Source organism: Chamaea fasciata, unplaced genomic scaffold (assembly GCF_029207755.1).
Source record: "Chamaea fasciata isolate MVZ Bird 193981 ecotype frontalis unplaced genomic scaffold, bChaFas1.0.hap1 SCAF_29, whole genome shotgun sequence".
In the NCBI taxonomy this organism is placed as follows: Eukaryota; Metazoa; Chordata; class Aves; order Passeriformes; family Sylviidae; genus Chamaea; species Chamaea fasciata.
Window position 1 is genome coordinate 2,103,617 of NW_027094114.1, and position 69,309 is coordinate 2,172,925.

Consider the following 69,309-nt stretch of genomic DNA (forward strand, 5'->3'; position numbering starts at 1 on the left):
GCCTGGCCTTCCTGGAAATCTGGTTTACATCCTCCACAAGCATCAAATGGTTTGTGATGCTGAGTTCTGGTCAGAACACTCTCTCACTAGGCAGCTGCTTTGCCCAAAACTATTTTTATTTTGCCCTGGGCTGCACAGAGTTTTTCCCTGGTTGTCATGTCCTTTGACCGCTGTGTTGCCATCTGCCACCCTTTGCTCTATGCTGACATCACAAAGCCTCAGCTCTGTGTCCACCTGGGTGTTGCTGCTTGGGTCCTCAGCTTTGTCCTGCTGAGCTACCGCTGCTCTTCCTCTCTGAGCTGTCTTTCTGTGGCTCCAAGATCCCCCATTTCCTCTGGGACAACTCCCCCTTGTTCAAACTGTCCTGCTCTGACACCAGCCTGCTTTGGGAAACAGACTCTGTCTTCTTACCGTGTGTCGTGCTGGGCTCCTTATGTTTGACTCTGGCATTTGACATCTGCGTCCTTTTCTGTGTTCTGCATCTTCCAGCAGCCTCTGGGAGGAAGAAAGCTTTGACCACGTGTTCTTCCCATCCCATCACCTTATCCATTGCCCGTGGGAGCTGCATTGCTCTCTGCACATGTCCTACAGAAGATGTTTCCTTGAGGACCAACAGAACTGGAGCTCTGCTGAACACAGTCCTGTTCCCATTCCTAAATCCATTCATCTGCAGCCTTGGGAACAAATCTGTGATCCTGGCCCTGAACAAATCCATTGCCAGGCCAAGAACAAAGCCTTTCCTCTAAGCATGGTGCATTTCTGGAAAGCCATCCCAAGGATCTGGTATCATCTGTTACACAAAACCAATGCCTGTGTGTGCAGCCTCCAAACAGGGCTGCCTCAGGAGATTGATGCTCCTGCTGGGTTGTGTCAGGTTAAGAGAGAAGAGACTCATCTGCACTCCCAGACAGGGCACCAACAATGGCAGCAGGACAAACTCAGTTCATTCTCTTCCTGGGCTGCTCCCGGGCCCATCTCAGGAGAGCCACCAGCTCATTAAGAGCCCATCTCTGGAACAGAGAAGAGCTCAGAGGAACAGTGGCAAGTGACAATCCAAATTACAGCTCCTGAGCGATGGACACCTTGTCCCAGCTCCTTTCCTGGGACAGCCATCAGCCCTGCTTTGAAACCCCAAAGTTTGAAACTCCAAAGTCACCCTGCCAGTAAAGAAAGACTTTCTCCTGTGCAGTCTAAACCCTCCCTGGTACAGCTTTGAACCATTCTCACACGTTCCATCCCAGGATATCAGGGAGAAGAGAAAGGGAAATGCAGGGCAGAGCCAGGGGGGCAGCGAGATGGGAGTGTGCAGCCTGCAGGGACACAGCAGCAGCTGTGGGACAGCGCAGGACAAGCTGTGCTGGACGTGGCCAAGGGCCTGGCAGGGCTGGCAGTGCCCAGGAGAAGCCAAGTCTTGGTGCCCTGGGGCACAGCAGGGTCTGCGCCACCAAGGGCTGGGAGGGGCCACCTTGTCCTGAGACCCTGGGGCCTCTTGGCACAGCCCTAGCAAGGCTGGGCACTGTCACCCCCTTGTCCTGCCCTCAGCATCCCCCCACATCCATCCCAGTGGCCCCAGGGATCTGCTGGGACCAGTCCCTGGGGAGCCTTGGTCAGGAATGGCCCTGGGGGGCTCCTCAGTGCTCCCAGGGACTGCAGGTTTTTCAAAGCACTTTGGGATTTGCTTTTGCCTGGGAGTCTCTGAGGGGTTTGTGCAATCACAGCCTCCAATTGTCTGCTGTAATAAGTCCCTTGAGATGTTTTGTCACTAACAACACTCAGTGGGGCTCATTAATGCCTCAAGTTACTCAAGAGTCATTAAAGTACTACTTTTTGACACTGAATCACTCTGAGAGGTTTGTGCAGTCATGGCCTCCAATTATCTGCTGTAATTAGTCCCTAGAGAGGCTTTGTACTGACACTCAGTGGGGCTCATTAATGCTCTGAGATACTCAATGTCTTTTAAGGTACTTTGGGTTTTCCTTCCCACACTCCGTCTCTGAGAGGTTTTTGGGCACTCTTGGCCTCCAGTTCTCTCCTCCAAGGAGTCCATGAGGAGCCTGTGTTGGGGATGGACCTCAGTGGGACCCAGGAATGCTTTGAGACACGCTGGGTTTTTCCTCTGACTTGGACTCCTGGAAAGGTTTGTGCCATCTCCTCTCAGGCCCTGATGGCTCAGCACCAAATGCACCACGGGGCTCTTTGGGATCAAGCAAGTCCTGACAAACCACGGCTCTGCCTTGATTTCCTTCTGGTCTGGTGCAGTTCATTAGGAAGGTTTTGTACTGCAGTTATGGAGAAAGATTTCAAAGAGCTTCTAAGAAATTCACATTCCTGTTATAAAGGGTGTGTTTTATTACTGTTCTCTTTGGAGCAGAGGTGATTGCAGAATTCTGTGATGGATGTCGATCCATGGTCTGGCCTACTCAGAGAAGCTGTGCCTTGAGGTCTGACCCAGTGTGGACAACCTTGTTCCACATTCCCCAAGCCCATCCTGCCTGTCCTCACTCACCTGGGACCTGCTTTGCTCAGAGAGCTGCCTGCACTCAGACAAAAAAGGGCTTTTCTATTTTTGAAGTAATGTAAAACTCTTAATTTTCCCCACTGAAAACAGACACACTCCTCAAGTGTGTGCCAGCCCAAGGGGCCACCAAAACCACTCCAGCCCTGCCCTGGGCCGGCTGTGAGGGTGGATCAGCATCCCAACCTGCCCTGGGCCCCTGCAAGGGGCTGTGGCCATGGACACTGCACTGACCCCACTGCTGGGTTTAAAGCCATGGCAACCGGGAGCAGTTCAAATGTCCTTGGAAACAATGGGGAGGACTGGGACATACTGGGGGACACTGGGAACACTTTGGGAGACACTGGGACATATTTTGAGTGATACTGGGGGATACAGGGACAAACTGGGGACATGGGCAACAGTGTGGGAAAGACTGGGGGATACTGGGGCGTTCCATGAAAGATATTGGGGGATACTGGAAGGGAATGGGAGTGAACTCAGGTGTATTGGGAGGGACTGGGTTGTACTGGTGATGAAATGGGCTGTAAAGGGGGGGACTGAAGGGGCACTGGGGCAGAACTGGGCTGTACTGGGGATGAACTGCGCTGTACTGGGAAGGACTACAGGGGTTGAATCGGCTGTTCCCCCCTCCGCAAACTCCCATTTGCCGAGGCTCCCGCCCGTCACCGCCAGCACTCAATCAGTGCCAGGAAACCGGGGCCTCGGGGCGGTGCCTGGTGTCGGTGCCACGTTTCGGTTTTGCCTTCAACTCCCGTCATGCACCGCGGCCCAACTGAGCCCCATTGCACCCCGGACTACAATGCCCGTCATGTCCCGCACTCCACAGAACCCCGCCCCCGTATCCCCCCTCCTCCCCATGTGTACCCTATGTTTCCCCAGACCCTCCAGGATCCCTAAGTGCCCCTTCAGTATTTATTTGGAACCCCCAAAAATCGTCCCCGACTCCCCTGACTGCTCCCAACCCCAGAGATGCCCGTTAGAGCCACTTCTGGGAATTCATCTCCGATCATCCCCCGTGCTCTCAGAGCTCTGCCGAACACAGTCTCGCGCCGAAAATTCCTGCTGTGCCCCGTGTCCTAAAGCGCTCGGTTCGAGCTCCCCAAGTTCCCCCCAATTCCTCCCGAACCGCACACGTTTCCCCCGAGGGCCTCAAGTCGCGACTCGAACGCAGAAGTGTCCGCCAAGCGCCTTCCGGGACCCGCCACAGCTCGGCTTTATGCACTTCTGGGACTACAGCTCCCAGCATGCTCCGCGGCGCACACAGAGCCCTATTCCAGCCGTGACTCCATCTCCCGCCATGCCCCGCGCCCCACCGACAGCCATTGGAGCTGCGCCTCAAACTCCCGTGATGCTCCTCGGCCCCGTTACACCGTGTTCTACCCGCGCCTACAACTCCCATCATCCCCCGCGCCACAGAGAGTCCCCTCAGGGCCCCCCAAGTGCCCGCCCGGACCCCGAATTATCCGACAGAATCCTTTAGTGCCCCGCCAAGGGCCCACGCGGCTCCCCCAAGTGTCCTCCAGACCCTTAAGTTCTCTAGAAATTCCTTCCCCAGCTCCAAAACATCCCCAAATGTGCCCCAGAAACGTCTCCGTGGACCCCAAAGTAGCCCCTTTTACCCTCTCTGAGAAAATGATGAATACAGTTACAAAAGGAATAAAAAAAGGACTAATTAGCATAAGAAGGGACAAATCAATAGCCAATAGAGGTCAATGAATTAATGAAGGGAATAGTGTTACTTAGAACAAATGGCCAATTTTTTTTTAGTTGCTAAAAATGTATACCGTTTTCAATATAAATATAAAATTAGGTATGTAAAGAACAGTAATAACATTATAAATCTGGAAAATATATAATAAATTATATATAAATTATATTTATATAATTATATATAAATTATAATTTAAAAATAATTACATTTTATTTTTTAAAAAACATAATTTTTTTATGTTATGGGATGTCAGTCCTTGGTGGGTGAGGTTAGATATGGTGAGGTTGGGGTGAGGAGCAGGTGTTCCAAACAAGGTCAGCCTGCAAGGGGCTCAATCTTCACCATGCCCAGACCTCCTAAGGAGACATTCAAATTAAGATCACTTGGAGAATGCTTCTGTCACTTCTTCAATGAACTGAAATATTAAAAAAATGTGCCCTTGATTTAAAAAAAAAAAAAAAAAATCATGAGATGCACTTGGCAATCTCCCTCCTTAACAGAACTCCAAACTGACTCCAAGCAGCTGCACAAGCCCTGGAGACTTGAAGACAAATGAAGAGAGAGAAAGAGCTCGTGAAGGTATTCTGTATTTTCATGAGCCCCACACTGGATTTGGGGCTGAGTCCAGGACGCTTAGGCATGGAGAGAGGGTTGAAGAAGCTGCTCAAGGAGGCAGAAGCAAAACTCCAAGTCCCTTGGAGCATCCCTGGGCCCCACTGAGGGCAGGGAGTGCCAAAGGCTCCCCAGGGACTGCTGAGAGCAGATCCTTGAGGCCAGGATTGCAGGGAGCCGCAGGCTGTGAGCAGGGAACTGCAATGCTGAGCAAGGCCTGGGCTGGTTGGAGGGAGCAGAAAGGCCAAGCCCTGAGCCCAGGCCTGGCACAGCAGGGCCTGTCCCTCCCGGGTGGCTCGGGGCTGGTTGTGGGGCAGTGGGATGGGAGGGGCAGCAAGGACAAATGGCACAAAGCTGTGTGACACTCCCGATCCTCATGGCACTGAGGGCCAGTGTGACACAGCAGGGCCTCATGCAAACAAGAGGCCATAATGAGCCTGCGGGGCTGTAACACCTCAGAACACTGAAATAATGGGGGTACCCAAAGGTTCTCTTACTCGCGTTTTGTGCACAAAGAGAAATGCCAACCAGATAGTCTCAGGATGAACAGATGCACAGAATATTCTTATTTGCAAGGAACAGTCAAGGATCATAAGTCCAATTCTGAAGTTAATGGCCCATAGAGGGATGGAACCCTAAACCTCGGTGATATTAGCACCATACTTTAACCAACTGAGCTAAGAGGTCAAAGCAACACACAGCTCTACTGGCAAAATATAGAAAATCAAGGAACTTGGAAAACCATTAATTAAAACATCCAACTCAAAATAAAACTCTTATCATAGCAGAAGCTTCATTGACTTAGCCCGTTTGACCTGGAAACCTTTACAGAATTACAGAATGACAAAATGACTAGATTGGAAGAGACCTCCAAGATCATTGAGTTCAACCCATGTCCCAACACCTCACCTAAGCCATGGCACCTAGTGCCACATCCAGTCTTTTAAAACACATCCAGAGATGATGATGCCACCACCTCTCCAGTCAGATCATTCCAGAACTTTATCACCCTTTCCATAAAAATCTTTTTCCTAATTTCCAACGTATATTTCCCTTTGTGCAGCCTTAAGACTCTGTCCTCTCGTTCTGTCAGTGGCTGCCTGGAGAAAGAGACCAAGCCCCACCTGACTACAAACACATTTCAGGGAGTTGTAGAGAGTGATAAGGTCACCTCTGTGTCTCCTTTTCTCCAGGCTAAACAACCCCATCTCCCTCAGTCGTTCCTCACAGGAGTTGTGTTCCAAGCCCCTCACCAGCCTTGTTGCCTCCTCTGGACACATTTAAGCATCTCAAGGTTATTCTTAACTGAGGGCCCAGAAGTGGACACAGCACTCGAGGTGTGGCCTCACCAGTGCCGAGTACAGGAGAAGAATGACCTCCCTGCTCCTGGTGGCCACACCATTCCTGATCCAGGCCAGGTGCCATTGGCCTTCTTGGCCACCTGGGCACACTGCTGCCTCATGTTCAGTTGCCTGTCGACCAGAACCCCCAGGGCCCTTTCTGCCTGGGCCCTGTCCAGCCACACCATCCCCAGCCTAGAGCACTGCAGGGGTTATTGTGGCCAAAATGCAGGACTCAGCACTTGGACTTAATAAACTTCACCTTGTTGCACTCTGCCCACCCATCCAACTGTTCCAGGTCTCTCTGCAGAGCCCTCCTACCTGCCAACAGATTGACAAATGTTCCCAGCTTAGTGTCGTCCACAAATTTACTAATGAAATATTCGATACCCACATCCATGTCGTCAATACAAATGTTGAACAGAGCTGGCCCCAGCACAGACCCCTGAGGAACACCCCTGGTGACTGGCTGCCAGCTGGATGCAGCACCCTTCCCCACCACTCTCTGGGCCCGGCCATGCAGCCAGTTGTTAACTCAGCAAAGAGTGCTCCTGTTCAAGCCGTGGGCTGCCAGCTTTTCCAGGAGCGTGCTGTGGGAGACAGTGCCTAAGGCCTTGCTGAAGTCCAAACACACAACATCCACAGCCTTTCCCACATCCACCACACAGGTCACCTGGCCATAAAAGGAGACGTAAAAACTGGTCAAACATGACCTACCCCTCGTAAACTCATGCTGGCTGGCTCTGATACCCTGGCCATGACACAATATAAACTGCTCCATGAACTTTACCAGGTACTGAGGTCAGGCTAACTGGCCTATAATTACCAGGATCCTCCTTCCCACCCTTCTTGTGAATGGGTGTCACATTGGCCAGCTTCCAGTCATCTGGAATCTCACCAGTGGGCCAGGACTGTTGGTAAATGATGGAGAGCAGCTTCACAAGCTCATCTGCCAGCTCCCTCATCACCCTGGGATGGATCCCACCTGGGCCCATAGATCTATGAACATCCAAGCAGCTCAGCAGTTCTCTGAATGCCTCCTCCTGCATACTAAGTTCCCTCCCACATCCAGTACAGAACAAAGGTTGGTCTTCCTATTGCAGTAAATATATTTGAAAAACATTTTTTAATATCCTGTACAAAATTGCCAAATAAAGTTTGAATTGAGCTTTGGACTCCCAAACAATTTTCCTACATGCCCTAGCAATCCCCTTAAATACTCCTTGACCTGACCCTTTTAATAAAGATGATACATCCTCTTTTTATTCCTAAGTTCCTTCAAAACCTCCTTGCCCATCCAGGCTGGACCTTTGCCTCGTCAGCTCATCTTTTGGCACACAGGGAAAGCCTGTTTCTCTGCCCTCAAGATCTCTGCTTTGAAGCACGCCCACCTTTCCTGGACTCCTTTGTTTTTAAGGGCTGCTTCCCTAGCAACTCCCTGAATAAGTCTCGTAAATAGGCCAAAGTCTGCTGATTGGAAGTCCAGTGTAAAAGTGTTCTTGATGTTCTTCCTGATTTCACCAAATATCGAGAACTCTATAATTTCATCATCACTGTGTCCCAAGGAGCCTCCAACCACCACATCTCCCACCAGCCCTTCTCTATTTGCAAACAACAGGTCGAACATAGGCCCTCCCCTGGTGGGGCTCACTCACCAGCTGCAACAAAAAGTTGTCCTCCATACACTCCAAAACCTTCCTGGACTGCCTCTTTCCTGCTGTATTAAGTTCCCAGCAGATATCCGGCAGCTTAAAGTCACCTACAAGAACAAGGCCTGGTGATCCTGAAACATTCTTCAGCTGCTTATAGATTAAGTTGTCCACCTCTTCTTCCTGGCTGGGTGGATGATAACAGACTCCCAGCAGGTTCCCCTGGTACCCCATCCTGTTTTCTTAGGGTACAACAGTAACAATGAAAACCTTACCAAGGGCACAACTCCCAAGTCCACAAGGAAAAGAACAGACAAGCTGTCAAGTTCTTCAAATATTTGTCCTGCTTTGCTGCAAGACTCCTACTGCACACACAGTGTGGAAAGCCAAGGGAAGCTGCAGTTGGTGGCACGTCTTGTGACAGAAGCTGCACCTCGTTCTCCAGGAAGTGTTCTTGGAAAGAGCAGACAGGAGTGTGGAGAAGATTCTGGGAAAACTGAAGGAGCTTTTAAGAAATGAAATGAAACTGTAAAGAAGCAATCAAAGATGTCCTTGTCAAATGATTTTGATGCTCCCCTTTTCCATCTTGCACTACTTCTCCATCCCATGAACTACAAATGGATCTCACCTCTAAGATCCATGATTTGGGAAGTTGGAGATGCTGTAAAATACCATGAGCTACACACAATTTGCCTTTCCCTGTTTTTCTTGGAAAGCAATGCTGGAGACACAAGTGCAGTGCTTGGGCCAGGTACGAATTCTCCATTCAGGGAATGTGCTCTGACAGTGTCTGACCCTCAGCAGGGACAATGCACAGCAGCAACCAAGGGGATTGCTCTGCCACAGTGCAGGAGTCAAGACTCTGGGTCTTGGCTCCTGTGGGCAAAGTTCCCGTGTTTGGACAGGCTCGGGGCTGCCCCAGGGGAGCGCAGGGCTCAGCGTGGGGCTGAGCGGGCAACAGACAAATGGACCCGGGGAAAAACGGCCCTGGGGCTTCAGTTGCTACGGCATCAGCGGCAGCAGTGGCAGCAGTGGCAGCAGCAGCGACAGCAGCAGCAGAAAAAGCGACTTTTCTCGACTTCCTCCTGCTTTTCCTCTCCCGCAGTTCCACACCCTCTCCCGATCTCCCTGTCCCGGTGTCCCCGTCCTCTCGCAGTCTCCCTCTCCCCTGCAGGGCCGGGCCATGCCCCCGGCCCGCCCCCGGCCTCGGGCCGGGCTGCCCCGTCCCCGCCCCCGGCCCCGGGCCTCCCGCCGCGGTCTCGCCTCCACCGGGCTCTGGCTGTCCTGGCGATGGCGGTGCTGGACGAGGATCAGTGCCTGGGGCTGCGGCGGCATCGCCGCCCTTTGCCTCCGCCTGTGCTGAGCCTGACCCCGGTCCCGGCCACGGCCCTGGCCCCGGCCCTGGCCCCTGCCTCGACCCCGGCCCCTCCCGGGCCCCGCGGAGGACACACGCGGCGCGGCCGCTCCCGCCGCCTCCGCTGCGTCTTCCCCAGCACGAGCTCCGCCGCTCGGCAGCGTTGCCGCCGGCCCTGAGCTGCCGCTGTCGCGTTGCCAGGAGCGAACGCCTGGGGATTCCCGGCCTGGAGCGGTTGAGGGGCGCTCAGGGGCTGTTGCTGGCCCCGGGCCGAGCACTGAAAGCCACGTCTCGCCGGCAGGGAAGGCGCAGCAGGGCCTCCAGGAGCAGTACCGGCTGGGTTCACTGCTGGGGCGCGGTGGCTTCGGAAGAGTCTTCGCAGGGACGCGGCTCTCGGACGGCACACCGGTGAGCGGCGGGGCTGGCGGCGGGCGCAGGAGGAGGAGGAGGAGGAGGGCGGAGGAGGAAGAGCATGGGGCTGGGCAGCGTGGGCAGCGAGCTCAGCCCGCTTCTCCCTTTGTCTTGCAGGTGGCCATCAAAAGGGTGCCACGGAACCGCGTCCGGCACTGGGGAGAGCTGGTGAGTGAGCGGGGGCCAGCGGGAGAAGCCGGGGCGTGCTGGGCGGGGACGAGCCGAGGCCCGGCAGGGTGGAAGCCGCCAGGACGCCTCGAGGGAGAGCGGGCGTGGGGCCAGCGGAGGGTGCAGAACATCCCGGGCTGGGTGAGGGCTTCCCCACCCCTGGCACGGCCTCAGCCCCACTGACGGCATCGTGGTCCTCCCACAGCCCAACGGCACCAGCGCACCGCTGGAGATCGTGCTGCTGGACAGGGTCTCCACTGGCTTCCCTGGTGTCGTCCAGCTGCTGGAGTGGCTTGAGCTCCCCAGTGAAATCGTGATGGTGCTGGACCGCCAGCAGCGGTGTCAGGACCTCCAGCATTTCATTCGGGCACGGAGGTTCCTGTCCGAGGAGGTGGCGCGGGAGCTGTTCCGCCAGGTGCTGGAGGCCACGCGGCACTGCACCAGCTGCGGGGTCCTGCACAGAGACATCAAACCAGAGAACATCCTGGTTGACCTGGCCACCGGGCAGGCAAAATTGATCGATTTTGGCTGTGGCACCTACTTTCAAGACACGGCATACACTCAATTTGCAGGTGAGCCCACGCAAGGATGTGCTCCCAGCTCCTGACATCTCATGGCCCAACATCTCACAGCCCAACCTGGGTGTGGCAGTGGGGATTCTCCCTTTTGCTGCCAGTCATGGCACTGAGACTTCAGCTGAGTTGCTTTTGAGCAGGGGTGGGTTGGGGCCCAGCTTCCAGCCCTGCTGGCAGCCTTTGCCAGCCACTCTGCCCAGGACTGGGGCTGGGGCAGCCAGCCCGACAGAAACACCCGTGGGTGGGTGTATCAGAGAGCGTGGAGTCAGAACCTGTGCACCAGCCAGTTTGGTGTGCAGGTGAGAAAGGGCTTGGACTGCTCCTCTGGCCTTCTTTGTCTTGTGTTCATAATGTTATTTGGGGCAATGCAGGCAGGGAGGAGGAAGGCATGGTTTTCCTCCTGCTCTGAGTGGGTTTTTTCTTGTTCTGGTCAGGCCTTTCCAGGGCTTCTGCCGCCCTTTTCCAACACCAGTGGTTTCTTTTCCAATGGCAATTTTTCACACAAGTCTCAGGTCATGGTGGGAGGGCAGCGGGTCACATTATGTGCCACTGGGGCAGTCCCCACATGCCCAGGGATGCTGGGGCCAGGCTCTGGGAGCAGCAGCATCCCCCTGATGAACTCCATCTGTATTCCATAGGAACACCAGCATACAGCCCCCCAGAATGGACCGACTTTGGCTGGTACTATGGCGAGCCAGCTACCATCTGGTCCCTGGGCATGCTCCTGCACCAGATGGTCTGCGGGCAGCACCCTTTCAGGAGTGGCTGGAACATCAGCTGGGGCCAGCTCCCGCTTCCACAACGGCTCTCTCAAGGTGGATTTTCATCTCTGGGCACAGGGGGGATTACCAGTGCTGGGAGACAGCAGTTGGCTCGTGAGCATCCTGCTCTGGCAGCTGCTGAGGAGGTGGCACATGTCCTGCTCTCCTGCTCTCCTCCAAAGCAGGGAATTGATGGGAATGTTTAGGCCCAGCTCTGAGCACATCCAGCATGGCCTGGGCATGGGAATATGGGGCAAAGCAGCCAGGGGCCTTCTCCAACTGACTGGCAGTTTCTGGTTTCTCTTCACAGAGTGCAAGGATCTCATCAGGTGCTGTTTATCCGTGGATGACATGGAAAGGCCTTCATTAGAAGACCTTTTTGGTGATCCTTGGATGCAAGATATTCATCTGGAGTAGAAGAAGGGAGAGAGCCAGAGGCTCATTTTGATGCAGGGCCCTGGTAAGTTCCAGCTGCAAACATGCCTTGGCAATCAGAAGCAAAGAAACCCAGACTTTTTTGTGCTGCCTGTGTCACTGCACAGGGGTCATCAGGTGGGCACAGGCAGCCCTTCTGCTGGAGCTAAGATGCTCTGCCCACCACTGGTGAGTGCCATGCGAATTGTTTTGGCTTGTGCTGGTTCACTGACAGCTGGGGCCCTGGGCAGAACACTGACGGCCTGGTCTCACCCCCAGGGAAGGAGAAGGAGCCCCTGGAGAAGCTGCACCAGGTGGGGCTGCTGCTGCTGGAGACAGTGAGGACGACAACAAGGATGACAACCACTTCCTGAACCTGGCCACCAGCAATTGAAGGTGATGGACTTCAATTCTGGCACCTTCTTCAAAGCCAGGCTCCACAGCCAATTTGGAGATGAGTTCACACACAGGGGGATGCTCCCAGATTTGGGCATTGCACAGCCTGGCCAGGAACCAAAGGTTCCCCCCTTTACTGGGGCTGATGCAACTGATTGTTCAGTGGGCTGCCAAGCTGCTTTGTGGCAGGGCTGGGGACACGGGCTGGGGTGGTTCTGAAATGGGAGTTGGCTCCTGGCCCTGCCAACAGCTGCCACCCCCCACCATGCACTGGGCTGGGGCTGGGACAGCCAGCCCGACACAAAGAATGCCCCAAGGTGGGAGCAGAGGTGGGACTCCAGAACCTGTGCTCGGCTGCTTTGCTTTGCCGGCAAGGAAGGACTTGGGCTGCTCCACTCCCTTTGTTTTCTTTGGGATCACCATTATTTTGGGGGGCAGTGTAGGAGGGGAAGAGTGAAAGCATGGGCTTCCCTCACTGGTGGGTGGGTTTTTCCCTAGCATGCAGGGCATGGGGGCTTCCTCAACCTCTGACAGAGATAGGATCTTTTACCTTTTCCCTTTTTTCTCTTTTTTGTCTGTAATCTCTTTTTGTTAATTTGATGATTGTTTATCTAAAGGAAGCCTTCTAGGTGGTGTCCAGTCTTGACTGGGAAGTGCTTGGGACCAGCTGTGGAGTGGATGACGGAGAAGGCTGAGGACATGGTTTGGGAGCAGCTTTTCTTCTCGCGGCGGATGGCGTGAGGTGTGTCCCCGTCTTGTTGGCACGGGTGGGGTAAGAGCTTTTCGGAGGTGACAGCCAGCACAGGCACATCCTGCTCTGGGCAGCTGCTGGGGAGGTGGATCTGCCCTGACTGGCTGCAGGCTGGGCACGTGTCCTGCCCTCCTGCTCTGCTGCCAAAGGCAGCAATGATGGGCAGCTTTGGGCCCCGCTCTGAGCATGGCCAGCATGGCCGGGGCACCGCGGGCGGCTGGGACAAGGGCACAGGAGCCTTCAGCTGACGGGCGGTTTCTGGTTTCTGTCCTTGCAGCCGGGCTCTGCGGATGCTGAGGCTGCTCTGGGCTCTGCCAGGGCTCTGCTGGAGCTCAGCACCGGGCCGGGATCAGCCAAAGAAGAAATGGTGTGACCTGCAGCAGACTTGCCTTGAGCATTTTGGCAATGCAGCTCAAGTTTGCAGAGGGTGCATCTTCAAGGGAAAACATGACACCCCCCAAAATAAACTTGTTTAATACCTTCTGAAATGAAATCAATCTGGGGTGACGCCAAATGACATTTTTCAGCTTGCTCAAGCTGTAGCTCAGCCCTTCTCTGAACAGTTCTGTCCCCCACCTGCATTTTCCTTCACAACTGCTCCCTATTTTCCCCCAGTGAGTGCCCAGCTGATTGCAGTCTCCATCACACTATTGCCATCCTTGGTGCCTGTCACCATGGGGAAGACCAAGCCCCAGGCTTAGGGACTCATCCTGTCACTGGCTGAGGGGCAGCAATGCCTCAGAGGTTTGGTGGCATTTTAGTGTCATTCAGAGCTGCTCTCTTGCCCTCAGCTCTCCTCACTGCTGAGTTCCCACTCCCTTTTCCTCATCCTTCCAGCAGGATGAGCTCTGTGAAGTCCCGTGAGCCACCCCACTCTTCCCGGCCCACCCACCCACCTCAGTTAGGCTGAAGCTGAAGCTTCTTTGTCTCCTCTGGCACACCAGTGCAGTCCCCTCTGCGGGGAGCCCAGAGCACAGCACACAGCAGTGCAGTCCGGGCTGGACCAGCTGCCCTCCACCCCTGGCTTGGCTGTTTGTGGCAGCCAAATGCTCCCTGTTTGCAGCTGTCCCTGTAGGATGGCCCCAGGGCAGAGCCCAGCCGGGCTTCCACTGCATCCCCTGGAGCCTGGGGCAGACAGTGGTGCCAGAGCTGAGGTTCATGGGGAGCAGCCAGAGCTGTGGCTTGCAGTCAGTGTTTGCAAGTGTTGTGTTCTCATCTCCTGCAGCTCGTGGGGAAGACAAAAAGTGTTGCCAGGCCAGTAGTGCCCCTCTGTGCAGGGACAAGGCTGAAGGGCTTTCCCATTCCAGAGGAGCCGGCACTGAGCCTTGGCATGGCTGGAGCCGGGTCTTGCCTGCCATGCGGGACTCGCTGCCCACCAACCGCCCCCACCCGCCGCGCTCCATCCTACAGGGACAGAAGGGTCTGTGTGTGCCAGGTGCTCTGGGATGTCTCTGTACCCATGGGCAGAAGGGTCTGTGTGTGCCAGGGGCTCTGGGATGTCTCTGTACCCATGGACAGAAGGGTCTGTGTGTGCCAGGGGCTCTGGGATGTCTCTGTACCCATGGACAGAAGGGTCTATCTATACAAGGGTTTCCATAACATCTTTGTTCCCTCGGGTATGGAATGAACACAGAGTGAAGGTGTCAGTCATGTTGCTTGTGCACTCCTTCCTTTCCATACAAGACACATCTATGCACACCCCCACATACAGATATTTTAATAGGATAGGGATGGATAGAGATTTCCCACAGAGGTCTAACTTTGGCACAACTCACTTGTTTCCTCATGGGCAGGGAATTTTTTTCCCAGCTCTTTGTGAGTAGGTTTCCAAGAGCTGAGGGGAGCAGCATTCAGAAGCAGTTTCAGGATTTCTAGGCAGGAAATGGAGCTGACAACCATCAGTGTAACTCACCTTATTCATCAGGATGGGCTGCTGGTTCTTTAGGAATATGGCACGATGGAGCCACTAGACTTGGAAAAATCCAAGCTCTCTGTGGATCTGTGGAAAGGGGGGAGCAGCAGGAAAACTTTGTATCTGCTTTGGGGGACACAAGGTCCAAGGAGCTGTGGTGGCAGGTGAAGTCCCATTTCATGACATTCGCGAATGGAACAGGACGAATCTCCAAGCACCCCCAGTCCCACTGATTAAGTCTTTGTGATGCTGCACATGCTCAAAGGAAAGCTGCTGTCACACAATCTACTGAGATTTATATCTCTTTTTGCAATACTTTATGTCTAAGTTTCAAACTGCAAAATTTTTACACTCACGATGCAGTCATGCACATTCCATCTTTCAATTTCCTATTGCTTCAAACCACTATTTAAATTAACTTAATATTGGTTAAAAAGCCCAAAATCTGCCAAAGGAATTCAGCTGACGGATTTTTTCCACCAGCACATTAACAAAGTAAGTCACTGAGTTGTCTGTTCAAAAAATCAGTTACCTCTTTCCTAATCCAAAGTTACAGAAGACTTTTCACTAAACATTTGGGGTAGTTTTTATCTTTTATATATTTTCTAATATTTTCTTTTGCTTTTTTCTTTTTTTTTTCAAAACATAAAACACATCCTATAAAAGGCATTTCCTTTGCTCCTGGTTCCCCTGTGGAGCTGCTCCCTTCCTGGTGGCCAAGCTGCTCAGGCAGAGCCTGGCAGCTCCTGGCCCTGCAGGGCTGAGGCTTTTCCCCGTTGCTGGGCACAGACTGATGGAGCAGCACTGCTGAACATGGGGACACACAGAGGGAGCAGAAGCAGCTGCCTTTGTCCACCTGAAGCTCCAAGGCCCAAACTCTGAGCAGACAGAGCTGGAAGAGACTGGCAGGCTCCCTGTTTGCTGTGCTGCCCCACTTGTGCCCGGCCCAGCTCTGCGGGAGGCAGAGGGAGAACAAGGGGCAGCTCCTGCCAGCCCCCAGCCCAGGGACCCCTCCGGCCCCGGGCCCTGGGGCCCTGTCAGCACCCGCTGCTCCAGCCACGGCTTCTGCTGGCCCTGACAGCAACAACCAAATTGCGCCTGATCCCCAGGGAGCAGCAGCAGGGCCTGCATCTGATCCCTCAGTCTGGGGCAGGGCTGGACAAATGACCCCCACAGCAGCAGCAGTAGCAGCACATGGAGCTGACTTTGAGCACAGCCCCTGCCACTGTTCCCTCCTGTGTGCAGTGGTGTCACAGCAGCCTGAGGCACCCGGGAGCCCTCAGGGCCAGTTGGGACTTGAGATGGCAGCCCTGGGCTCCTGGGGGTTGTGAAAGGAAGAGAGGTGGGGACTCCTTCTCCACGTAGAGCTTCCCAGATGGAAAAGGCTGCTGTGAGCAGGCAGCTGCAAGGGCAGAGAAAGGAGGGTCTCCACCACTGGATCTGTGCCAGTTCCACAGTCCTGGGCAGCAGCCACCAAGCACAGGGGGAACAGAGGGCACAGCAAGAGGGACAAAACCAAACAAGGTCAGAGACTGGGAAGAGCCAGACCTGGGAGCAGGAGCAGCTGCTTCATTGCACTCTTGGAGAAAGCTCTTGGCTGCTTCAAAGTGCTGAAAGGCATGAAGAGCAGAGAGGAGGCCACACCAAACAGTGCTCCTGTTTTCACATCCGCCCCTCTCAGTGTCCCAGAAGGAATTAGATGAACTGTATTCTTCTCTCCGAGTCGTCTCGTTCAGTGTGAGCAGCTTAGCAGCAGGAGCTGAAGGAGCTGAAGCCTTAGGCCACAAGCACTGACCAAGAGGAAATTCTTGAGTCAATTTATGCTGCTAACATGGACCTAACTGAATCCAGCAGATGGAATCCTGGAATTATAGAATTCTTTCTGTTGGGAAAGACCTCTGAGCACATCAAGTCCAGCCGTTCACCCAGCAGGGTCAAGCCCAACACTAAACCTGGTCCCTGAAGTACCAAGGCCTGGACAACAGGCCCGGAGTGAGGCCTGGACAACAGGCCCTGAGCCCAAGGTGTCCTCTGGATGCAACTTCCAACCAAAGATTATCTTTGTATGTGCTCATTAATGAAATATGCATGGTCATTAGTGCTGTGATAGATGTATCCTCTCATCAGTGAAACATGGATTGATCTTTCTGTATTTAGAAACTGGCCAAGGCCATGAAATCCGACATCTGGCCTTGTTTGGGGGTGGATGGTATTGGTTATTGGTTATATTTGAGCTCTGACCAGGCTTTGGAACAAACCCAAGAGGAGAATGAAACCAGATGTTCCTGTACCAGAAGTGCTCTCAGTTTGTTTATTCAGCGCTATCAGAGCTGGGCCCTCTCACAGCCGGGTTGGAGCCTCACCTGTGGCTGGAGGCACCTGCAGGAATTCCCAGTGTCCGGGAGTGGCTCTGCAGTCCTTGGCTGTGACAGCTTCCCCCAGCTGATGTGTGGATCTGGTTGATGGGAAAGTCTGAGAGTAACTGGTACATCTTTTTTCATAATCACTGCAGGCAATCTTTGGTAGTGACGACTGGGTGCATTGCTGAGCTTCTCCTTTTGTCATTCTTTGCAGTTTTGTGTTATAATAAATCACACCATACCTGAACCTTGTGTCTGTGTTTTTGGTGCTGACCCTGTTCAGTGGCAGAACAGACACTGCAGCCCCACAGAACCAAGGGTACATTGTGACACTGCGGGGCCTGGTGTGACCAAGGGGACCAGAGTGACACCGTGGGGCCCCATGGAACCAAGGGACCGGTGTGAAACTGCGGGGACTCTTATAATCAAGGGCCCATTGTTTTCCTCTCCCTTCCCCAACCCTGCAGAGCAGCCCAGTCCAGTCTGGCCCAGCAGCAGGAGCTGGAGGCACTGGAGGTCATGGACAGCTACTCTGTGTCTGCAATGCTCAGGAGATGCTCAGCTCAGGCAGCTCCTGCAGCCCCAGGGCCAGCCCCGCTGCCCAGCACAGCAGCAGAGAGTTGGCCCTGGGGCTCCTCAGGCTGCTCCTGCTTCCTCAGGGACAGGGCAGCCTCTTGCCAGGGCTCCTCTGCAAACCCACGGGCTCCTGCTCTGCTCCTGGCACACGGCAGCTGCCCACAGAGCCTTTCCCAGGGGAACACGTCTGTGCTGGCCTGAGCAGCCATTGCTGCAGCCCCTGCCCTGCTGCCCACAGCCCCGAGCTGGGGCTGCTGCTCTGCAGAGCACGGGGGCTGTGCTGCCCAGGGCCCTGGGCTGCCTCTGCTGGGCTCTGCTGCTAAGCCCGGGAGACAGAGGCAGCCGATGGTGCTCCCTGCACTGACCCCCTCCCACATAGGCTCTGCTGGGGCCATGGAGGCTGCTCAGAGCTGCCTGCCTTGTTCCAGGGCTGCCACATGGCCTTGGGGCTGCCCTGGATCCTCCTGGGGAAGTTCCCTGAGGGTCAGAGCAATCAGTGCCCAGACTCCTCTCCCTGTGCCTGCTGTGTCCCCTGGGGCTGCAGAGCTCTCCTGGCTCACAGCAGACATTCAGTCCTTGATCTCGGGGTGACCCCACCCTGGCCAGGCCTGTGCCCAGGGAGCTCCACTCCCTGCTGATCCCTGGCACACACTGTCCCTGCAGCTCCCCTGTGTTCTCCTGGCAGCTCCCAAGGCCCTCCAGACAAACATTCCCCTGCCATCAGCCCTGGCACAAGCTGCAGAGCCCCAGGAAGGTTCAGCACAGGCCATTCACCATCTGATGGGCCCTGGCCACCAACAAGCAGAACCTGAGGCAGCCCTGAGTCCCCTGAAGGCCACGCTGGGACCCTGATGTCATCCCACTGAGCCCTGGGAGAAAAAGGAGCACAAGGAGCCTCTTCAGAGTCTGTTCCTTGGGCCTGTTCCTGAGAGTGACTCTGCAGGGAGAGCAAAGCCTTCCTGCCCTGCCCTCCCTGTGCTGCTGGAGCTGCTGTGCTGGAGCCCAGCTGTGTCCCAGCAGTGCCCATGGCCAGTCCCTGCCTGTGGTCACAGCAGGGACACGCAGCAGGACAGTGACCAATGTGCCAGAGCACTGCGGCCTTACAGCCACAGAAGGGCTGGGAAGGAGAGGCTGGAGCTGGGAAGAGCAGCACTGAAAGGACCAAGCACTGCTGCCTCCTGGCAGTGCTGCTCTGCTGGGACTCTTTTCCCCTTCTCCCTTCTTATTTCATGCAGGTCTCAGAGTTGGGATCCCAGATAAAACAAGCACTGCAAGGTAGTTTATTTTCTTCAAATGTAGCAATAGCACACATCCTGGTTTACAGAGCTTCTTGGTCAAATTCAAGAGGAAGACAGTGATTTAGATGGAGGTGATTAAAAGAAAATAATTTGGGATAATTTTCTGTCAGAAAAAAACAATTGAATACTTCCAAAGACCTGGGAAGGCCTGTTGGGCCTTTCATGAGTTCCATTGCGAACACTATGCAGAAGAAAACAGGCAGTTTGTTGCTCCTGAAAAGCATCTACTCATCATTTTCCGCAGGGCATCCTTGAGCTCCTGGTTCCTCAGGCTGTAGATGACGGGGTTCAGGGCTGGAGGCACCACCGAGTACAGAACTGACAATGCCAGATCCAAAGATGGGGAAGAGATAAAGGGGGGCTTCAGGTAGGCAAATATGCCAGCGCTGAGGAACAGGGAGAGCACGGCCAGGTGGGGGAGGCAGGTGGAAAAGGCTTTGTGCCATCCCTGCTCCGAGGGGATCCTCAGCACAGCCCTGAAGATCTGCACGTAAGAGAAAACAATGAACACAAAACAACCAAGACATAAACAGATGGAAAACAAAAGAACCCCAAGTTCCCTGAGATTGGAATGTGAGCAGGAAAGTTTGAGGATCTGTGGGATTTCACAGAAGAACTGGCCCACGGCATTGCCCTGGCACAGGGGCAGGGAAAATGTATTGGCCGTGTGCATGCGAGCATTGAGAAAGGCACTGGCCCAGGTAGCTGCTGCCATGTGGGCACAAGCTCTGCTGCCCAGGAGGGTCCCATAGTGCAGGGGTTTGCAGATGGACACGTAGCCGTTGTAGCACATGATGGTCAGGAGGGAAACCTCTGCTGAAATGAAAAACACAAACAGAAAGAGCTGTGCAGAACATCCTGTATAGGAGATGGTCCTGGTGTCCCAGAGGGAATTGTGCATGGCTTTGGGGACAGTGATGCAGACGGAGCCCAGGTCGGTGAGGGCCAGGTTGAGCAGGAAGAAGAACATGGGGCTGTGCAGGTGGTGGCCGCAGGCTACGACGCTGATGACGAGGCCGTTGCCCAGGAGGGCAGCCAGGGAGATTGCCAGGAAGAGGCAGAAGTGCAGGAGCTGCAGCTGCCGCGTGCCTGCCAACGCCAGCAGGAGGAAGTGGCTGATGGAGCTGCTGTTTGACATTTGCTGCATTGGGGTCTTGAAATCTGTTGAAGGAAGGAAGTGACTTTGAGGGAAGATTTCTCGCAGTAAAGTCAAAGGTCTTTCTCACAGAGCAGTCCCTGCCACTAAACATATCCCCCTTGTCTATGTCTAGGAGAACTTCCTTCACCTTGGTTGCTCAAGCCCTGATTGCTGCTGGCCAATGTTCAGTGAGGAGCCAGACCTTGACCTGCAGGACACCTGCAAGTCAGTCCTGACCCCCAGTCAGTGCAGGGGAACAGTGAGGGCAGGGGCCAGTCCTAGGGTTTGAACTTGAGTCTCCTCCTAAGGCACAGGAGACACCAAGTGAAAGGGATAGGGATTGCAGGTGGCAGAACAAGAGATTCTGCTGCATCTGGATAGAACAGAGAGCCCAGTCAGGCAGGGGCATTGTCTGAGCCTTAGTGCAGACTGAGGGGAGCTGCTCTGTCCCTCTCTCCTGTTCCCAGCAGCCCTGGATTTGCACCTTTCTGAGCTCCAATCCTGTGCTACCCTAGAAAGCCAGGTGACACTGCTGAGAGCAGAGGGATCCCTGGCACACAAAGTGGCCCCTGCCTTTCCCTAAATCAGGGAGATTCGGCTCATTCCCAGCCTGCCCAGCCCAGAGCTCCCCGGGGCAGAGGGAGCTGGGACACCCCATTGCTGTGCTCAGCCTGCACAGGAGGAGCCCAAGGGCTGGGCCTGAGCCTGCAGCTGGAACTGCCATTCCCAGAGAGCCCGTCAGCAATGCCAGCAGCACCTGGGCAAGGCAAGGAGAGAGAGAGCCGGGCCCTGAGGAAAAGCCTTTCCCTGCCCAGCCCTGCACAGCCCCTCCCAGGCAGCAGCAGTGCAGGACAGTGGCCCTCAGGCCCTGGTCAGCAGGCAATGGGCACATGGCAGGGGAGATGCCCTGCATCTCTGGGGCTGCTCTGCCAGCCCAGGAGGGGACTGAGGGCCCCGAGCCCCCAGGCTGAGGGCTGTGCTGTCTGGGAGGGGACACAAGAGCTGTGCTGCTCAGGGCAGTGTGTGCCCTACAGGGCAGGGCCGGCAGGTGCCACATGTCCCCTGCAGCAGGGCTTCCCTCAGCACTGCCTCCCTCCCTCCCTGCCCACGGCTCTGCTGCTGGAGCTGTCCCAGCCCGAGCTGTTCCTGTGGCCCCGGGCTCCTTCCCTGCCAGAGCTGCCAGAGCCCAGCCCAGCCCTGGGCCAGCTCTGCCCTGCAGCTGCTCGGGGCTGCAGGGATTAAAGAGCAGCTCCCCCAGGCCTGGGCACCATGGAAAGGTGATGCTGGATGGATCTGGAGGCTGGGGAAGTGCAGGCACTTGCTGAGGTTCCCAGGAATCCTCATCCTGATGCTTTAAGAGCCTCAGCCCTTGCTCTGCCCTGCACAGCTGAGGTCATTGCTGCCAAGTTGAGTCAGGGAAAAATGGGAGCACAGATTGAGGAAAGCAGAAACACAAGCAGGAAACTCCTGCCCTGAATGAGCTCATGAAAAGTCCCCTCAGAAATTACCTGGGCATGAGCTGGAGCTCTGAGCAGCCCTGGCACACACAGCACCCTCTCCACAGCAGCAGGACCTACCCTGGCAGGAGTCACTCACTGCACTCACAGCTCCCCTCCAGCATCCATGGGAGCTGCCAGGCTGGCTGAGAGCTGCCCCTGGCAGGTGACAGATCTCCCGGCCTGGCCAAGAGCCCTCAGGGCTGCAGCACCTGCTCTGCACGACAGCCCTGGGCACCCCTGGCTGCAGCCCCAGCTTCAGCCCCTGCAGCCGTCCCTGGCAGCAGGAGCCGTCCTGCCCTGTCCCTCTGACGGTGCCCAGGGCAGCTCCGCTCTGGAGCACATCCTCCCCCAAAGCAGAAAGGGCAGCAGAGCCATCCTTACAGTGCTGTCAGTCCTGTCCTGGGTCAGCTTTAGGAGATCCCTGCAGCCAGAGACTAACTGTGTCTGAAGTGGTGAGGATTTCTCCATGAAGAAGTTCATAATTTTTAAAAGTTGTGAAGATTTCTCCATGAATTATCTCAGAATTGTCCTTCCAGTTGCTTTAAGCCTCTGTCTGCTTTACTGCTCTCAGGTACCTGCAGGCAGTGCCCTCAGCCCTATTGGGCTGGGAGTGGAGCTGCTCCTGAGGAGAAATGTCTTTTAAAATCTCTTCTTGGTTGCCAGGAGGTGCCTCTGTTTCAGGAGCCCGGCCCAGCTCAGCAGCACAGACACAGTACCAGGATTTTAATGACCCTCTTGGGCCTTTGGTGTTGTTTACATCAGACTCAGTCCCTAAGAGAGTGTTTAAAAAACTTTCTGAGAACTCCTAATCAGATTGAAACTCCAAAGTTTCTTGAAGTTTTAATGGGTCCCACTGACAGACATGACTGAGAAAATGTCCCCAGGTTCCAGTTAGAGCAGAATATTGTAGGCACTGATGACAGGTGGGGACAAACAAGGCAAAGGTGTCTTTGATGCTGAGGAAACCTGCATTTGTTCCAAAAATTCAAAGGGCCAAGGCCCGAGCCCCAGCCCCTGCCAAGGCACATCCTGTCCCTCCCTCAGTGCTCAGGGCTCTTCCCGGCCCACTGGGATGTGGGGATGTGCAATGCCCAGGGCAGCAGCATGGGGCGGCCCCTGCCAGGCTGCTGAGCAGGGACAAGGAGGCAATGAGGCCCCAGGCCTGCAAGGGTCACTTGTCTCCTCCTCATGGCTCAGGCTCAGGCCCAGGCCCAGCAGCCATGGCCAAAGTGCTGCAGGAGTTGGCTCTGTCAGGGCCTTGCAGCTGCTGCCCATCCCTGTGCCCTGTGCAGCCCAGGCTGTCCCACGGTGTCCGTGCCCTGCGCCTCTGTCCCTGCAGGCTGTCGTCATCCCCTGGCTGCCCCGCCTGGCTGGGCCCTTCCTTTGCTGACAGCTCTGTGTCCTGCCTGCCTCTGCCTGGCAACACAGAGCCTTGGGCTGCTCCAGACTCCTTCTGGGGGATGTTTTGCACCACAGCCCTGCCCTGGGACAGAAATTCCTCTTTCCTTGTGTCCAGTTTGGAACTGCCCAGGAGATCCGTTTGGCATTATTTCATCCTCAGGCAGTTTCACACAATGAAGAAGAGCTCCACCATCTCTGAAACACCTATTCAGGCCCTCTCAGGCTACTCACACCACTGAGCCCAGGGCCCTTAGTCTCACGGGCTTTGTGCTTGTGGTCTCCAGATTATATCTTGGGAGATTTTTGTGTCTTTTCAAGGTCTTCTCAGATTAAAACATCGTGGTCATAATCCCAGAAAAATTGGCATATTTTTACAAGCCTGTATTGGCAGTGGAAAGGGAAAAGCCTTTAAAATTTCAAGCATAAATTCAGACTTGATATAAGAATGAAATATTTTGTGTTTATGCTGACAGGACAGGAACAGGTTGTCCACAAAAGTGAGTGCCCCATCCCAAAAAGTGTTCAAGATCTGGAGCTTTGACCATCTGTTGCAGTGGTAGTTGTGCCCTCTCACAGCAAGGGGGCTGCAGTACATGATATTTTAGGGCCATTCCAATTTTAAAAAAACAGAAGATAAACATTTAATTTTAGGGAAGTTCTGACACCTCCTCATGAAAGCCTCACCAAGGGGGTCAATGGCAGAGCTTTCCAGCATGATGTCATCTGAGCATGGGAGGTTCTGCGTTGGGGTCTGAGATTTACAATGGAAATCCACAAAGGGCATTTGGGCAGTGTGCAAGATTTCCCATGGGATATCTAAGAAAGGACCCCAGGAAGGGAAAGGATGGGGGATCAAGGTGGTTTGCTCAGAGGTGATGGTCAGTGCCCATCCCTGGCCATGCCCTCCAGCTGATCCCCACAGCCTGTGCCATTTTCCTAAACCCCCTGCTGCCAAGAACTCTCTGGGACAAGGGAGCTCTCTCTGCTCGTGGTACTGAGGGATGTCCAAGTGCCAGATACTGGTGTGGGGACCACAAACCATCAGGTCCTGTGTCCTTTGGGGCCCAGGCACTGTTGAGACTGGTGTGTGTGCACACAGCACTGGTGTGTGTGGGGCTGGGTGTGACCACCAGGGAACATCAAACCAGAGCAACCAGAGAGCAGCAGAGGCCTGGGAGCCACTGAGTGAGATCAGCTCCTGCAGGGATCCACATGGTCTGGGTGTCTGTGCAGCTCTGCATCTCATCCTGCCATGGCAGAGCACACAGACAGCCCCTCCCTGTGTCCCTTTCTCCACTGACTGTGCTTTGGCCTGGCCTGGAAACCTCCCGAGGTCCCTCCCAGGGGGAGTCCCTGTGCATTTCCCTCCCCCATGGCTCTGCCCTTCCTGATCCTCTGGTGTTTTAACAGTGGAACATGGTGCCCAAGATGCAGGATGGAAACCAGCTGTCTGTAGCCCTTGAAAATCTCTTCTTTCCCTTTGCTCACAGCTGATGACTCTTGGCTGACAGGGACGAGCTGTAGTCTCTGACTGCTTTGTTCTGTTTGACTCAGGGTGGAAGTGCTGACGTCTCCCCAGGCAGCCTGCAAAGGCCTCCTGCAAATGACTGAGGAGGAGGAGCCCCAGGATCGGTGTGAGCCACAGGAACTGCCTCCACCAGAAGTGCTGCCAGTTGAGCATGACCTGAACGTGGTGGAGGACAAGAGCACTCCGTGGGAGGAGGTAGAACATTTGAACAGGGAGCTGCAAGTTTGTCTGTAGCCCTCGGAGGGGGAAAAAAGGGAGGAAGTGGAATATGGTCCTTGGGAGGAAGTGGAATATGGTCCTTGTGGCAGTCCTCCTTCAGAAAATCCCTGAAAATGGAAGATGAATCTGGCCATGAACTCCAGTAACACCAGCCTTTGGCTTTGAGCCATCCAGTCAAAGGGAAGTGGACGTGCAAAAAATCCATTTGAAGAGCCCTGCGTGTGGCAGGCTGACAGCATCTTCCTAAGGGCTGGCATTTGGAATGTATCTCAGGGTCATCTCTGCCAGCCACTTTTCTGAACCAAACTCATTTCTTCTCCCAGATCTACACAGGCTCTTTCACCAAACCAGCTGCAGCAGGAGCATTGTGTCAAGGAGCCTTTGCTCCCCAAGCTGAGACGGTGATCCCGGGCAGTCGGTTCATCTCCTGCGCTGACACAGCTGCTGCTCAGCAACAGCAGATCGAGGAGGACTCCCTGGAGCTACTGAGTACGTCTTGTGTATTTGTTGTCTGGAGGATAGCGTATTGTGTGCACGTGGCAGCGTAGCTGGACCAAATGTTCTTCCTCAGTTTGATATCACAGGGACATTTAGGATTCCCCATAGGAACTTCTGTAGATAATCAGTCTCTTCTGGCCATTTTTGCTTCAGAGCTGTCTGTCTGGTTGTTTTGTTGTTGTTACCCAGGCGATCACAAAGTTTTCAGAGCCCCAGCAATGGGGCTGCCTTTTGTGCCTCCTGGAAGCTGGGATCTCTGCTTCAAAGCGAGCATCTTGAATTTTGTTTTCCTCAGGGACAATTGTGAGCATGGAAAATCCCATGACAAAATCCATCAAAGTCAAAAATATCGGCAGCGGGTGAGTCCAACCACAAAACCATGGGCCAGGTGTTTTCCTGGTAGAATATCTATCAAGTCTGAAGTCAGGCAAGCTGCAAAAATGTTCAGACACTGAGGATAGATTGTCCCATCTCTCAGTACCAGTCAGAATTTGTAAGCGTGGCAAGAAGGCATTGTCAAATTGTCAAATTGTCACACTGCCAAGGTCTTGCCTGGAGCCAGGAAAATGACCTGGTAGATCTCCTGGTCTCTCAAGCATGGGACATCTCTGTGTTTATTACCTTAGCATTTTTGTATATCTATAATCAGCTGGCTACACGTACAGAGGGAGAAGAATCTTGCTTGCCTGAAAGAGAAACCTACCCCCTATCACAGCTTTCTTTCCAAGAGTTTGCTGAAGGAAATACCCCATGGTCAGGATTAGAACTGCATAATTTAGAGACTGAAACCCAAGAAGAAAGAAGAAACTCTCCTTCTGAGCTGAGGCAGTAATCCTCAATGCTTCAGGCCCAGTGGCCATGCACTTGAGAGCAAAATGCCTCATCTGCCTTCTGACAGAGCCCTTCTGCATCCTGCAGGTTTTAGGCATTTCCAGCAGAGATCTCCAGTCTGGGCTGGCTTGCACTCCAAGATCTAAATGCTTTCTCCTTTCTTTGTGGCTCTTTTGTTTCTCGGACTTTTGGAGAGGTTTGTAAAGCACTCAACACTGCCACAGGAGGAGAGGTAAATGACAACAGCCCCCACAGACTCTGCTGCTCTCAGGGGCTTTCCTCTCTGGTGTCAGCTGTGGCTGCAGCTTTGGGTAGAGCTGTGTTGAAAAGACACAAGTAGCACAGACTTGTGGCAGCCTGCAAATTGCATTTGGGACGGTCTTTGTCCTTTTCAGGTGCCAGAAAGGAGGCAAGGAGGGAAGTGGTTCCTTTCACAGAAGGACTCGCTCACTTGCTGAATTGCTAAAACAAAGGTGGTGCCTCCTCGAGCATCTCCCTGCTCTTTCGGGCTACAGCTTGAGTCCGGAATTTTCATTTCTGGCTGCCAGCAAATACATCTGAATGATACTTGTGGGAGCTCAGTACCTCTGAACGACAGAACCAATAGGATTTCTGCAGAAGCCATTTCATATTTACATTACACTATGTTTATTGATTGTAAGACCACTGTTCACACCTTCATGCCTTTCTTGATTGGTTCGTCTGCTTTGGTGGCTCAACACATGTCCCTTAGGCAATTTGATTGGCTATAATTCCGAGCCTTCATGGCCTCTAGCTCATTCTTCTTGTCCTGGTATTCAATTTCCCAGGCTCCTCTTCTTTTTAGACCAGTTTGTGTCTCTGTGGCCTTGATATATTCCCAAAGAGCTGCTACTTGTAACTAATATCTCTACGTGGTAGTTGGGCTTGAGCACTTTGTATTCCAAGTTATGCAGATACATTGCTGCAGATACATTGCTACAGTTAGTGGTAGCTCCTCAGCCACCTGCAGTGCTGATGGCTCTCTCTTCTGCTGGAGAAGAGGCCAAAGAGGAGCAAAATGAGCAAAGTTACCACAACCCTACAGCTATGGGGACAGCAGAGTCAGATTTTCCTGAGAGAGTAAATGCCAGTTCTGGAGGGTGCTGTCTTTAGTGCAAGGCAGAGGTGCAAGTTTCTGCCCAGCCAGCACTTGCTGCTGCTGGCTAAGGATGCCGAGTGCTGCAGTCCTGCCAGGACCTAGCATTGGCCCCAGCCAGTGACAGCTGGGAAATGGGCTTTGATCTGCCATGTTGAGGCACCAAAGGGCTGGTGCTCCAGGTGAGCATCTGGCTCAGTGAAGTTCTATGTCTTGGCTTCTGCAGCGCTCTAGCCCAAGGGTGCAGGGGCTCCTTCTGGAGGTCACAAGGTTTTGTTTGTTTGTTTTCCCATTTGGGACCTGTGTTTGGCTTGTGGAAGTGTTCTGCATTTTTCTCGAGTTGTTCTTCACTTCCACAGAGACATCATGCTTTTGATAAGTCCCAGCTATTCCTTCTGTCCTCCATAAACAAAGCTGTGCCATACCACAGGTGGTGCCTTCAAAGTGACTCCAGTTCCAGCCTAGACTTCTCCTCTTCCAGACGACTTCTTCCCCAACACGCCCAGCAACACCAACCCCAGCTCAACGCCCTGCCAAGACCCGCAGCTGTCCCCATCCCGCCGCAGAGCTTTCCCACCCCCTGGTTCCCTGCACATGCCGTGGGATGGCACTCAGGAGGATGTGCTCCAAGGCCTTCCCTGGCAGCAAGCTCAGGCTGCCAGGCCTACGGTTCCTGGATCATCCTTCCCACCCACCCTTCCCGTGCTCGGCTGTTCCATTTGCGCTCAGCTCGGACTTGTCCGCTTAAGCAGGACTGCTGGTAAAGGATGGAGAGCAGCCTGGCAGGCTCCTTCTCCAGCTCCCTCTTTACTCTCGGGGGAGGTAGAACATGCCACAGGAAAGCAAGCAGTGCCAAAAGACTTGGGCCAGCTTCAGGCACATTTAGGAATGAAACAAGGCCTTTGTTTGATGTAAGGAAGCTCAGGCAATTGACAGAAGGAAAGAGTACTTAGCACACATATCCAGAAGTACTTAGCACCAGTTAACATAAGAAAAACCTGGAAGCCTAACTTGGCAAGAGAGTGACTTGACAAAAAGCTTTAGACATAGCCTTGGGGAAGACCGAAGGGCGGCTACAGAATCAGCCCTGTGCAGGGAAGGGGTGAGGAAGATGAGCTGCTTTGGTGTGCTGAGACTCCTCCTGGCCAGCAGGTGAACATTAGCTTCAAGTCTAGGATTCTGACGCAATGTGTTTCTTTCTAAGCCCCTGCCTATGGAATCACCTCAGCAGTCTAAAGACGGAAGGTATTTTTGATAGAATTCCTACAGAAACCCACTGCAATTTGGACGTGGCAAAGAAGCCTTGTGGTGGGGTGCAGAGCCCTAATCTCCTGCCAATAAAAGAGCTTTTGGTGGACAATGCATTTGTCTGCTGATTTCTTTGAATTCTAGAGACCTCTCAGGACTGCTCTATCCTGAGGGAACGCCCTTGGCCTTGACCTGTAGGCACTCACGCAAGCTTCAAATCAGCTGCCTCAGCTTCCAAGACCTCTCTTGGCCGGCATCCTGACGGGGATGCAGGACTGCTGCGAGGCACTGCTGGGACCCGGCAGGACAGGACCGGCTGTCTCGTGTCCACGTAGCAGCACCCCCTGACACAGCCGGGGTCATCCCAAAAGCAGACAACGCTCACGTGTCTGCGGAGAGGGGCAAGGAGCGCTGGGCTCCTCTCAGGGTGTCTCAGCTGGGCCTGCTCCACAACACGCCCCTATCTGAAGGCCTGCTAATGCCCAGCTGCCAGAAATGCCTGCCTTGTTCTCTCCAAGATGCCCAGGAAGAGCCAGTGAGCAGGGCGCCTCCGGAGGCAAACCTTCCAAGCCTTTTCTGAGGCCACAGACACCCCAAGATCAGCCAAGACTCTTTGTGCCACCTGGCCCACACAGCCCATCTCGGTGCCGGCCCTCTGGGCCGCAGCAGCTTCCAGCAAGCAAGAGGCAAATGCATATTGCCAAGAGTTGAAACACAGCAGACAGGTAAGATGTGAGAGGTGTGTGCATGAAGGCCTTTAAATTCACAGCTCTCAAAGACAGCTTTGGGGCTGGCAGCTGGACAGAGATGCTCCTACTCTCATCTGTGTCCAAACGGGGGGGAACACACCCTGCTGCAGGTGGTGGCCTTGGTCTCCGCAGGTCCGAGTGGATTCATCACCTGCTCTTCACAGCCTGCTCCTTTCCCTTGTCCATCTGCCGAGTGCAACGGGCCTCAAGGACTGAAAGGACCACAGAGAGCCAAAGGGGGACAGTTGCTCCAACAGCACCGGGAGCTCCTAGGAAAGCGCTTTCCTTCAGCAGCAAGCCCCTTTCCCCCAGAGGCATTTCCCCAAATGTGTACCTTTCCTGGGGAACACCAACACACTCTTAAGAAACCCTGGCAAGGCTGAATTCCTTCTGGTGCTTTTTAGACAGGCGCTCCAGCTCTAGCTGGGATTTCCCCCAGTGTGATTCCAGGTGGAGGTTCGCACATGCAGCCCCAGGCCCTCTACAAACACAAGCTGCCCGCTGCCTCTTCACCTGCCTCGATGCCTGCCTGCGCTCACAGCAGCAAAACCAGGCTCTTCCCGGCCAGAGACCAGAGCCCTGTTCCCACAGGACGCTCTTGCCAGCACCTTCCAGGACTCTCTGCTGTGCACCCAGCACTTTTCATGCCCGCTCTCCACAGCCTTTGGAACACAGAGCACAGCCTGGCTGGCGCTGCCATCAGCACACCCCCAACACAGGCGGAGGAAGGAGGAGCAGGGGCTGCTTTGTGGCCATGCCCAGGAGAGACTGGAAGGCTGCCCTCCCTCTGCTCTCACTTGCTTGGCTTTCTGACAGGCTCTGAGGCAGGGGCTGCGATTCCTCAGCTCTGGGGACCAGAACCGCAGCCGGGATCCAGGCACTGCCTGACGGCACTCGGGCCATTGGCTCGGTCACGCGTCCGAGTCTCGGCCACCGTGCTGCTGCTGCTTCACTTGCCCTAAGGCACACCCAAAGCTCCCTGTTAAGGCCTGATGGTCTCTGCTTCTGCCCTCTCCCTGACCCTGTGCAGCGATGGAGCACTGCTGTGCTTTCAGGTAGCTATTCTTGAAAGCTTCCAGCATTCCAAGCTCCTTTGCCTTCTGTAGATGCTTGCCATGGAATCCCTCACAGCTGGGTTCAGAGCATACTCAGGTTGGCTCTTCCAAAATCCAGGAGCTTCAGGCTGCTCAGTAGGACCTTAAACTCCACAGTGTTGTGGAACTGGACATTCAGCACAGACACCTTTCCAGCCTGACGCGGCCTCGCTTCTCTGTGTCTCTTCACAAAACACAGTGCGGAAGAGGACGGCAGCAGGGGCCTGTGTGTCCCAGGGCTCAGGTTTTTACGCCGCTTCAGCTCCACAGAGACGCAGGTAAAGTGAAGAAGCCAAAGTCTTTAATAATGAAAGGCGAAGCAAAGGGATGAGCTGGGAGGGAATAAGGGGGGATGGGCAGGGTTTGAGGGCTGGGAGGGAAAGAGCTGTCAAAAGGGGTGGAGAGTGGAGGGAACAAAAGGGGATGGGCAGGGTTTGAGGGCTGGGAGGGAAAGAGCTGTCAAAAGGGGTGGAGAGTGGAGGGAACAAAAGGGCATGGGCTGGGTCTGAGGGCTGGAGGGAGGGAGGTAACTACAAACAGGGAGAGGTCTGAAGCCATGGGAATTGTGCTCAGCCTCAGCTCTGCATGGAGCTCCAGCAGCACTGAGAGATGGTGTCCTCTTCAGTGTCTCCCGGTGTGTTCTTGGGACACTGGTTCACTGGATTCAGAAGACGTCCCCAGTTGTTGAGCTTGTTGGGGAAAATGGGCTTCATTTTGCAGGTTAGAGCATGACGGGCTGCTGTCTTGCCTCTTGGTTTGAAGGGCTGGAAGAGAGAAGAAAAGAGCCATGGTCAGAGCCGGGATCTGTGCGAATCCTAGGAGATCTTCCTGCCAGGGCCATCCCACCCAGAAGGAAGCAGGAGACATTGGGATCAGCCAGAAGGTGCTTGCCACGAATCCCCCACGCACCCCTGAAATCTCTGTGTGTTGTGCCCTCTCCAGCCCTCGTCCACACAAGGAGCAAAGCCCTCCAGAGCCGGGGACTGCAGCTCTCGGCCCAGGCAGTGCAGCTTCCCCTGCCAGAGAGAGCCGCTGACAACCCGCTGCCCTCACTCACTTCTGGCGATGAGCTGGAGCTCTCCCTGCTACATCCTCATGTACCGCACGGCCGTGCCTGTGAACGCAGAGCGTGTCACGGCCCCAGCAGCACGGCTCCCTGCCAGCGCCGCTGCCAGCCCTGTGGCCACACGGCCTCCTGCCCTGGCAGGGCTCAGCCCGGGCCCTTGACGCCTGCTGCCGCCCCAGGGCACGGCTGCCAGAGGGCGGCAGCAGCCCCGAGGGCAGGCAGGGCTCCACGGCGCCGGGCCCGGATGCCGCTGCAGCCGGGGCAGCAGCCGGGGCTGGGGCCGAGCTGCAGCGGGCCGGGGAGGGAGCCTGGACTTGTGGCTTACCGATGAACTGCATGGCCGCCTTCGGCAGGGACTCCTGTGGGTTCTGCAGGTGCTCGGCCGCTTGGCTCCTGTCGTCTGCCAGCTGGAGAGAGCGGCAGGAGGGAAGGGTTGGCGTGGGCTCAGCCCCTGGGCCGGGCTCTGGCCGCGCCCAGCCCCCGCCTCCCCTGCCCGCACGGCCCTGAGGCCCGGCCAGCAGCCGCTGGTGCCAGGCTCTGGAGGGGGCAGAGGGCCGGCTGCTGCCCGGGGAGCGGCGGTGCCGCCCCGCCCCGCAGCCCTGGTGGGCTGGGACTCCACGGGCACCCGGCTCAGGGCCGCAGGAGCCTGGAGAAGAGCCCGCGGGGCCCAGGGAAGGGAGCGGCATGTGGGGCGCAGGCCGGAGCCCCTGGGTGCAGCACTGGGCAGGGGCCACGGCTGCCAGCCCCGCGGCCACGGATCTTCTCCAGGCTGAGGCTGGCACTTCTCCAAGGCATCCTTACCTTACACTCATCGATATTCAACGGATCTTCCTTGGTCGGTAGCTCCTCTCGATCCCTCCACTTCAGGAACTTGGCCGCACAATGCAGGGTTTCCCGAGAGGCCTGAAGAGCAGCAGAGATGCAGAGATGGCACCACAGCCCAGGGCACAGGGACCCGCATCCCTGTGCCAAGGCCTGGAGGAGGACGCAGCCTGCGTGGCACCAGGGCAGGAGGCAGCTGAGCCCTCTCCCAGGCATGCACAAAACCTCACATTTGCCACACGCCGGTTCTCATCACGGCAGTAGATTAAAAGTAGGTGCAGGCTCTTGTTGACAATTGTCTTCAGGGGCTTTTTTCCCTCATCCACTACCAACACCATCACCTTACAGAAGAGGTCAATGGAGAGCAGTTGCATGAAGCTATTTTCCTATAGGAAAGGAAATAACCTAAGCACTGATTACACCAGGCCCACCTAGGCAAAGGCCTGAAAATGCAGACAGCACAATATTTCTGGGTGCCTGGGGCTTCGTCCTGTTCTATTCATGAATGTCATGAAATGGGACTTCACCTGCCACCAGCCCTGGTCACCCTCTGCCACCACAGCTCTTTGGACCTTGTGTCCCCCAAAGCAGATCCAAAGTTTTGCTGCTGCTCCCCACTTTCCACAGGTCCACAGAGAGATGGGATTTTTCCAAGTCTAGTGGCTCCATCGTGCCATATTCCTAAAGAATCAGCAGCCCATCCTGATGAATAGGGCGAGTTACACTGATGGTTGTCAGTTCCATTTCCTGCCTAGAAATCCTGAAACTGCTTCTGAATGCTGCTCCCCTCAGCTCTTGGAAACCTACTCACAAAGAGCTGGGAAAAAAATTCCCTGCCAATGAGGAAACAAGTGAGTTGTGCCAAAGTTAGACCTCTGTGGGAAATCTCTATCCATCCCTATCCTTTTAAAATATCTGTATGTGGGGGTGTGCATAGATGTGTCTTGTATGGAAAGGAAGGAGTGCACAAGCAACATGACTGACACCTTCACTCTGTGTTCATTCCATACCCAAGGGAACAAAGATGTTATGGAAACGCTTGTATAGATAGACCCTTCTGTCCATAAGTACAGAGACATCCCAGAGCCCCTGGCACACACAGACCCTTCTGTCCATGGGTACAGAGACATCCCAGATCCCCTGGCACACACAGACCCTTCTGTCCATGGGCACAGAGACATCCCAGAGCCCCTGGCACACACAGACCCTTCTGTCCCTGTAGAACGGAGCATGGCGGGTTGGGGCGGTTGGTGGGCAGCGAGTCCCGCACAGCAGGCGAGACTCAGCTCCAACCCTGCCAGGCCCTGCCAAGGCTCAGTGCCGGCTCCTCTGGAATGGGAAAGCCCTTCAGCCTTGTCCCTGCACAGAGGGGCACTGCTGGCCTGGCAACACAGGTTGTTTTCCCCACGAGCTGCAGTAGATGAGAACACAACACTTGCAAACACTGACTGCAAGCCACAGCTCTGGCTGCTCCCCATGAACCTCGGCTCTGGCACCACTGTCTGCCCCAGGCTCCAGGGGATGCAGTGCAAGCCCGGCTGGGCTCTGCCCTTGGGCCATCCTGCAGGGACAGCTGCAAACAGGGAGCATTTGGTTGTCACAAACAGCCAAGCCAGGGGTGGAGGGCAGCTGGTCCAGCCTGGACTGCACTGCTGTGTGCTGTGCTCTAGGCTCCCCGCAGAGGGGACTGCACTGGTGTGCCAGAGAAGACAAAGAAGCTTCAGCTTCAGCCTAACTGAGGTGGGTGGGTGGGCCGGGAAGAGTGGGGTGGCTCACGGGACTTCACAGAGCTCATCATGCTGGAAGGATGAGGAAAAGGGAGTGGGAACTCAGCAGTGAGGAGAGCTGAGGGCAAGAGAGCAGCTCTGAATGACACTAAAATGCCACCAGACCTCTGAGGCATTGCTGCCCCTCAGCCAGTGACAGGATGAGTCCCTAAGCCTGGGGCTCGGTCTTCCTCATGGTGACGGGCACCAAGGATGGCAATAATGTGATGGAGACTGCAATTAGCTGGGCACTCACTGGGGGAAAATAGGGAGCAGTTGTGAAGGAAAATGCAGGTGGGGGACAGAACTGTTCAGAGAAGGGCTGAGCTACAGTTTGAGCAAGCTGAAAAATGTCATTTGGCGTTACCCCAGATTGATTTCATTTCAAAAGGTATTAAACAAGTTTATTTTGGGGGGTGTCATGTTTTCCCTTGGAGATGCACCCTCTGCAAACTTGAGCTGCATTGCCAAAATGCTCAAGGCAAGTCTGCTGCAGGTCACACCATTTCTTCTTTGGCTGATCCCGGCCCGGTGCTGAGCTCCAGCAGAGCCCTGGCAGAGCCCAGAGCAGCCTCAGCATCCGCAGAGCCCGGCTGCAAGGACAGAAACCAGAAACCGCCCGTCAGCTGAAGGCTCCTGTGCCCTTGTCCCAGCCGCCCGCGGTGCCCCGGCCATGCTGGCCATGCTCAGAGCGGGGCCCAAAGCTGCCCATCATTGCTGCCTTTGGCAGCAGAGCAGGAGGGCAGGACACGTGCCCAGCCTGCAGCCAACCAGGGCAGATCCACCTCCCCAGCAGCTGCCCAGAGCAGGATGCTCCTGTGCTGGCTGCCATCTCCCAAAAGCTCTTACCCCACCCGTGCCAACAAGATGGGGACACACCTCACGCCATCCGCCACGGGAATAAAAGCTGCTCCCAAACCACGTCCTCAGCCTTCTCCTTCATCCACTCCACAGCTGGTCACAAGCACTTCCCAGTCAAGACTGGACACCACCTAGAAGGCTTCCTTTAGATAAACAATCATCAAATTAACAAAAAGAGATTACAGACAAAAAAGAGAAAAAAGGGAAAAGGTAAAAGATCCTATCTCTGTCAGAGGTTGAGGAAGCCCCCATGCCCTGCATGCTAGGGAAAAACCCACCCACCAGTGAGGGAAGCCCATGCTTTCACTCTTCCCCCCCTACACTGCCCCCCAAAATAATGGTGATCCCAAAGAAAACAAAGGGAGTGGAGCAGCCCAAGTCCTTCCTTGCCGGCAAAGCAAAGCAGCCGAGCACAGGTTCTGGAGTCCCACCTCTGCTCCCACCTTGGGGCTTTGTTTGTGTCGGGCTGGCTGCCACAGCTCCAGCCCAGTGCATGGTGGGGGGTGGTGGCTGTTGGCAGGGCCAGGAGCCGACTCCCATTTCAGAACCACCCCAGCCCGTGCCCCCAGCCCTGCCACAAAGCAGCTTGGCAGCCCACTGAACAATCAGTTGCATCAGCCCCAGTAAAGGGGGGAACCTTTGGTTCCTGGCCAGGCTGTGCAATGCCCAAATCTGGGAGCATCCCCCTGTGTGTGAACTCATCTCCAAATTGGCTGTGGAGCCTGGCTTTGAAGAAAGTGCCAGAATTGAAGTCCATCACCTTCAATTGCTGGTGGCCAGGTTCAGGAAGAGGTTGTCATCCTTGTTGTCGTTCTCGCTGTCTCCAGCAGCAGCAGCCCCACCTGGTCCAGCTTCTCCAGGGGCTCCTTCTCCTTCCCTGGGGGTGAGACCAGGCTGTCAGTGTTCTGCCCAGGGCCCCAGCTGTCAGTGAACCAGCACAAGCCAAAACAACTCGCATGGCAGCCCCCAGTGGTGGGCAGAGCAGCTCAGCTCCAGCAGAAGGGCTGCCTGTGCCCACCTGATGACCCCTGTGCAGTGACACAGGCAGCACAAAAAAGTCTGGGTTTCTTTGCTTCTGATTGCCAAGGCATGTGTGCAGCTGGAACTTACCAGGGCCCTGCATCAAAATGAGCCTCTGGCTCTCTCCCTTCTTCTACTCCAGATGAATATCCTGCATCCAAGGATCACCAAAAAGGTCTTCTAATGAAGGCCTTTCCATGTCATCCACGGATAAACAGCACCTGATGAGATCCTTGCACTCTGGGAAGAGAAACCAGAAACTGCCAGTCAGTTGGAGAAGGCCCCTGGCTGCTTTTCCCCATATTCCCATGCCCAGGCCATGCTGGATGTGCTCAGAGCTGGGCCTAAACATTCCCATCAATTCCCTGCTCTGGAGGAGAGCAGGAGAGCAGGACATGTGCCACCTCCTCAGCAGCTGCCAGTGCAGCCAACTGCTGTCTCCCAGCACTGGTGTTCCCCCCGTGCCCAGAGATGAGGATCCACCTTGAGAGAGCCGTTGTGGCAGCGGGAGCTGGCCCCAGCTGATATTCCAGCCACTCCTGAAAGGGTGCTGCCCGCAGACCATCTGGTGCAAGAGCATGCCCAGGGACCAGATGGTAGCTGGCTCGCCATAGTACCAGCCAAAGTCGGTCCATTCTGGGGGCTGTATGCTGGTGTTCCTATGGAATACAGATGGAGTTCATCAGGGGGATGCTGCTGCTCCCAGAGCCTGGCCCCAGCATCCCTGGGCATGTGGGGACTGCCCCAGTGGCACATGGTGTGACCCGCTGCCCTCCAACCAGGACCTGAGACTTGTGTGAAAAACTGGCATTGGAAAAGAAACCACTGGTGTAGGAAAAGGGCGGCAGAAGCCCTGGAAAGGCCTGACCAGAACAAGAAAAAACCCACTCAGAGCAGGAGGAAAACCATGCCTTCCTCCTCCCTGACTGCATTGCCCCAAATAACATTATGAACACAAGACAAAGAAGGCCAGAGGAGCAGTCCAAGCCCTTTCTCACCTGCACACCAAACTGGCTGGTGCACAGGTTCTGACTCCACACTCTCTGATACCCCCACCCACGGGTGTTTCTGTCAGGCTGGCTGCCCCAGCCCCAGTCCTGGGCAGAGTGGCTGGCAAAGGCTGCCAGCAGGGCTGGAAGCTGGGCCCCAACCCACCCCTGCTCAAAAGCAACTCACCTGAAGTCTCAGTGCCCTGACTGGCAGCAAAAGGGAGAATCCCCCCTGCCACTCCGAGGTTGGGCTGTGAGATGTTGGGCCATGAGATGTCAGCAACTGGGAGCACATCCTTGCGTGGGCTCACCTGCAAACTGCGTGTATGCCGTGTCTTGAAAGTAGGTGCCACAGCCAAAATCGATCAATTTGGCCTGCCCGGTGGCCAGGTCAACCAAGATGTTCTCTGGTTTGATGTCTCTGTGCAGGACCCCGCAGCTGGTGCAGTGCCGCACGGCCTCCAGCTCCTGGAGAAACAGCTCCCGCGCCACCTCCTTGGACAGGAACCTCCGTGCCCGAATGAAATGCTGGAGGTCCTGACACCGCTGCGGGCGCTCCAGCACCATCACGATTTCACTGGGGAGCTCAAGCCACTCCAGCAGCTGGACGACACCAGGGAAGCCAGTGGAGACCCTGTCCAGCAGCACGATCTCCAGCGGTGCGCTGGTGCCGTTGGGCTGTGGGAGGACCATGATGCCGTCAGTGGGGCTGAGGCCGTGCCGGGGGTGGGGAAGCCCTCACCCAGGCCGGGATGTTCTGCACCCTCCACTGGCCCCACGCCCGCGCTCTCCTTCGAGGCGTCCTGGCAGCTTCCACCCTGCCGGGCCTCGGCTCGTCCCTACCTGGCACGCCCCGGCTTCTCCCGCTAGCCCCCGCTCACTCACCAGCTCTCCCCAGTGCCGGACGCGGTTCCGTGGCACCCTTTTGATGGCCACCTGAGAGACAAAGGGAGAAGCGGGCTGAGCTCGCTGCCCACGCTGCCCAGCCCCATGCTCTTCCTCCTCCGCCCTCCTCCTCCTCCTCCTCCTGCGCCCGCCGCCAGCCCCGCCGCTCACCGGTGTGCCGTCCGAGAGCCGCGTCCCTGCGAAGACTCTTCCGAAGCCGCCGCGCCCCAGCAGTGAACCCAGCCGGTACTGCTCCTGGAGGTCCTTGCTGCGCCTTCCCTGCCGGCGAGACGTGGCTTTCAGTGCTTGGCCCGGGGCCAGCAACAGCCCCTGAGCGCCCCTCAACCGCCCCAGGCCGGGAATCCCCAGGCGTTCGCTCCTGGCAACGCGACAGCGGCAGCTCAGGGCCGGCGGCCACGCTGCCGAGCGGCGGAGCTCGGGCCGGGGAAGTAGCAGCGGTGGCAGTGGGAGGGGCCGCGCCACGTGTGTCCTCCGCGGGGCCCAGGAGGGGCTGCGGCCGGGGCCGGGGCCGGGGCTGGGGCCGGGGCCGGGGCCGGGCCCGGCACAGGCGGAGGCAAAGGGCAGCGATGCCGCCGCAGCCCCAGGCACTGATCCTCGTCCAGCACCGCCATCGCCAGGACAGCCAGAGACCGGCGGAGGCGAGACCGCGGCGGGAGGCCCGGGGCCGGGGGCGGGGACGGGGCAGCCCCGCCCGGGGCTGGGGGCGGGCCGGGGGCATGGCCCGGCCATGCAGGGGAGAGGGAGACTGCGAGAGGACGGGGACACCGGGACAGGGAGATCGGGAGAGGGTGTGGAACTGCGGGAGAGGAAAAGCAGGAGGAAGTCGAGAAAAGTCGCTTTTTCTGCTGCTGCTGTCGCTGCTGCTGCCACTGCTGCCACTGCTGCCGTAGCAACTAAAGCCCCGGGGCCGTTTTTCCCCGGGTCCGTTTGTTCGTTGCCCGCTCAGCCCCATGCCGAGCCCCGCGCTCCCCGGGGGCAGCCCCGAGCCTGTCCAAACACGGGAACTTTGCCCACAGGAGCCAAGACCCAGAGTCTTGACTCCTGCACTGTGGCAGAGCAATCCCCTTGGTTGCTGCTGTGCATTGTCCCTGCTGAGGGTCAGACACTGTCAGAGCACGTTCCCTGAATGCAGAATTCGTACCTGGCCCAAGCACTGCACTTGTGTCTCCAGCATTGCTTTCCAAGAAAAACAGGGGAAGGCAAATTGTGTGTAGCTCATGGTATTTTACAGCATCTCCAACTTGCCAAATCATGGATCTTAGAGGTGAGATCCATTTGTAGTTCATGGGATGGAGAAGTAGTGCAAGATGGAAAAGGGGAGCATCAAAATCATTTGACAAGGACATCTTTGATTGCTTCTTTACAGTTTCATTTCATTTCTTAAAAGCTCTTTCAGTTTTCCCAGAATCTTCTCCACAGTCCCGTCTGCTCTTTCCAAGAACACTTCCTGGAGAACGAGGTGCAGCTTCTGTCACAAGACGTGCCACCAACTGCAGCTTCCCTTGGCTTTCCACACCGTGTGTGCAGTAGGAGTCTTGCAGCAAAGCAGGACAAATATTTGAAGAACTTGACAGCTTGTCTGTTCTTTTCCTTGTGGACTTGGGAGTTGTGCCCTTGGTAAGGTTTTCATTGTTACTGTTGTACCCTAAGAAAACAGGACGGGGTACCAGGGGAACCTGCTGGGAGTCTGTTATCATCCACCCAGCCAGGAAGAAGAGGTGGACAACTTAATCTATAAGCAGCTGAAGAATGTTTCAGGATCACCAGGCCTTGTTCTTGTAGGTGACTTTAAGCTGCCGGATATCTGCTGGGAACTTAATACAGCAGGAAAGAGGCAGTCCAGGAAGGTTTTGGAGTGTATGGAGGACAACTTTTTGTTGCAGCTGGTGAGTGAGCCCCACCAGGGGAGGGCCTATGTTCGACCTGTTGTTTGCAAATAGAGAAGGGCTGGTGGGAGATGTGGTGGTTGGAGGCTCCTTGGGACACAGTGATGATGAAATTATAGAGTTCTCGATATTTGGTGAAATCAGGAAGAACATCAAGAACACTTTTACACTGGACTTCCAATCAGCAGACTTTGGCCTATTTACGAGACTTATTCAGGGAGTTGCTAGGGAAGCAGCCCTTAAAAACAAAGGAGTCCAGGAAAGGTGGGCGTGCTTCAAAGCAGAGATCTTGAGGGCAGAGAAACAGGCTTTCCCTGGGTGCCAAAAGATGAGCTGACGAGGCAAACGTCCAGCCTGGATGGGCAAGGAGGTTTTGAAGGAACTTAGGAATAAAAAGAGGAGGGTCAGGTCAAGGAGTATTTAAGGGGATTGCTAGGGCATGTAGGAAAAGTGTTTGGGAGTCCAACGCTCAATTCAAACTTTATTTGGCAATTTTGTACAGGATATTAAAAAATGTTTTTCAAATATATTTACTGCAATAGGAAGACCAACCTTTGTTCTGTACTGGATGTGGGAGGGAACTTAGTATGCAGGAGGAGGCATTCAGAGAACTGCTGAGCTGCTTGGATGTTCATAGATCAATGGGCCCAGGTGGGATCCACCCCAGGGTGATGAGGGAGCTGGCAGATGAGCTTGTGAAGCCGCTCTCCATCATTTACCAACAGTCCTGGCCCACTGGTGAGATTCCAGATGACTGGAAGCTGGCCAATGTGACACCCATTCACAAGAAGGGTGGGAAGGAGGATCCTGGTAATTATAGGCCAGTTAGCCTGACCTCAGTACCTGGTAAAGGTCATGGAGCAGTTTATATTGTGTCATGGCCAGGGTATCAGAGCCAGCCAGCATGGGTTTAGGAGGGGTAGGTCATGTTTGACCAGTTTTTATGTCTCCTTTCATGGCCAGGTGACCTGTGTGGTGGATGTGGGAAAGGCTGTGGATGTTGTGTGTTTGGACTTCAGCAAGGCCTTAGGCACTGTCTCCCACAGCACGCTCCTGGAAAAGCTGGCAGCCCACGGCTTGAACAGGAGCACTCTTTGCTGAGTTAACAACTGGCTGCATGGCCGGGCCCAGAGAGTGGTGGGGAAGGGTGCTGCATCCAGCTGGCAGACAGTCACCAGGGGTGTTCCTCAGGGGTCTGTGCTGGGGCCAGCTCTGTTCAACATTTGTATTGACGACATGGATGGGGCTATTGAATCTCGTATTAGTAAATTTTTAGATGACACTAAGCTGGGAACATTTGTTGATCTGTTGGCAGGTAGGAGCGCTCTGCAGAGAGACCTGGAAGAGTTGGATGGCTGGGCAGAATGCAACAAGGTGAAGTTTATTAAGTCCAAGTGCTGAGTCCTGCATTTTGGCCACAATAACCCCTGCAGTGCTCTAGGCTGGGGATGGTGTGGCTGGACAGTGCCCAGGGGGTTCTGGTCGACAGCCAACTGAACATGAGGCAGCAGTGTGCCCAGGTTGCCAAGAAGGCCAATGGCACCTGGCCTGGATCAGGAATGGTGTGGCCACCAGGAGCAGGGAGGTCATTCTTCTCCTGTACTCGGCACTGGTGAGGCCACACCTCGAGTGCTGTGTCCACTTCTGGGCCCTCAGTTAAGAATAACCTTGAGATGCTTAAATGTGTCCAGAGGAGGCAACAAGGCTGGTGAGGGGCTTGGAACATAACTCCTGTGAGGAACGACTGAGGGAGATGGGGTTGTTTAGCCTGGAGAAAAGGAGACACAGAGGTGACCTTATCACTCTCTACAACTCCCTGAAATGTGTTAGTAGTCAGGTGGGGCTTGGTCTCTTTCTCCAGGCAGCCAAAGACAGAACGAGAGGACAGAGTCTTAAGGCTGCACAAAGGGAAATATACGTTGGAAATTAGGAAAAAGATTTTTATGGAAAGGGTGATAAAGTTCTGGAATGATCGGACTGGAGAGGTGGTGGAATCACCATCTCTGGATGTGTTTTAAAAAAGACTGGATGTGGCACTAGGTGCCATGGCTTAGGTGAGGTGTTGGGACATGGGTTGAACTCAATGATCTTGGAGGTCTCTTCCAATCTAGTCATTTTATCATTCTGTAATTCTGTAAAGGTTTCCAGGTCAAATGGTCTAAGTCAATGAAGCTTCTGCTATGATAAGAGTTTTATTTTGAGTTGGATGTTTTATTAAATGGTTTTCCAAGTTCCTTGATTTTCTATATTTTGCCAGTAGAGCTGTGTGTTGCTTTGACCTCTTAGCTCAGTTGGTTAAAGTATGGTGCTAATATCACCGAGGTTTAGGGTTCCATCCCTCTATGGGCCATTAACTTCAGAATTGGACTTATGATCCTTGACTGTTCCTTGCAAATAAGAATATTCTGTGCATCTGTTCATCCTGAGACTATCTGGTTGGCATTTCTCCTTGTGCACCAAACACGAGTAAGACAACCTTTGGGTACCCCCATTATTTCAGTGTTCTGGGGTGTTACAGCCCCGCAGGCTCATTATGGCCTCTTGTTTCCATGAGGCCCGGCTGTGTCACACTGGCCCGCAGTGCCATGAGGATCGGGAGTGTCACACAGCTTTGTGCCATTTGTCCTTGCTGCCCCTCCCATCCCACTGCCCCACAACCAGCCCCGAGCCACCCGGGAGGGACAGGCCCTGCTGTGCCAGGCCTGGGCTCAGGGCTTGGCCTTTCTGCTCCCTCCAACCAGCCCAGGCCTTGCTCAGCATTGCAGTTCCCTGCTCACAGCCTGCGGCTCCCTGCAATCCTGGCCTCAAGGATCTGCTCTCAGCAGTCCCTGGGGAGCCTTTGGCACTCCCTGCCCTCAGTGGGGCCCAGGGATGCTCCAAGGGACTTGGAGTTTTGCTTCTGCCTCCTTGAGCAGCTTCTTCAACCTTCTCTCAGTGCCTGGAGCTTGTGGACTCAGCCCCAAATCCAGCATGGGGCTGATTCAAATCCAGAAAGCAGTCACGACCTCTTTTTCTTCCTTCACTTGTCTTCGTCTCCGGGGCTTGTGCAGCTGCTTGGAGCCAGTTTGGAGTTCTCTTATGGAGGAAGATTTCAAAGTGCACCTCCTGATTTTTTTTCTAATCCAGGGTGCATTTTTTTTTTTTTTATTTTTCAGTCCATTGAAGAGGTGAAAGAAACATTCCCCAAGTGATCTTAATGCTGAGTGTCTCCTTAGGAGGTCTAGGCATGGAGAATGAGCCCCTTGCAGGCTGACCCTGTTTGGACAACCTGCCCCTCACCCCAACCTCACCGTGTCTGAAATCATCCACCAAAAACTGACATCTGAAATAATTTTTGTAAATTATGAATTTTTCGTTTTTAAAAAAAATTTAAGGAAATTATAATAATATTTATAAATATATAAAATAATATTATATATGTTTTAACCTACGTTTTACATGTATTTTAAAAAATCGATACATTTTTAGCAACCCAAAAAATTATTGGTCATTGGTTCTAAGTAACAGAATTCCCTTCATTAATTCATTGACAACATCTGGCTATTGATTCCTCCCTCTTTATGCTAATTAGTCCTATTTTTACTCCTTTTGTCATCTTCTTTATCGTTTTCTCAGACAGGGTAAAAGGGGCCACTTTGGGGTCCACGGAGACATTTCTGGGGCACATTTGGGGCAGTTCTAAACCTGGGGATGGAATTTGAAGAAAATTTGGGGGTCTGAAGGACATCTGAGGGAGCTGGGTGGGCACTTGGAGGTCAGGGAGGGGAATCTGGGGCCCTTCGGGGTCCGGGGGGGCACTTGGGGGGCCCTGAGGGGACTCTCTGGGGCGCGGGGGATTTTGGGAGTTGTAGGCGCGGGTAGAACACGGTGTAACGGGGACGAGGAGCATCACGGGAGTTCGAGGCGCAGCTCCAGTGGCTGTCGGGGGGGGGCGCGGGCATGACGGGAGATGGAGTCACGGCTGGAATAGGGCTCTGGGTGCGCCGCGGAGCATGCTGGGAGCTGTAGTCCCGGGAGTGCATAAAGCCGAGCTGTGGCGGGTCCGGGAAGGCGCTTGGGGGACACTTCTGCGTCCGAGTCGCGACTTGAGGCCCTCGGGGGAAACGTGTGCGGTTCGGGAGGAATTGGGGGGAACTTGGGGAGCTCGAAGCGGGCGCTTTAGGACACGGGGCACAGCAGGAATTTTCGGCGCGAGACTGTGTTCGGCAGAGCTCTGAGAGCACGGGGGATGATCGGAGATGAATTCCCAGAAGTGGCTCTAACAGACATCTCTGGGGTTGGGAGCATTCAGGGGAGTCACGGACGATTTTGGGGGGTTCCAAATAAATACTGAGGAGGCACTTAGGGATCCTGGACGGTCTGGGGGAAACCTAGGGTACACATGGGTGGAGGGGGGATACGGGGGCGGGGTTCTGTGGAGCGCGGGGCATGACGGGCATTGTAGTCCGGGGTGCAATGGGGCTCAATTGGGCCGCGGTGCATGACGGGAGTTGAAGGCAAAACCGAAACGTGGCACCGACACCAGGCACCGCCCCGAGGCCCCGGTTTCCTGGCACTGATTGGGTGCTGGCGGTGACGGGCGGGAGCCTCGGCAAATGAGAGGTTGCGGAGGCGGGAACAGCCGATTCAACCCCTCTAGTCCTTCCCAGTACAGCCTAGTTCGCCCCCAGTAAAGCCCAGTTTTACCTCAGTGCCCCTTCAGTCCCCCCCTTTACAGCCCATTTCATCACCAGTACAGCCCAGTCCCTCCCAATACACCTGAGTTCATTCCCATTCCCTTCCAATTTCCCCCAATATCTTTCATGGAACGCCCCAGTATCCCCCAGTCTTCCCTACAGTGTTGCCATTGTCCCCGGTTTATCCCAGTATCCCCCAGTATCACTCAAAGTATGTCCCAGTGTCTCCCAAAGTGTTCCCAGTGTCCCCCAGTATGTCCCAGTCCTCCCCAGTGTTTCCACGGACATTTGACCTGCTCCCGGTTGCCGTGGCTCCCAAACCCAGCAGTGGAGTCAGTGCAGTGTCCATGGCCACAGCCCCTTGCAGTGGCCCAGGGCAGGTTGGGATGCTGATCCACCCTCACAGCCGGCCCAGGGCAGGGCTGGAGTGGTTTTGCTGGCCCCTTGGGCTGGCACACACTTGAGGAATGTGTCTGTTTTCAGTGGGGAAAATTAAGAGTTTTACATTGCTTCAAAAATAGAAAAGCCGTTTTTTGCCTGAGTGCAGGCAGCTCTCTGAGCAAAGCAGGTCCCAGGTGAGTGAGGACAGGCAGGATGGGCTTGGGGAATGTTATCCACACTGGGTCAGACCTCAAGGCACAGCTTCTCTGACCAGGCCAGGCCTTCTGAGGAGAGGCCCTGGATCAATATCAATTCACAGAATGCTGCAATCACCTCTCCTCTAAAGAGAACAGTAATAAAACACACTCTTTATAACAGGAATGTGAATTTCTTAGAAGCTCTTTGAAATCTTTCTCCATAACTGCAGTACAAAACCTTCCTAATGAACTGCACCAGAGCAGAGGGAAGTCAAGGCAGAGCCGTGGTTTATCAGGACTTGCTTGATCCCAAAGAGCCCCGTGGTGCATTTGGTGCTGAGCCCTCAGGGCCTGAGAGGAGATGGCACAAACCTTTCCAGGAGTCCAAGTCAGAGGAAAAACCCAACGTGTCTCAAAGCATTCCTGGGTCCCACTGAGGTCCATCCCCAACACAGGCTCCTCATGAACTCCTTGGAGGAGAGAACTGGAGGCCAAGAGTGCCCAAAAACCTCTCAGAGACGGAGTGTGGGAAGGAAAACCCAAAGTACCTTAAAAGACATTGAGTATCTCAGAGCATTAATGAGCCCCACTGAGTGTCAGTACAAAGCCTCTCTAGGGACTAATTACAGCAGATAATTGGAGGCCATGACTGCACAAACCTCTCAGAGTGATTCAGTGTCAAAAAGTAGTACTTTAATGACTCTTGAGTAACTTGAGGCATTAATGAGCCCCACTGAGTGTTGTTAGTGACAAAACATCTCAAGGGACTTATTACAGCAGACAATTGGAGGCTGTGATTGCACAAACCCCTCAGAGACTCCAAGGCAAAAGCAAATCCCAAAGTGCTTTGAAAAACCTGCAGTCCCTGGGAGCACTGAGGAGCCCCCCAGGGCCATTCCTGACCAAGGCTCCCCAGGGACTGGTCCCAGCAGATCCCTGGGGCCACTGGGATGGATGTGGGGGGATGCTGAGGGCAGGACAAGGGGGTGACAGTGCCCAGCCTTGCTGGGGCTGTGCCAAGAGGCCCCAGGGCCTCAGGACAAGGTGTCCCCTCCCAGCCCTTGGTGGCACAGACCCTGCGGTGCCCCAGGGCACCAAGACTTGGCTTCTCCTGGGCACTGCCAGGCCTGCCAGGCCCTTGGCCATGTCCAGCACAGCTTGTCCTGCGCTGTCCCACAGCTGCTGCTGTGTCCCTGCAGGCTGCACACTCCCATCTCGCTGCCCCCTGGCTCTGCCCTGCATTTCCCTTTCTCTTCTCCCTGATATCCTGGGATGGAACGTGTGAGAATGGTTCAAAGCTGTACCAGGGAGGGTTTAGACTGCACAGGAGAAAGTCTTTCTTTACTGGCAGGGTGACTTTGGAGTTTCAAACTTTGGGGTTTCAAAGCAGGGCTGATGGCTGTCCCAGGAAAGGAGCTGGGACAAGGTGTCCATCGCTCAGGAGCTGTAATTTGGATTGTCACTTGCCACTGTTCCTCTGAGCTCTTCTCTGTTCCAGAGATGGGCTCTTAACGAGCTGGTGGCTCTCCTGAGATGGGCCCGGGAGCAGCCCGGGCAGAGAATGAACTGAGTTTGTCCTGCTGCCATTGTTGGTGCCCTGTCTGGGAGTGCAGATGAGTCTCTTCTCTCTTAACCTGACACAACCCAGCAGGAGCATCAATCTCCTGAGGCAGCCCTGTTTGGAGGCTGCACACACAGGCATTGGTTTTGTGTAACAGATGATACCAGATCCTTGGGATGGCTTTCCAGAAATGCACCATGCTTAGAGGAAAGGCTTTGTTCTTGGCCTGGCAATGGATTTGTTCAGGGCCAGGATCACAGATTTGTTCCCAAGGCTGCAGATGAATGGATTTAGGAATGGGAACAGGACTGTGTTCAGCAGAGCTCCAGTTCTGTTGGTCCTCAAGGAAACATCTTCTGCAGGACACGTGCAGAGAGCAATGCAGCTCCCACGGGCAATGGATAAGGTGATGGGATGGGAAGAACACGTGGTCAAAGCTTTCTTCCTCCCAGAGGCTGCTGGAAGATGCAGAACACAGAAAAGGACGCAGATGTCAAATGCCAGAGTCAAACATAAGGAGCCCAGCACGACACACGGTAAGAAGACAGAGTCTGTTTCCCAAAGCAGGCTGGTGTCAGAGCAGGACAGTTTGAACAAGGGGGAGTTGTCCCAGAGGAAATGGGGGATCTTGAAGCCACAGAAAGACAGCACAGAGAGGAAGAGCAGCGGTAGCTCAGCAGGACAAAGCTGAGGACCCAAGCAGCAACACCCAGGTGGACACAGAGCTGAGGCTTTGTGATGTCAGCATAGAGCAAAGGCTGGCAGATGGCAACACAGCGGTCAAAGGACATGACAACCAGGGAAAAACTCTGTGCAGCCCAGGGCAAAATAAAAATAGTTTTGGGCAAAGCAGCTGCCTAGTGAGAGAGTGTTCTGACCAGAACTCAGCATCACAAACCATTTGATGCTTGTGGAGGATGTAAACCAGATTTCCAGGAAGGCCAGGCTGCAGATGAAAACATCCATGGGGGTTTGCAGGTGGTGATCCACACACAGGAGGAAAAGGATGGTTTCATTCCCCATCGCTGTTGTCAGGTACATGAGCAGAAGGACCTGAGATAAAAACATCCGCGGTCTTGAATCATGCTCTGGGAAACCCTCTAGGATGAACTCAGTAACTGCTGTTGCATTTTCTGGTGCAGAATTCCAGCTCTTCGTGCTGAGACAGGAACATGGCAAAAACAAGGGCGATAATTTCACAGTCTGGACAAACATTTCTATCCTTCCTTCTCTGCTTCTTTCTTTTCCTGCAGTCTTGCCATACAGCACAGTGATTGCACTTCAAACACTTTGTTGCCCAGTACTTTTTAGAGGAGTAGTTTCCTGCCCAATAGTTTCTTGGGGATTAGTTTCTTGCCTAATATTATCTTGCCCAGTAGTTTCTTGGGGAGTAGTCCCTCCGTCCCTTTTATTTAATCTTCCTTTCTTTCTTTCTCTCTCTCTCTCTCTCTCTCCTTCCTTCCTTTCTTCCTTCCTCCCTTTCTGTAATGTGGTGCCCTTATCCTCCCCAAATCACTGCCACGTAACCTCAGCCCTGCACAGCTTGGGACCTTTACCTCTGCCTTGCCAATTTCACTGTGATCTCCCAGAATGCACTTCTAGGCCCCAAAATTGCTACAAGCAACAGGAGCCTCCAAAAAGTGCCTCTTGCTTTCTCTTCCTCTAGACCCACTACTCCAAGAGCAAAAACTACCCAATACCTCATTGCAATCCCTACACCTGCCAAGTTTCTTACCACCCCCACAGTGCAATCCCCACAGTGCAATCCCCACATTTCACCGCTCCACACCACCCTACCCCACGGTACCCTACACCATCCCATCCCATTCCCTCCCATCCCATTCCTTCCCATCCCATCCCATCCCATCCCATCCCATCCCATCCCATCCCATCCCATCCCATCCCATCCCATCCCATGACTTCTGGGCAGGAAGTCCCTTCCAACCAGGACTTAAAACCTCGGGGGCAGCTGCAGCCTCTTGGGCAAACCTGGGCCATGGCCCGACCGCCCTCCCAGGGTACAAGTCCATGCCCACATCCCATCTCGGCCTGGCACGGCAGCACAAAGCCCTTCCCTGTGTCCTCTCCTTGCAGACCCTTGGCAAGAGTCTCTCTCAGCCAGCAATTACTGCTCATCCCTGCTGTGGGTCACAGCTGCAAGTTGATTTTCTCCCCGTGGCCCCGGCCCAGCCCAGAGCCAGGGCCAGGACCTTTCCCCGCAGCTCTGTGGCCGCTGCCTCCCTTCGGCCACAGCCCAGCAGACGCAGCTTGGAGCTCCCCGGGGGCTGCGGCTCCTTGCCAGGGCCGGCGCTGGGGCAGCTCCACCTGGGCCCCGGGGGAGCAGGGACAGCAGCCCAGGGAACGGCTGGGGCTGGGCCAGGCTGGCTCTGGGCCAGAGAGCAGCAAAAGCTCCTTCCCCTACAGAGGGCTGGGACACTGACCAGGCTCCCCAGGGAATAATCACAGCCCTGAGGCTGCCGCAGCTCCACGAGCTTTTGGACACCCCTCCCAGGGATGCCCAGGCCGCCATTGCCTGCACTCCATCATTCCTCTGGGTCCCTCTCAGCTCAGCCTCTTCTGCCATTCTCACCTCTGGCTCAGCCTGTGTGTCCACTCCAGGGGCTGACAGAGCCCTTCAGAAGCTGGTGGGGTAGGCACAAAGAACTGGTTGAAGGGCTGGGAGAAAACTTCCCCTGCTGTCATTTCCTCACAAAAAGTACCATTCTTAAAGTAACCCCAAAAACATACACTTAGAGTGTGATAGCCGTGTATCTATGTGCTTTAACTTCAAGCAGAAGTTAAAAATCCATGAATTCCTCACCTTATCTGTTGGGTTGTTCTCCTCACCTGAGCTTAAAGATGGTAAAAAGCCTTTTTTCCCTCTGAAAGCCCCGAGCCAGGTCGCAAGAAAGAAGCGGAGTCCTCAAGGTCTTGTTCTCTTGATATTTCGCGTTGTTTATTGTTTCATATCTTAAAATGTTCTCCGTGCCCAGCTGAGATCTGAAGAGCAGCTGGGACACGAGGCGACTCCCCCCACAGTGGGACGTCGCAGTCCCTTTATACAGAAAGTTATATATCACCTGTTTACACTTATATTCCTATACCTATCACCTATAGTAAAATGGTCAACTTTACTCTGATCCAATCTCCTTAAACTACTTTGTGCCACCGTCACCAAAAGATGGAGGCCAGGGGAGAAGAAGGAAGAACTAAGGGCAACACCCTAAGTCCTCCATCTTGTCCCCCTTGTACCTATATTCTAAAAAGTCAAAACTACATCATTTCTCATCCTATACCAAACTAAACTACTTTTTTCACATCTTTGTGGTTTGTAATTCTTCCCTCAATGTTGGAAGCCGTTCCCATGGACTGAAGTCAAAGACAGTGTCTTCCTGAGCTCTGTGCCAGGGTCTCCAACCGCCCTGTACAGCTCCAAAACCCCCCTGTACAGATCTCAAACCCTCTTGCTCAGGTCTGTGGCCTCCCAGGGCATCCAGAGGAATGCCCTGGACTCCGACATTATCAACCCATAAAACAAACTAGATAACAGACCCAGTAGCCTTAGTTATAGGGCCCATGTTTTGATAAGGGCCTGCAAATGGGAGGAATACAGCCACAACCATGTGCCATCCAAACCAGGGTAAGCTAGACAACATGGTGTTACCTAATGGGGTTTTGTTGGGGGTTAGGTTTGTTCCTTCTTTCTCTAAAGAATTTTTTCCCCACAAGTTACCAAGGAGACCAAGTGTTGGATACTTGAGAGTACTTAACCGAAACAAAGAGGTGGACAAAAGGTGGAAGGGGGAGATAACGCAGGTAAAAGACAGAGCTTGAGGCAGCTGCGTGTTTTTTTTTCCGGCGTTCGGGGAGACGCGTGTCTGCCGCTCCTCGAGGAGCTCAGCCGCCGCAAAGCACGCCGAGCGGAGAACGGCTGTTGCTGGCTGGAGGAGTTTCACTGTGGCCAAAGGGATCCAGTCCTGGGAAATCTACTATCACCGGTTCGACCTGAATCCTGAGTTTTCTCTGCCACTCGCGGAAGCTGGGCCGCTTTCTGCCTCGCCTTCGGCTTCTTCGGCGCTGCTCCTCTTGCTGCAGCGTGACCCTGCACCCCCTGCGCTGCCGGGACATCCTGCCCCTGCCTGCCGGGACACCCTGCCATCCCAGCTACCAGCCCGGGACTTTTCCACTGTTTCAGCTTGGTGCTCTGAGGATTCTGCAGGGACACTGAAACCAAACTGCCCTGGGTTTTGTGAAACAAAGCCCTCAAGGTTCTTGGTACTGTTGTCGTTTGTCATTAATGCTGTAGTTGTTTGGTGGGGGGGGGAGTTTTTTTTGTGTTTGTTTGCTTTGTATTACATACTAGTAAAGAACTGCTATTCCTATTTCCCAAATCTTTGCCAAAGAGCCTCTGATTGTAATTTTACCTAGCAGATACCTGTCTTCCTAAACCAAGACAGATTTTGGCGCCCAAGTGTGGGGCTTGAGCGCACTGAGAAAAGAAAAGGGAAGAGAAATAGCAGTTCTTAACTAACCTAGTACTTTCTTTTGTGTGCGTTGGATATAAAAACCTCATTAGGCTGCATCATGTGGTCTAACTTAGCCTGGTTTGGGTGGCATGTGGTTGTGGCTGTATTCCTTCCATTTGCAGGCCCTTATCTAAACATGGGCCCTATAACTAAGGCTACTGTGACTGTCATCCAGTTTATTTTATGGCTTAATAAGGTGAAGAACTCATGGATTTTTAATTTCCTCTGGAAGGCAGGCACATGGATTCAGGGCTATCGTACACTTACTGTGTGTTTTTGGAGTTACTTTAACAATGGTACCTACTGTGAGGAAATGACACCGGGGGAAATTTCTTTTTCCCAACCCTTTACCCATCTCTTTGGGTCTGCCCCACCAGTTTTTGAAGGGTTTAAATCCTCTCTGAATGCTAATGATATCATACAATGGCTGGTGCTGCTAATATGCATATTCTATTTAGCATTCAGAGATAAGGGAAGATTGACCTGGATAACCACCCTGATACCTACCCCACAGAATAGGGATGATACCCCAGAGCCTGACTCTGCCCCACAGCCTGCCTCAGAAAGGACCCACCCGGATTGGGTTGAGATTCTGGTAAAAGAGATACATGAGATGGGCCAGATGCTGAGGGAGTACATTTCCCCAGCTCATGAAAAACCCTCCCCCTGCCCCGAGAAGGCAGAGACTGCTGGTGCAGCAGTGGAACCCACAGATGTTACAACTGTCCAGGTTCCAGCTGAACCACAAGGGCAGCCACAGCCAGCAGCAGTCGCCCCTGTGGAAACAAGGAAGTGTAAAGTGAAATCGTCAGATCCTGGTATTAAGGGTAAGAAAGGAGGGTCCTCACAGCCCACAGAAGAGCCACAGGTTGAGATCATCACTGAGTCCCTGACATATGAAAGTCTACGTAATCTGCAAAAAGATATTGCACGACGAGGACGTGAGGCTTATACAGCCTGGCTACTTCGAGTCTGGGACCTTATGGGTACAGGTGTGCAACTGGATAGTGCTGAAGCAAGGAATTTGGGACCCTTGACCCAGGACTCAGGTATAAATCAGATATTTGTAAGAGAGCAAAGGCCCCTTCCCCTTTGGGAACGACTTCTAATGAGTGTGAGAGAGAGATTTGTCCACAGAGACAGAATGCAAGAGCACAACAATAGAATGCGATGAAAGACCCTTGAGGAAGGAATCCAACAGTTGAGAGAAGTGGCAGTATTGGAAGTACTTTTTGGGAGGACCGGACAGCATGATAATGACCCCGACAAGGTTAAATGCACAGGGCACATGTTGTGGAATCTGGCAACTCATGGACCATCTCAATACGCCACATTCATCGCAACAATTAATGCCAAGGATAACCGAGAGACAGTGGGTTCTGTTGCCAACAAGCTCAGAAATTATGAAAGTATGATCAGTGGCCCAATGCAGGCTCATGTCTCTGCGGTGGTGAAGGAACTCAAAGAGGAGATGAGGGAAATAAGAGAGGAGATGAGAAGGAACAGTTCCCATGTAGCACCGGTGCGAGTCACAGGCCCCCGAATCAGAGCCCAACATCCCCCAGCGAGAGAGAGAGGGTACACCCCTCGAGCTGACCTGTGGTTTTATCTGCGGGACCATGGGGAGGACATGGGAGCGTGGCATGGGAAACCTACTTCTGTCCTGGCAGCACGGGTACGTGAGCTCAAGGAGAGAAACGCTAACAGAGGGAGTTCCACTAGAATGAAGGTAGCCTCAGCCTCCCATGAGCAAGCTGCCAGGTATTACGGAGGTGGGAATGCTGTGTCAGATTCCCTCGAAGGAACCTCTACCATGTATGTCCAAGAAGGGAATAATAACCAGTGCTAGAGGGGCCCTGCCTCTAGCCAGGAAGAGGCACGGGAAAATCGGGTTTTTTGGACTGTGTGGATTCGATGGCCTGGCACATCAGAGCCACAAAAATATGAAGCTTTAGTAGATACTGGGTCGCAGTGTACTCTAATGCCATCAGGACATGTGGGGGCAGAACCGATTTCCATTGCCGGGGTGACGGGGGGATCACAGGAACTGACTCTGGTTGAAGCCGAGGTGAGCCTGACCGGGAAGGAGTGGCAGAAACTTCCGATTGTGACCGGCCCAGAGGCTCCATGTATTCTGGGCATAGACTTCCTCAGGAATGGATATTATAAAGACCCTAAAGGACTCAGATGGGCTTTTGGAATAGCTGCTGTGGAGACAGAGAACATTAAGCAGTTGAACACCTTGCCGGGACTATCAGAGAACCCATCTGCAGTGGGACTCCTGAAGGTAGAAGAACAACAAGTACCTGTTGCCACCTCGACAGTGCACCGTCGGCAGTATCGGACAAATCGGGACGCCGTGATCCCCATCCACAAGATGATCCGTGAGCTGGAGAGCCAAGGGGTGGTCAGCAAAACCCACTCACCCTTCAACAGCCCCATCTGGCCTGTGCGCAAGTCTGATGGAGAATGGAGACTGACTGTGGACTATCGTGCATTGAATGAAGTGACTCCACCGCTGAGCGCTGCTGTGCCGGACATGCTGGAACTTCAGTACGAGCTGGAGTCCAAGGCAGCGAGGTGGTATGCCACTATTGACATTGCCAATGCATTTTTCTCCATTCCTCTGGCTGCAGAATGCAGGCCTCAGTTTGCTTTCACCTGGAGGGGCGTGCAGTACACCTGGAACCGGCTGCCCCAGGGGTGGAAACACAGCCCCACCATCTGCCATGGGCTGATCCAGGCTGCACTGGAGAAAGGTGAGGCTCCGGAACATCTACAGTACATTGATGACATCATTGTGTGGGGAAAGACTGCAGCTGAAGTGTTCGAGAAAGGAGAGAGGATCATCCAGATTTTGCTGAAAGCTGGGTTTGCCATCAAGAAGAGCAAAGTCAAGGGACCTGCCAGAGAGATCCAGTTCCTGGGAGTAAAGTGGCAAGATGGACGGCGGCAGATCCCCACTGAGGTCATTGATAAGATCACAGCAATGTCTCCACCGACCAGCAAAAAGGAAACACAAGCTTTCCTAGGAGCCATAGGTTTTTGGAGGATGCACATTCCGGAGTACAGTCAGATCGTGAGCCCTCTCTACCTGGTTACCCGCAAGAAGAACAATTTCCACTGGGGCCCTGAACAGCAACACGCCTTTGCCCAGATCAAGCAGGAGATTGCTCATGCAGTAGCCCTTAGCCCAGTCAGGACGGGACCAGATGTGAAGAATGTGCTTTATTCTGCAGCCGGGAACAACGGTTTGTCCTGGAGCCTTTGGCAGAAGGTGCCAGGGGAGACCCGAGGCCGACCACTGGGATTCTGGAGTCGAAGTTACAGAGGATCTGAAGCCAACTACACTCCCACAGAGAAGGAGATCTTGGCCGCCTATGAAGGAGTTCAAGCCGCCTCAGAAGTGATTGGCACAGAAGCACAACTCCTCTTGGCACCCCGACTACCAGTGCTGGGGTGGATGTTTAAAGGAAAGGCTCCCTCCACACACCATGCCACGGATGCCACATGGAGCAAATGGACTGCCCTCATCACACAGCGTGCCCGTATTGGAAACCCAAATCGCCCTGGGATTTTGGAGATAATTACAAACTGGCCGGAAGGAGAAAACTTCGGTTTCACGGACGAAGAGGAGCAGGAACGAGTGACACGAGCTGAAGAAGCTCCTCCGTACAACCAACTGCCAGCAGAAGAAACACACTACACTCTTTTCACTGATGGTTCCTGTCGCATCGTGGGAATGAACCGTAAGTGGAAAGCAGCCGTATGGAGCCCCACACGACAGGTTGCAGAAGCCACTGAAGGAGACGGGGGATCAAGTCAGCTTGCTGAACTCACAGCTGTTCAATTAGCCCTTGACATTGCTGAAAGAGAGAAGTGGCCAAAGCTCTACCTCTACACTGATTCATGGATGGTAGCCAATGCTCTGTGGGGCTGGCTGGAAAGGTGGAAAAAGGCCAACTGGCAGCGTAGAGGAAAACCAATCTGGGCTGCTGATGAATGGAAGGACGTTGCCACTCGTGTAGAGAAGCTGCCTGTGAAAGTCCGCCATGTAGATGCCCATGTTCCCAAGAGTCGGGCTAATGAGGAACACCAAAACAACAAGCAGGTAGATCAGGCTGCCAAGATAGAAGTGTCAAAGATAGATTTAGATTGGCAACACAAGGGAGAGTTGTTCCTAGCCCGATGGTCCCATGATGCCTCGGGTCATCAGGGCAGAGATGCCACCTATAAGTGGGCCCGAGACCGAGGGGTGGATTTAACCATGGACAGTATTTCTCAGGTTATCCATGACTGTGAGACATGTGCTGCAATCAAGCAAGCCAAGCGGGTGAAGCCCTTATGGTATGGTGGGCGGTGGTCCAAATATAAATATGGGGAAGCCTGGCAGATTGACTACATCACCCTTCCCCAAACCCGCCAGGGCAAGCGCTATGTGCTAACCATAGTGGAAGCCACCACTGGATGGTTGGAGACCTACCCTGTGCCTCATGCTACTGCCCGGAACACCATCCTGGGCCTGGAAAAACAAGTCCTGTGGAGACATGGCACCCCTGAGAGAATCGAGTCGGACAATGGAACTCATTTCAAGAACAGTCTTATAAGCACCTGGGCTAGAGAACATAGCATTGAGTAGGTGTACCATATTCCTTATCATGCACCAGCGGCCAGGAAAGTTGAACGGTGCAATGGCCTGCTTAAAACTACCTTGAAGGCACTGGGTGGGGGAACCTTCAAGAATTGGGATATTAATTTAGCAAAGGCCACCTGGTTGGTGAACACTCGAGGCTCCACCAACCGAGCAGGTCCTGCCCAATCTGAGCCCTTGCAAAAGACAGACGGAGATAAGGTTCCAGTGGTACACATGAGAGGTATGCTGGGAAAACTGTTTGGATTAATCCTGCCTCCAGCAAAGACAATCCCATCCGTGGGGTTGTCTTCGCTCAGGGACCAGGTTGCACCTGGTGGGTGATGCAAAAGGATGGAGAGACCCGATGCATTCCTCAAAAAGACCTTGTTTTGGGGTGAACTACCCATGACAATGTGGCTGTATCCATATTTGCATATATATATGTATTTTTAACAGTTAAAAACTCAATGTAATATGTTGGTATGGGAAAAAAATTCGGGGTGGATAATGTTGGGGGTTAGGTTTGTTCCTTCTTTCTCTAAAGAATTTTTTCCCCACAAGTTACCAAGGAGACCAAGTGTTGGATACTTGAGAGTACTTAACCGAAACAAAGAGGTGGACAAAAGGTGGAAGGGGGAGATAACGCAGGTAAAAGACAAAGCTTGAGGCAGCTGCGTGTTTTTTTTTCCGGCGTTCGGGGAGACGCGTGTCTGCCGCTCCTCGAGGAGCTCAGCCGCCGCAAAGCACGCCGAGCGGAGAACGGCTATTGCTGGCTGGAGGAGTTTCACTGTGGCCAAAGGGATCCAGTCCTGGGAAATCTACTATCACCGGTTCGACCTGAATCCTGAGTTTTCTCTGCCACTCGCAGAAGCTGGGCCGCTTTCTGCCTCGCCTTCGGCTTCTTCGGCGCTGCTCCTCTTGCTGCAGCGTGACCCTGCACCCCCTGCGCTGCCGGGACATCCTGCCCCTGCCTGCCGGGACACCCTGCCATCCCAGCTACCAGCCCGGGACTTTTCCACTGTTTCAGCTTGGTGCTCTGAGGATTCTGCAGGGACACTGAAACCAAACTGCCCTGGGTTTTGTGAAACAAAGCCCTCAAGGTTCTTGGTACTGTTGTCGTTTGTCATTAATGCTGTAGTTGTTTGGTGGGGGGGGGAGTTTTTTTTGTGTTTGTTTGCTTTGTATTACATACTAGTAAAGAACTGCTATTCCTATTTCCCAAATCTTTGCCAAAGAGCCTCTGATTGTAATTTTACCTAGCAGATACCTGTCTTCCTAAACCAAGACAGGTTTCTATAGCTAACTCACAGAAAATTACAAGCTGGCCAGAAGGTGAAAACTTTGGTCTCACTGATGAAGAGGAGCAGAAACAAGTGACAAAGGCTGAAGAAGCTCCTCTGTCCAACCAACTGCCAGCAGAAGAAACACTCTATGCTCTTTTCACTGACAGCTCTTGTTGCATCGTAGGGATGAACTGGAGGTGTAAGGCAGCTGTGTGGAGCCCCAGGCAGGGGAGTATGGAGACAGGCCGCTGAAGCTACTGAAGGAGAAGGTGGATCGAGTCAACTTGCTGAACTGAAAGCTGTTCAATTGGCCCTGGACATTGCTGAAAGAGAGAAGCTCTACCTCTACACTGATTTGTGGATGGCAGCCAATGCTCTGTGGGGCTGGCTGGGAAGGTGGAAAAAGGCCAGCTGGCAGCAGAGGGGAAAACCAGTCTGGGCTGCTGATGAATGGAAAGACATTGCCACTAGAGAACAGTGAGATGTTACTTGGGCAGAGAAGCTACCTATGAAAGTCCGCCATGTAGATGCCCATGTCCCCAAGAGTCAGGCTAATGAGGAGCAGGTAGATCAGGCTGCCAAGATAGAAGTGTCAAAGATAGATTTGATTGGCAACACCAGGGAGAGTTGTTCCTTGCTCAATGGGCCCATGATGCATCAGGTCATCAGGGCAGAGATGCCACCTGTAAGTGGGCACGAGACTGAGGGGTGAATTTAACCATGGACAGTATTTCTCAGGTTATCCATGACTGTGAGACGTGTGCTGCAGTCAAACAAGCCATGCGGGTGAAGCCCCTATGGTATAGTGGGCGGTGGTCCAAATATAAGCATGGGGAGGCCTGGCAGATTGACTACATCACCCTTCCCCAAACCCTCCAAGGAAGGTGCTATGTGCTGGCCATGGTGGAAGGCACCACTGGCTGGTTGGAGACCCACCCTGTGCCTCACGCTACTGCCCAGAACACTATCCTGGGCCTGGAAAAACAAGTCCTGTGGAGACATGGCACCCCTGAGAGAATCGAGTCTGACAATGGGACTCATTTCAAGAACAGCCTTACCAACACCTGGGCCAGAGAACATGGCATGGAGTGGGTGTACCATATTCCTTATCACGCACCTGTGGCCGGGAAAGTTGAATGGTGCAATGACCTGCTTACAACCATTTTGAAGGCACTGGATGGGGAGACTTTCAAGAACTGGGAGATTAATTAGCAAAGGCCACCTGGTTGGTGAACTCTTGAGGTTCCACCAACAGAGCAGCCCTGCCCAATCTGAGCCCCTGAGAACAATAGATGGAGATAAGGTTCCAGTGGCACACATGAGAGATATGCTGGGAAAAACTGGATTAATTCTGCCTTCAGCAAAGACAATCCCATCCGTGGGGTTGTCTTTGCTCAGGGACAAAGTTGCAGCTGGTGGGTGATGCAAAAGGATGGAGAGATCCGATGCATACCTCAAGGGACCCTTGTTTTAGGGAGAACTACCCGTGACACTGTTTCTGTATCCATGTTTGCATGTATAGATGTATATAATTAAGGTAGCGAATGTATGTATATTATTTAAAGGTTTAAATTCAATGTAATATGTTGGTATGGAAAAAAAATTGGGGTGGATATCGTTGGGGGTTAGATTTGTTTCTTTTTTGCTTACAGAATTTTGTCCGATAACTTCCTAGGAGACTAACTGCTGGGTACTTGTGGGTGCTTGACTAAAACAAAGCAGTAGCCAAAAGTCAGAAGAGTAAGTGTAGCATTGGACTACACTTCTTTTGTCTCTGGGAGTTTCCCTCAGAGGGGGAAGATAATCTGAGTTTTGGGGGCAGGTAGAGGATGGGGCTGGGGGCAGCTACGCTGTCTCTTGTCCTCGTATTTAGGAGAGAGGATGGCCAGGCTGCTGCATGCTGTGGGAGGAATCCACTGACACTACCAAGTCCGGTCCTGGGAAATCTACCCTCTGCTCGTGTTCCCAGGAATTCAGGGCTGCCTCCTCCTGCCATGCTGGAGCTGGGCCGGCCCTGTCTCACCACTGCCCCTTCTTCGGCACAGCCCTTTTTGCTACTCTGTGGGCCTGCACTCCCCTGTCCTGCCGGGACGTCCCTGCCAATGCAGCTACCACCGTGGAGCTTCTGATATACCTTACCCACCAGCCCAGGATTTTTCACTGTTCCAGCTTGGTGCTCTCAGAGTCCCACAGGGGCACCAAAATCAGACTGCCCCAAGCTTTCTGAAACAAAGACGCTCAAGGTTCCTGGTTCTGTTTTGTTGTTAATGCTGTTGTTCTTGTTGTTTGTTTGCCTTGTTATACATACTAGAAAAGAACTGTTTTTCCTATCCCCATATCTTTGCCTAAGAGCCCCCTCAAAATTCAAAATTATAGTAATTTGGAGGGAGGGGGTTTGAGTTCTCCCTGCCCCTCCCTAGTAAACACCTGTCTTTTCCAAACCAAGACACCCTTATAACCTGGAAACCGTTAAACAATAAAGATGTTAAATTTCCCAAAAATGTTTCAGGTAAAGAGGATTAGAAAGAGAAGAAAAAGAGAGATTGAGAAAGACAGAAGATCTATATCCAAAGACACACATATAGCTAGCAACTGCTTGGGTTCCAGTGTGGGTGAGACACAAACCCCAGGAGAAGGAGGGTCCACACCATGGGCTGAGCTTGTGATTCGTCTTTTAAGCTCCTGGGCCTTTGTGTGGCCACTGTGACACTGCAGAGCCAAGGAGACCGTTGCTGAAAGTACAGAACCCTACAGAACCAAGGGGCCATGGGGACACTGTGGTGCCTCATGGAATCAAGGGGACCACTGTGAAACTCAGGGGCCCCATGGAAGCAAGGGAACGTGGAATAGGCCTGGCTGGTTTGGCTACCCAGGGGCTGATGGACAGGTCTGGCTGACCTTGGCATGTTGAGGGCTGCTGCTCATCTGCCCCGGAAGCTCTGGGGCTCTGTGTTCTCCTTCTGTGGAAAAGAGCTGTCCTTCTCCTCCAAGGGCCTGTGGCTAAAGTTGGGATTCCTCCTCCAAATTTCCTTAAATGGAAAGATTGTTCCCAGATGACATCTGCCAGGAGAGACTGATCTGGCTGGCCTGGAAACCTGGGGTCCATCTCACATCTGCCATTCAAGCACTGGGACCATGTGCTTCTTTTTTCTATGGGAAAAATGCACCTTTCACTTCAAGGTGCCCATGGCCAAAGCTGGGGATCCACCTCCAGAATTCCCTATATCCAAGGATAGCTCCCAGACCAAAACTGACAGGAGAGACAAGTCTGGCTGGCCTTGGCTTCCACAGATCTGGTTCTCATCTGCCTTTGAAATACTGGGGCTCTGTGCTTTCCTTCCTAATATAAAGTACTCTTCTTCCTGCCCCAGAAGCTATGGCCAAAATTGAGATTCCACCTCCAAAATTCCCTATGTCCAAGGATTGCCCCAAAAAGGTGACAAAAAGACAAAACGTGCCAAGGGGAGACAAGTCTGACTGGCCTGGCCTATGGGTGGCCACCTGTCATTTTCTTCCAAAACACTTGGACTTCGTGCTTTTCCTTCCTACAGATAAAACCATCCATCTCCACCAGGCACCCATGGCCGAAACTGGGATTCCACCTCCAAAACTCCATACATCCAAGGATTACTCCCAAGGGAAAGCTGCCAGGACAGACAGGTCAGGCTGCCCTTGGCCTCTTGGGGGCTGCTTCTCACCTGCTTCTGAAACACTGGGGCTCAGTGCTTTCCATCCAATGGAAAAGAACCATCATTCTTGTCAAGGTGTCCATGGCTAAAATTGAGATTCCTCTTCTCAAATTCTGTATGTCCAAGAATTCCTCCCAGGAAAAAGCTGCCAGGACGAACAGCTCTGGCTGTCTTGGCATCCCAGGATCCACCTCTCTCCTCTTCTGCCTTTGAAACACTTGTGCTCTGTGCTTTCCTTCCAGTGGAAAAGAACCATCCTACTTATCAACGCAGAAATGTCCGAATGTGGGATTCCACCTCCAAAATTCCCTATATCCAAGGGTTGCTTTCAGACAAACGCTACCAGGACAGAGAGGTCTGGCTGGCCTTGGCCTCTGGTGGCCGCCTTTCATCTGCCCCTCAGACATCGGTGTTCCATGCTTTCCTTCCTATGGAAAAGAGCCATCCTTCTCCTCTAGGTGGTAATGTACAAACTTGGTATTCCGCCTATAAAATTCCCTATATCCAAGGATTGCTCCCAGAAAAAATGTGCCAGCACCATCTCATCTGGCTGCCCTTGGCCTCTGGTGACTGCTGCTCATCTGCCCCTGAGATACTGGGGCTCGGTTGTTTCATTCCTATGGAGACCATTGTGACACGATGGGGACCCCATGGGACCAAGGGGCCACAGTGACATTGCAGGGTACCATGGATCCCAGGGGCCATTGTGACACCTCAGGGTCTCATGGAACCAATGGGATCATTGTGGCACTGCTGGGCCCCATGGGACCAAGGGGCCACTGTGAAGCAGCAGGGCTTTGTGGAACCAAGAGGCAATTGTTGCATTACAGGGCCTGGTGGAACCAAAGGTGAACCATTGTGATCCTGCAGGGCCCTGTGGATCCATGGAGACCATTGTGACATTGCAAGGCCACATGGAATCATGGAGACCATGGTGACACTGCAGGGTCCCACAGAACCAAAGGGCCACTATGACCATGCTGGGCCTCATGGAAGCCAGAGGCCATTGTGACACCTCAGAAGGAAGAAGAACATTGTGACACCACAGGCCTGGGGCCTCATGGAACCAAGGGAACATGGAACAGCTCTGGCTGGTTTGGCCCCTTGGGGCCCTCCTGACCAGTCCAGATGTATGTAGAGGGCTGCTACTCATCTGCCACAGAAGCACTGGGGCCCTGTGCTTTCCTTCCTATGGAAAAGAACCATCCCTATTTCCAGGTGCCCATGGCTGAAATTCGAAACCCCTGAAAAGTTCCCTATATCCATGGGTTTGCTCCCAGCCAAAATCTGCCAGGAGAGACAAGTCTGGATGGCCTTGGCCTCCCAAGGGCTGTCTCTCATCTACTACCAAACACTGGGGCTGAGTGCTTTCCTTCCAATAGATTAAAACTGCCTTTCTCATCTAGATGCCAATGGCCAAAATTGGAATTCTACATCCAAACTTCTGTCTACCCAACGATTCCTCCCAGACAAAAGCTGCCATTACAGACAGGTCTGTCTGGCCTTAGCCTCTGGTAATTTTCTTAAACTATTAGCAGAACATTTTAAGTTCTCAAAAACTTGGAGAGGGCCCAGAGCTCTCCCAACATCGGTTTTGGAGGCCTCAACCACATGACCACAATAGAGGGACAAAGGAGCTCTGTGCTCACTGGAGTGGAGACTGAGGACAGCAGTGGAGAGCCCTGGGAGGGATTGAAGGGTGGATTAAGAGATGGTGGATCCTTTTCACATACGAGAGAACAGCCAGACAAAGAAAAAGTTAATGCCAAGGACACCTGGGGAGGCCCAGACTGAGAACAAAGAGAAAGGAATTGCACTCCCAGGGCAGGGCTGTGGTGCAACATGTACCCCCCGAAGGAGTCTGGAGCAGCCCAAGGCTCTGTGTGCCCAGGCAGAGGCAGGCAGGACGCAGAGCTGTCAGCAAAGGAAGGGCCCAGCCAGGTGGGGCAGCCGGGGGATGACGACAGCCTGCAGGGACAGAGGCGCAGGGCACGGACACCGTAGGACAGCCTGGGCTGCACAGGGCACAGGGATGGACAGCAGCTGCAAGGCCCTGACAGAGCCAACTCCTGCAGCACTTTGGCTGTCTTGGTTTAGGAAGACAGGTATCTGCTAGGTAAAATTACAATCAGAGGCTCTTTGGCAAAGATTTGGGAAATAGGAATAGCAGTTCTTTACTAGTATGTAATACAAAGCAAACAAACACAAAAAAAAAAACTCCCCCCCACCAAACAACTACAGCATTAATGACAAACGACAACAGTACCAAGAACCTTGAGGGCTTTGTTTCACAAAACCCAGGGCAGTTTGGTTTCGGTGTCCCTGCAGGATCCTCAGAGCACCAAGCTGGAACAGTGGAAAAGTCCCGGGCTGGTAGCTGGGATGGCAGGGTGTCCCGGCAGGCAGGGGCAGGATGTCCCGGCAGCGCAGGGGGTGCAGGGTCACGCTGCAGCAAGAGGAGCAGCGCCGAAGAAGCTCGAAGGCGAGGCAGAAAGCGCCCAGCTTCTCCTCGGCGTGCTTTGCGGCGGCTGAGATCCTCGAGGAGCGGCCGACACGCGTCTCCCGAACGCCGGAAGCAGAAAAGCACGCAGCTGCCTCAAGCTGTGTCTTTTACCTGCGTTATCTCCCCCTTCCACCTTTTGTCCATCTCTTTGTTTCAGCCAAGCACTCTCAAGTATCCAACACCCGGTCCCCTTGGCAACCCGTGGGGAAAAAATTCCCCAGAGAAAGAAGGAACAAACCCAACCCCCAACATTATCCACCCCGAATTTTTTTCCCATACAAACATATTACATTGAGTTTTAACTATTAAAAATACATATATATATATATGCAAATATGGATGCAGCCACATTGTCATGGGTAGTTCACCCCAAAACAAGGTCCCCTTGAGGTATGCATCGGGTCTCTCCATCCTTTTGCATCACCCACCAGGTGCAACCTGGTCCCTGAGCGAAGACAACCCCACGGATGGGATTGTCTTTGCTGGAGGCAGGATTAATCCAAACAGTTTTTCCCAGCATACCTCTCATGTGTACCACTGGAACCTTATCTCCGTCTGTCTTTTGCAAGGGCTCAGATTGGGCAGGACCTGCTCGGTTGGTGGAACCTCGAGTGTTCACCAACCAGGTGGCCTTTGCTAAATTAGTATCCCAATTCTTAAAGGTTCCCCCACCCAGTGCTTTCAAGGTAGTTTTAAGCAGGCCATTGCACCGTTCAACTTTCCCGGCCGCTGGTGCATGATAAGGAATATGGTACACCCACTCAATGCCATGTTCTCTAGCCCAGGTGCTTATAAGACTATTCTTGAAATGAGTTCCATTGTCCGACTCGATTCTCTCAGGGGTGCCATGTCTCCACAGGACTTGTTTTTCCAGGCCCAGGATGGTGTTCCGGGCAGTAGCATGAGGCACAGGGTAGGTCTCCAACCATCCAGTGGTGGCTTCCACTATGGTTAGCACATAACACTTGCCCTGGCGGGTTTGGGGAAGGGTGATGTAGTCAATCTGCCAGGCTTCCCCATATTTATATTTGGACCACCGCCCACCATACCATAAGGGCTTCACCCGCTTGGCTTGCTTGATTGCAGCACATGTCTCACAGTCATGGATAACCTGAGAAATACTGTCCATGGTTAAATCCACCCCTCGGTCTCGGGCCCACTTATAGGTGGCATCTCTGCCCTGATGACCCGAGGCATCATGGGCCCATCGAGCTAGGAACAACTCTCCCTTGTGTTGCCAATCTAAATCTATCTTTGACACTTCTATCTTGGCAGCCTGATCTACCTGCTTGTTGTTTTGGTGTTCCTCATTAGCCCGACTCTTGGGAACATGGGCATCTACATGGCGGACTTTCACAGGCAGCTTCTCTAAACGAGTGGCAACGTCCTTCCATTCATCAGCAGCCCAGATTGGTTTTCCTCTACGCTGCCAGTTGGCCTTTTTCCACCTTTCCAGCCAGCCCCACAGAGCATTGGCTACCATCCACGAATCAGTGTAGAGGTAGAGCTTTGGCCACTTCTCTCTTTCAGCAATGTCAAGGGCTAATTGAACAGCTTTGAGTTCAGCAAGCTGACTTGATCCCCCGTCTCCTTCAGTGGCTTCTGCAACCTGTCGTGTGGGGCTCCATACGGCTGCTTTCCACTTACGGTTCATTCCCACGATGCGACAGGAACCATCAGTGAAAAGAGCGTAGTGTGTTTCTTCTGCTGGCAGTTGGTTGTATGGAGGAGCTTCTTCAGCCCGTGTCACTTGCTCCTCTTCGTCCGTGAGACCGAAGTTTTCTCCTTCCGGCCAGTTTGTAATTATCTCCAAAATCCCAGGGCGATTTGGGTTTCCAATACGGGCACGCTGTGTGATGAGGGCAGTCCATTTGCTCCATGTGGCATCGGTGGCATGGTGCGTGGAGGGAGCCTTTCCTTTAAACATCCACCCCAGCACTGGTAGTCGGGGTGCCAAGAGGAGTTGTGCTTCTGTGCCAATCACTTCTGAGGCGGCTTGAACTCCTTCATAGGCGGCCAAGATCTCCTTCTCTGTGGGAGTGTAGTTGGCTTCAGATCCTCTGTAACTTCGACTCCAGAATCCCAGTGGTCGGCCTCGGGTCTCCCCTGGCACCTTCTGCCAAAGGCTCCAGGACAAACTGTTGTTCCCGGCTGCAGAATAAAGCACATTCTTCACATCTGGTCCCGTCCTGACTGGGCCAAGGGCTACTGCATGAGCAATCTCCTGCTTGATCTGGGCAAAGGCTTGTTGCTGTTCAGGGCCCCAGTGCAAATTGTTCTTCTTGCGGGTAACCAGGTAGAGAGGGCTCACGATCTGACTGTATTCAGGAATGTGCATCCTCCAAAAACCTATGGCTCCTAGGAAAGCTTGTGTTTCCTTTTTGCTGGTCGGTGGAGACATTGCTGTGATCTTATCAATGACCTCAGTGGGGATCTGCCGCCGTCCATCTTGCCACTTTACTCCCAGGAACTGGATCTCTCTGGCAGGTCCCTTGACTTTGCTCTTCTTGATGGCAAACCCGGCTTTCAGCAAAATCTGGATGATCCTCTCTCCTTTCTCGAACACTTCAGCTGCAGTCTTTCCCCACACAATGATGTCATCAATGTACTGTAGATGTTCCGGAGCCTCACCTTTCTCCAGTGCAGCCTGGATCAGCCCATGGCAGATGGTGGGGCTGTGTTTCCACCCCTGGGGCAGCCGGTTCCAGGTGTACTGCACGCCCCTCCAGGTGAAAGCAAACTGAGGCCTGCATTCTGCAGCCAGAGGAATGGAGAAAAATGCATTGGCAATGTCAATAGTGGCATACCACCTCGCTGCCTTGGACTCCAGCTCGTACTGAAGTTCCAGCATGTCCGGCACAGCAGCGCTCAGCGGTGGAGTCACTTCATTCAATGCACGATAGTCCACAGTCAGTCTCCATTCTCCATCAGACTTGCGCACAGGCCAGATGGGGCTGTTGAAGGGTGAGTGGGTTTTGCTGACCACCCCTTGGCTCTCCAGCTCACGGATCATCTTGTGGATGGGGATCACGGCGTCCCGATTTGTCCGATACTGCCGACGGTGCACTGTCGAGGTGGCAACAGGTACTTGTTGTTCTTCTACCTTCAGGAGTCCCACTACAGATGGGTTCACTGATAGTCCCGGCAAGGTGTTCAACTGCTTAATGTTCTCTGTCTCCACAGCAGCTATTCCAAAAGCCCATCTGAGTCCTTTAGGGTCTTTATAATATCCATTCCTGAGGAAGTCTATGCCCAGAATACATGGAGCCTCTGGGCCGGTCACAATCGGAAGTTTCTGCCACTCCTTCCCGGTCAGGCTCACCTCGGCTTCAACCAGAGTCAGTTCCTGTGATCCCCCCGTCACCCCGGCAATGGAAATCGGTTCTGCCCCCACATGTCCTGATGGCATTAGAGTACACTGCGACCCAGTATCTACTAAAGCTTCATATTTTTGTGGCTCTGATGTGCCAGGCCATCGAATCCACACAGTCCAAAAAACCCGATTTTCCCGTGCCTCTTCCTGGCTAGAGGCAGGGCCCCTCTAGCACTGGTTATTATTCCCTTCTTGGACATACATGGTAGAGGTTCCTTCGAGGGAATCTGACACAGCATTCCCACCTCCGTAATACCTGGCAGCTTGCTCATGGGAGGCTGAGGCTACCTTCATTCTAGTGGAACTCCCTCTGTTAGCGTTTCTCTCCTTGAGCTCACGTACCCGTGCTGCCAGGACAGAAGTAGGTTTCCCATGCCACGCTCCCATGTCCTCCCCATGGTCCCGCAGATAAAACCACAGGTCAGCTCGAGGGGTGTACCCTCTCTCTCTCGCTGGGGAATGTTGGGCTCTGATTCTGGGGCCTGTGAGTCGCACCGGTGCTACATGGGAACTGTTCCTTCTCATCTCCTCTCTCATTTTCCTCATCTCCTCTTTGAGTTCCTTCACCACCGCAGAGACATGAGCCTGCATTGGACCACTGATCATACTTTCATAATTTCTGAGCTTGTTGGCAACAGAACCCACTGTCTCTCGGTTATCCTCGGCATTAATTGTTGCGATGAATGTGGCGTATTGGGATGGTCCATGAGTTGCCAGATTCCACAACATGTGCCCTGTGCATTTAACCTTGTCGGGGTCATTATCATGCTGTCCGGTCCTCCCAAAAAGTACTTCCAATACTGCCACTTCTCTCAACTGTTGGATTCCTTCCTCAAGGGTCTTCCATCGCATTCTATTGTTGTGCTCTTGCATTCTGTCTCTGTGGACAAATCTCTCTCTCACACTCATTAGAAGTCGTTCCCAAAGGGGAAGGGGCCTTTGCTCTCTTACAAATACCTGATTTATACCTGAGTCCTGGGTCAAGGGTCCCAAATTCCTTGCTTCAGCACTATCCAGTTGCACACCTGTACCCATAAGGTCCCAGACTCGAAGTAGCCAGGCTGTATAAGCCTCACGTCCTCGTCGTGCAATATCTTTTTGCAGATTACGTAGACTTTCATATGTCAGGGACTCAGTGATGATCTCAACCTGTGGCTCTTCTGTGGACTGTGAGGACCCTCCTTTCTTACCCTTAATATCAGGATCTGACGATTTCACTTTACACTTCCTTGTTTCCACAGGGGCGACTGCTGCTGGCTGTGGCTGCCCTTGTGGTTCAGCTGGAACCTGGACAGTTGTAACATCTGTGGGTTCCACTGCTGCACCATCAGTCTCTGCCTTCTCGGGGCAGGGGGAGGGTTTTTCATGAGCTGGGGAAATGTACTCCCTCAGCATCTGGCCCATCTCATGTATCTCTTTTACCAGAGCCTCAACCCAATCCGGGTGGGTCCTTTCTGAGGCAGGCTGTGGGGCAGAGTCAGGCTCTGGGGTATCATCCCTATTCTGTGGGCTAGGTATCAGGGTGGTTATCCAGGTCAATCTTCCCTTATCTCTGAATGCTAAACAGAATACGCATATTAGCAGCACCAGCCATTGTATGATATCATTAGCATTCAGAGAGGATTTAAACCCTTCAAAAACTGGTGGGGCAGACCCAAAGAGATGGGTAAAGGGTTGGGAAAAAGAAACTTCCCCCGGTGTCATTTCCTCACAGTAGGTACCATTGTTAAAGTAACTCCAAAAACACACAGTTAGTGTACGATAGCCCTGAATCCATGTGCCTGCCTTCCAGAGGAAATTAAAAATCCATGAGTTCTTCACCTTATTAAGCCATAAAATAAACTGGATGACAGTCACAGTAGCCTTAGTTATAGGGCCCATGTTTAGATAAGGGCCTGCAAATGGAAGGAATACAGCCACAACCACATGCCACCCAAACCAGGCTAAGTTAGACCACATGATGCAGCCTAATGAGGTTTTTATATCCAACGCACACAAAAGAAAGTACTAGGTTAGTTAAGAACTGCTATTTCTCTTCCCTTTTCTTTTCTCAGTGCCCTCAAGCCCCACACTTGGGCGCCAAAATCTGTCTTGGTTTAGGAAGACAGGTATCTGCTAGGTAAAATTACAATCAGAGGCTCTTTGGCAAAGATTTGGGAAATAGGAATAGCAGTTCTTTACTAGTATGTAATACAAAGCAAACAAACACAAAAAAAAAAACTCCCCCCCACCAAACAACTACAGCATTAATGACAAACGACAACAGTACCAAGAACCTTGAGGGCTTTGTTTCACAAAACCCAGGGCAGTTTGGTTTCGGTGTCCCTGCAGGATCCTCAGAGCACCAAGCTGGAACAGTGGAAAAGTCCCGGGCTGGTAGCTGGGATTGCAGGGTGTCCCGGCAGGCAGGGGCAGGATGTCCCGGCAGCGCAGGGGGTGCAGGGTCACGCTGCAGCAAGAGGAGCAGCGCCGAAGAAGCTTGAAGGCGAGGCAGAAAGCGCCCAGCGTCTCCTCGGCGTGCTTTGCGGCGGCTGAGATCCTCGAGGAGCGGCCGACACGCGTCTCCCGAACGCCAGAAGCAGAAAAGCACGCAGCTGCCTCAAGCTGTGTCTTTTACCTGCGTTATCTCCCCCTTCCACCTTTTGTCCATCTCTTTGTTTCAGCCAAGCACTCTCAAGTATCCAACACCCGGTCCCCTTGGCAACCCGTGGGGAAAAAATTCCCCAGAGAAAGAAGGAACAAACCCAACCCCCAACATTGGCCATGGCTGCTGGGCCTGGGCCTGAGCCATGAGGAGGAGACAAGTGACCCTTGCAAGCCTGGGGCCTCATTGCCTCCTTGTCCCTGCTCAGCAGCCTGGCAGGGGCCGCCCCATGGTGCTGCCCTGGGCATTGCACATCCCCACATCCCAGTGGGCCGGGAAGAGCCCTGAGCACTGAGGGAATGTGGTGGTTTAGCATGAATGTGAAAGATTTTTTTTTTTTTTTTTAGAAGGAATAGTATGGATTGACAGCTTGGTTGACAAATAAGAGTGTTGTACATG

General features: G+C 53.6%; 5 protein-coding genes across 5 annotated transcripts in view; 2 read left to right on the plus strand and 3 right to left on the minus strand.

The window, feature by feature from the left end:
- The window catches only part of LOC136302566 (olfactory receptor 6E1-like), a gene marked incomplete at its 3' end in the record, with an annotated part of 789 nt that extends 76 nt beyond the window's left edge, over positions 1–713 (plus strand). Inside the window, 3 exon segments of the mRNA XM_066206037.1 lie at positions 1–145; positions 147–277; positions 280–713. The exon segment at positions 1–145 is cut by the window's left edge and continues 76 nt beyond it. Of these exon segments, the coding sequence (XP_066062134.1) occupies positions 1–145; positions 147–277; positions 280–713 (710 nt within the window).
- An 8,407-nt stretch (positions 714–9,120) lies between these two features.
- On the plus strand, positions 9,121–10,286 carry LOC136302442 (serine/threonine-protein kinase pim-1-like; the record flags this gene model as incomplete). The annotated part of the gene is made up of 4 exons (XM_066205936.1): positions 9,121–9,346; positions 9,486–9,592; positions 9,713–9,763; positions 9,969–10,286. Coding segments are annotated over exons 1-4 (702 nt in total), but the record flags the coding sequence as incomplete, so codon positions are not given.
- Positions 10,287–18,987: 8,701 nt separating this feature from the next.
- Positions 18,988–19,944, minus strand: LOC136302551 (olfactory receptor 14J1-like). The gene has a single exon (XM_066206026.1). It carries the CDS (start codon positions 19,942–19,944, stop codon positions 18,988–18,990), a length of 957 nt encoding a protein of 318 aa, XP_066062123.1.
- Positions 19,945–29,945: 10,001 nt separating this feature from the next.
- On the minus strand, positions 29,946–38,169 carry LOC136302443 (serine/threonine-protein kinase pim-1-like). The gene is made up of 8 exons (XM_066205937.1): positions 38,104–38,169; positions 37,709–37,816; positions 37,538–37,588; positions 36,964–37,330; positions 36,840–36,859; positions 31,996–32,097; positions 31,520–31,601; positions 29,946–29,992 (listed from the first exon to the last, which is right to left on the minus strand). Exons 1-8 carry the CDS (start codon positions 38,167–38,169, stop codon positions 29,946–29,948), a joined length of 843 nt encoding a protein of 280 aa, XP_066062034.1.
- An 8,324-nt stretch (positions 38,170–46,493) lies between these two features.
- LOC136302575 (olfactory receptor 6E1-like) lies at positions 46,494–47,282 on the minus strand (the record flags this gene model as incomplete). The annotated part of the gene is given in 3 exon segments (XM_066206045.1): positions 46,494–46,927; positions 46,930–47,060; positions 47,062–47,282. Coding segments are annotated over 3 exon segments (786 nt in total), but the record flags the coding sequence as incomplete, so codon positions are not given.
- Positions 47,283–69,309: the final 22,027 nt, after the last annotated feature.

Coding starts and splice junctions, on each gene's coding strand:
- LOC136302551 (XM_066206026.1), bottom strand. CDS start 19,944: ATGTCAAACAGCAGCTCCATCAGCCACTTCCTCCTGCTGGCGTTGGCA.
- LOC136302443 (XM_066205937.1), bottom strand. CDS start 38,169: ATGGCGGTGCTGGACGAGGATCAGTGCCTGGGGCTGCGGCGGCATCGC. Junction 37,331..37,537: donor TCCGGCACTGGGGAGAGCTG/GTGAGTGAGCGG, acceptor GTCCTCCCACAG/CCCAACGGCACCAGCGCACC. Junction 32,098..36,839: donor TCAGGGCACTGAGACTTCAG/GTGAGTTGCTTT, acceptor GCTGCTCTTCAG/GCCTCTCGGGAAACCCTGCA.